The sequence below is a fragment of the Lactuca saligna genome, chromosome 9 (genome assembly GCF_052625555.1).
Source record: "Lactuca saligna cultivar CGN05327 chromosome 9, ASM5262555v1, whole genome shotgun sequence".
Lineage (NCBI taxonomy): Eukaryota > Viridiplantae > Streptophyta > Magnoliopsida > Asterales > Asteraceae > Lactuca > Lactuca saligna.
The window spans coordinates 16,814,004-16,886,092 of NC_136425.1; the positions used below are offsets into that span (position 1 = coordinate 16,814,004).

At 35.0% G+C, this 72,089-nt stretch overlaps 1 protein-coding gene and 2 long non-coding RNA genes across 3 annotated transcripts; 2 read left to right on the plus strand and 1 right to left on the minus strand.

Annotated features, from left to right (window-relative positions):
* Positions 1-2,278: 2,278 nt before the first annotated feature.
* Positions 2,279-3,323, minus strand: LOC145017469 (dirigent protein 25-like). The gene has a single exon (XM_078975499.1). The coding sequence runs from the start codon at positions 3,255-3,257 to the stop codon at positions 2,337-2,339; it is 921 nt and encodes a 306-aa protein (XP_078831625.1). The 5' UTR covers positions 3,258-3,323; the 3' UTR covers positions 2,279-2,336.
* Positions 3,324-27,329: 24,006 nt separating this feature from the next.
* Positions 27,330-35,591, plus strand: LOC145015147 (uncharacterized). The gene is made up of 2 exons (XR_013665768.1): positions 27,330-27,596; positions 35,199-35,591. It is a non-coding gene; the product is annotated as an uncharacterized LOC145015147 (long non-coding RNA).
* A 4,879-nt stretch (positions 35,592-40,470) lies between these two features.
* Positions 40,471-41,515, plus strand: LOC145015148 (uncharacterized). The gene is made up of 3 exons (XR_013665769.1): positions 40,471-41,080; positions 41,158-41,253; positions 41,332-41,515. It is a non-coding gene; the product is annotated as an uncharacterized LOC145015148 (long non-coding RNA).
* Positions 41,516-72,089: the final 30,574 nt, after the last annotated feature.

Here is a 72,089-nt window from a genome sequence, read left to right on the forward strand (position 1 = left end):
CGCCATTGAAACTGGAACGACAAACGAACAGGGAAGCAACACGTATAAAATAATCAAGTCCAGAGCGTCGTATCTAGCAGAACAACACTACGGCTAATGGACTGGGGGACTTGATGATGTGTCTAAGTCGGCACGGAAGAATCATGCCTGCGGCTGAGCCAAGAGGAGCAGGCTCAACGCCCGCCAACGCCCCTAAGAGCAGGGCACCTCGGCGAAACGCTCAGCCCGCCACAGACGCTCCCAGTGTCAAGACAGGATACGGTCAAGTGATAAGGCAGAGGGTCAGAGCATTACCGCCGAAACCAATGGCAGTACTCTGACATAAAAAGGTGCACAACCCTCCAATCAGCGCCTCTGACCTTGTCCCCTAAAAGCAATCCTGTCCCGAACGGACAAGCAGGATCACTAGGTATAAAAGGGCGCACTTAGGAGCCCTACAGGTAATCCATCTTCTCTGAGAGCTATTTCCTTGAGGGACACCTAAAAACCCATCTGACTTGACCGTCAGAGCGTTCTTCCGGGAGCCTCCTCTCGGGAAACAGCTGACGGCTGTTCTTTTGTGTTGCCTTGCAGATACCTCTTAACACCATACCGGAGAGCAAGTAGGAGGTCCAGGTAAAGGTCGCATCAATACCTATTGCAAGAACCGAAGGTGATGGTGGGGAAATCTATAAGCTTCTTGTTGGATGTGAATAACGCTATAACTCTGGATCTAAAGGTTCAAAAAGGACGATATATGCTTTCCCGGTTTTCTTCTCCAGCCGCATCGACCTCATCTGTTTTTTCCTAGATGAAAATTCGAGTAGATAGAAAGAAAAAAGGGTGGTGATCAATCAACACACAAACACAACAGATGGAGGAGATAGGAGGGTAACAACATATATGGAGTAGTGGAAAAGACTAAAATACCTTCATTGGCAACACAAATTATCGTAAAAAGATGTCGAAAGATGAGACGACAAAAGCTTTTTGGGAGAATTTCATCTATATCATTGTAAACTTTCATAATTACATGTATATCCAATTAAAATTTTAAATTACATATATATCCTTATAAAACCTATGAAATTACATATATATCAAATACTTAAGTAATCATATTTGATATATTAAAAAAATAAAAACACAATCTTTAAATTAATTTTTTATTATTAAAATATAACTGATTTGTAATTTTATAATATTATCCTTGTCCCACATTGCTATTCTCGACCTATTACTTTATGAAGTCTTACAAAAATATTAAAACCGACAATGAAATATTTTTTTGTTCTGTCATTACATGTGTAATTATAACTAAAAATAGAAGGAGAACAAAATGGTTTAAAAAAAGAATAACCGTAGGCCTCGTAAATCGATTGTATGAGATGAATTATATTGTTTAACAGTTCTACTATGCAATCCGTGAGTTTTTTTAATCGATTATGTATGGACAACCGTGTTGTGAATAAGAAGATCGATTATGAAAAAGATTACACCTATATATTTTAGTAATTTAGTTATAATTTAATTTATTTTTAAAATATATAAATATGATTAAATTAAGTATTTAAATATATTTATAATTTTATAGGTTTTATAAGAATATATATATATATATATATATATATATATATATATATATATATATATATATATATATATATATATATATATATATATTTAATAGAGAACCATAATTAATCAATGAACCAATGAACCAATCTTTTTTTTCAAAATTTTAAAACTTATTTTTTTATCAAAAAAACAAAACTAAAAATACAGAAATTCATAACTTTTTATCCTTTTTCCAATGATATCAAATTCGAATTTTTATACGTCAAATTCACAATGTGAATTTTTGAAAATTCACAACGTGAATCCGGATTCACACGGTGAATTCGAAAAATATTTTTCACATTCACAATATTAATATATAAATTTAGATATTTTTAGATTTTTTTTTCGATAAAAAATAAGTTGTAAAAATTAAAAAAAAAAAAATTGATTCACTGAATAACCTATAATTATGGTTCTCTATTGAACTTTTTCATATATATATATATATATATATATATATATATATATATATATATATATATATATATATATATATATATATATATATATATATATATATATATGATTTAAAATTTTACAAAGGATATATGAATTATGAAATTCACCCATAAGTTTTTAAATGTTAAAAGCAAAAAATAAAACCGACTTATAGCCACAGGGCGAAAAGTGTAATTTACCATTTTCTAAAAGTGGCATGATCATCAAAACATGGTAAATATGGAGTAAATATCGAATATAATACAAGGTAAACACATAAAATTACAAGCTTTAAAAAATCAATATGTAAGATACACAGCGACTTGAAGTAGAGTCTCTACACCATCATTGTTCTGCTGGTTCGTGCCTTCAAATGTCTTCACCACAGCATGCCCCTTGGCATTCAAATACTTCCCGGTTCCACCCATGACAGCAAGCTGAGACTCCGCCACAGCACTCCGGTGAACCCCCATGAAGCTAAGACTGTCAATATAACTTCCATGCATAAACATCACAGTAAACGCCATTGTCTGGCTGTTGCCATCAATGGAGCTCGAGACATAGAAACCTTGTGCCTTTCCAATTAATCCAGACCCCAGCTCATGTCCCTCAGTTAGCTCATCATCTATCACCATCAAAGTCCCAAACATAAGCTGTCGTAGGGCGTTGCCTTGAGGTAACTGGCCACCATTGATGGAGGGGAACGCGTTGTTGAAGTTGTTATTGTTATTATTTCCGTTGTTGCGGAAAACATTAGAAGTGGTTCCTCCTAGGCCAGTGAGGAAAGGGATGTTATTGTTGTTGATGATTCCACTGTTGCCATTGTCTTGAGGAACCCCATTGTTGACAGGAAGGTTAGCTCCATTGGGTTTTGCGAAGGGAACTTGACCATTAACAGTAGGGTTAGTTACGATACCAGTGACAGCTTTAGCTGAGGGGTTAGATCCTCCGAGAATGTCGTGCATGAAGAACATGAGAGTATGATCACCACCTTCTACACCTCCAGCTGCACCAGTAGAAGCCACAGTACTAGGTGGGATGGCTCCTAAAGGTGTTGCATTAGGGTTAGGGTTTTGAACAGAATCAGGTGCCTCCGGTGAGTTAGCAGAGAAGACTGGAGCTACTTCCTCAACTAGAATTCGAGAGGAGGTGATGGAAGAGAAGGTGATTGCTAGAAGAAGAAAAAGTGTCGGAAAATAAATGGAGTTTGATTTTGTCATAACGATTTTTCTTGGTGAATAAGGAAGCTTTACAAGAATGGTGATGCCTCAGAAAGTGTTTTGAGAACTAACCATGGAAGAAAGATATATACAACATATAGAAAACTAAAGGATTCACAAGAGAAGTAGATCAATGCTCTTGTTGCTAAATGGAGTAGGTGCTCCTTTTCAATATCTGTTTTTGTTATGACTTATGAGAGTCGGTATACTTAGACTACAAAATATTAACAATTTTTCATTTGACCTAATATATATATATATATATATATATATATATATATATATATATATATATATATATATATATATATATATATATATATATATATATATATATATATATATTCAGGTTCATTTGAGACCATTCTAATTTTGTGAGACTATGAGATTAAATCTAAAAATAATTTTAAAATACAAAATAAATGGAAAAATCCAAAAATTCTGTTTTTAAATATTATTTTCGAAACTTGAATTAACTAAAAAAAATAAAGAAATATATAAAAAAAAAAAAAATTATGTTTTTTTTTTTTGAAAAATACGTGAAATATTCTAAATAGAATATTACACTGACATATTCTAAAAAATTATTTTAAAATGCAAAATAAATGGAAAAAATCTAAAAATTCTTTTTTTAAATATTATTTTCGGAACTTGAATTAACTAAAAAAAATAAAAATAAAATAAAAAAATTCTATTTTTTTTGAAAAATACATGAAATATTCTAAATAGAATATTACACTGTACATATTTTAAAAATAATTTTAAAATGCAAAATAAATGGAAAAATTAAAAAAAATTCTTTTTTTAAATATTATTTTTGGAACATGAATTAACTAAAAAAAAAAAGAAAAATTAAAAAAAAATTAAAAAAATGCGTCTCACGGTCTCACAAAATATAGTTGGTCTCAAATGAACCTAACCCTATATATATATATATATATATATATATATATATATATATATATATATATATATATATATATATATATATATATAACAAAGACTCAAAAATATTAATTAATTTTTTTAAATAAGTTATTAAGCCATATTTTTTTTAGTTATATAAAATTAAAATCGTTGATTAAATAAATATGTTAAACTATATCACTTTATAATTTGTATTTTTATTTTAATGTTATTAATTAATGTAATTAGAGTGGGAAAGTTAAGATTTCAAATTTAAAATGGATAATCAATAGATTGACAAGTGATATGATATTAATTAAGGGACTTAATATGATTATATATTTCAAAAGAAGAATAAAATTATTTTTTTTATTAATATATATATATATATATATATATATATATATATATATATATATATATATATATATATATATATATATATATATATATATAGCCTAATCTAATAAATACGGTCATTAATGGGAGCTCAACGATAAAAAATACAATCGAAAACAGAGTCCGTATGTAGAAGTTATGAATTTTACACAGTCGCTAATAGTGTAATATTCTCATACTGTTAAATTTCAAAGCGGTCGAGAATTAGGCGATAGATTCTAAACGAAAGTTGTAGATTATGTCTCCACCTACACACAAGGTTATAAAACTCGTTACTCGGTACCTGTTCGGCCGACTACCAAGTAGTGAGTATTTGGGCGGTAATTCATGTAGAAATATTTTTAGGGAAACTATATATGTCAAAATCATATGTCAAAACCATAAGTTGATTGAAATATATAACAAAATTAGATACATGTGAATACATAAAAACAAAAAAACGCATAATGGTATCACTTCGTTAATAATTTCTGAAAATTTAAGATATATATGTAGTAATAATCACATGCGTGTGTTAAATAATAAATCATTATGTATATTATACATATTAATCACTAAGTTGATCAGGTTTTACAACGTTATTCAGTTCAGTAAGGGGCCGATCGAGGAGTACTCAGGATTCTGCAACTCACCTCGGTAAGGGGTCGAGTAACGAGTACTTGGAGGAGTAATCGGATAACTCGGTGAGTTTTACAACATTGCCTACACGTGGATATAAAGGACGTCGAAAACAGAGTTTGTATGCGAAAGTTACGGGGTTTATAAGTTGGCAGCGTGCTGCTTCGAAGGGGGTGACGTGGTTGAATCTGAGCTATTGCTTTCTCCCCAAGTCTTACCAACAGATGGCGACATGTAGCACCAAGTTGAACCATATTTCAGTCTATAAATAAAACCCCTTCCACCCTCATTTCTTCACATATCCACCTTTCTCTTTCTCTCTCTAACTTCTCTCTAAAATTCCCAAAACCCCTAAGAAACTCCCCTAGCGCTAGAAGAAAGCTCCAGAGCGCCCGACGGCTCCAAGAAAAAAAGAGCTTTTTGATTCAGAAGCTCTGCTCTAGCGGAGCCCAATTTTTAGCAAAACCCGCTGTAAATGAGATACACCCACACTACTTTAAATATAGATAATATTCAAATATAATATCGTTATTATAAACCTATAATCAAGATTTATCAGTGATTCCAAGTTGTTATACTGATTGATCTACTTAAGGGGATGATATCTAGGCTGTGATTTAGTGAGGTGCTTAAAGTGGGATTTCCAAACAATATACATCGTATACCAAATGGACGCTACCTTCGATATTATGCTACATGGTTGTTCCTTACTTGATAGATCATGAGAATAGACTTTGAGTTAACGACGAATCTAGACTAATAATTAGTCGCAATAAAGATTATGCTAAAACTTAGCGATAATAATGATAGGTTTCATCAAAGGAAAATAGAATTGTTAGAAGCGAAGCGTTGCCCACTGTTTGGAATAATCTTTTAACATGTGAGTGCATAGTCCCTTTCATGAACATGATTTTAATAAAAGTATTGATTAAAGTATTAAATATATGTTTATGTGCGAATTATTTGATGTTGTCTGAAATACGTGTTAAAGAACATACCGGATAATATATGATGATTTAGGATAAAGAGTAAACCTAAATTAATTATGAGGCATATTGGGTAGCTTCTTCTTATGAGTACGAGAAAGATATACACGGAGAATAGAACTTTAAAATATGTCATTGATCTGGGAGCATGGATTAGACATGGTCATTTGTCTTTAGTCCGAGAGTATGGATAAAACATAGTTATTTTCGGAAATATGGATTTAGACATAGACAATTGTCTAGAGTCCGAGAGTATGAATAAGACATAGTTATTTGTCATTAATCCGGGAGTATGGATTGACGCATAATCAATTGTCCTTAGTCCGAGAGTATAGAACGGACACAATCATTGATCTGAGAGCATGGATTAGACATACTTGATCCGGGAGTATGGAATAAGTAAAAAGGTAAATTTTAGATCCAAGAGTATGGACAGTGTCGTTGAGAGGATTGACAGGGTTGGATAAGAGTTTTTTATACATGGTGAAATTGTATACTTGTGAGTTCTAATATATATATATATATATATATATATATATATATATATATATATATAACATTGTGGGATTGAAATCCCTATGTACTCACCAGATTTCCCAACCTAACCCACTCAGTTTATTTGTATCACAGGTGTCGATATGAAGCTATATTACACTGAGAGATTAAGGAGACGTAGACCACTAGTATAAATGAATGTAAGGTCTATTTATGCTTATGTTTCTGTATTGACGAGGACATCCCAACGTTTTAGAATGAATAAAATACATTTCTTTGGAAATGCATTGATAGCTTATTTATCATGTTTTTCTGGAAACAAATTTTGCAACATATTTCTTTAAAAGATACTCTAATTTTCAAAATAAAGCATAAACAAATCGGTTTTTAGCCGTAAAAATAGGGATGTTACATGGTTTTACACATAAAGCTGGAAACAGATCAAAGTTTCCAACTTCAATCTAAGAAATTCGCTCCTCAATCACCGAGATTTTCGTGCTGATTAATAATATTCGGATAAATCCACGAAATCATGTAGGTAATCATTTCCTATTTTATTCTTCATTCATTCTCTCTTTTTTCTACAGAAAATCCCATCCAAATCAACAATCTCCTTCCTGATTGAATACACACCCTTTTTCTCCATAAACCCTAATTATGCCCAAAGTATCTCTTTTGGCACAACCACCGCCACTACTATGCACCAAGGAGATATGAGAAGTAGAATCGATTGGGATATTGTACCAGGTCCAAGGTTGATTTCGTATATTGGGTATTTAGAGGTCTATTCTTATGGTTAGTGGAATCATGGTTTTAATTGCATGCTTTGTTCAACAACTTGGTTTTTTTATCCTTTGAGGCATATATGGTAGTCTTTCCCCAAGAAAATCTTATTGAGTTACATTTATATTCAAAAAAATTTTTGATTTTGATTGTTATTTTCCATAAGAGAGGAGGAACTTTGAAGGATAAGAATGTATGAGTTTTATGAGTAAGGGTTTGCATATGATAGTTTTATCTATTATGGTATTGAAGATTTTTTTAAAGAAAGAAACACTAAGGGGTTGTTTCTTCTAGGATTTAGTGTTTCTTCTTGGTTTATTCTAATTGTAGTAATATTTTTTTCCATGATTTTTTTAATAAATATGAATTAAAATTTATTTTTATTGTTATGGTATGCAATCAATAGATTCTTGGGATCCATGTAAGAGACTAAGAGGCCAACAACCATGGAAGCTCTCCAACATCGTTTCTTTTAGGTAAAAACCTCGAAATTCCTTTTTTTTAATTTATCGAGAACAATTATTGATGATTATAGGCTAAAATGTAATTTATTAAAATCTGCAGAGTTGTTACTATGCTCCACCTTCTTTCCTCCCTAAATCTGTTCTATGGGTTAACATCGGATATATAAGGCCCACTACCTTACTGCTACGTACAGCTGCCCACAGCAGGAGTCTCCAGGGATGATTTTTTAAGCTTTGTAACATGTACTTTCTTTGTTCTTTATTGTTCATGCCACATTGATTTCAATAATAAAATTGATATGACGGTAACTAAATTTCAGCCACAAATCAAAATTAATAATCAAAAGAAATAAAGTACCATACATGCAGACAACGTTTGTTTTAATTTGTTCTATTCTCTTGATTTTTTTTCTCTTAAAATGCTAAATTCAATGTGCAGAAAAGAGAAGCTGAAAAATGGATTAAACCCACACTCAGGTAAATTACCCCCTATAAATCAACGCTTATTCTTTTCAATTATGTTTTATGTACCTGCATAAGAAATAAAATAACAATTATAAATAAAAGATTGTATGTAACATCCTAATTGTCAGGACCAAAAATTTTGTTCTTAATTATGTTACTTATCAAATCGTTTATTGAAAAACATCATCAATATCATATAAAATCATAATCACATGTCTCAAAATCATAACATGAATAGTAATAATATCATAGTACAATCCCATGGATCTCAAAAATGTGGAAATCATGTGTGTGCGATGTGCTGCTACCGTGCCAACTCCTTCGTCTTCGATGAAGAGGTACCTGAAACCAAAACTATAAACCGTAAGCACAAAACTTAGTGAACTCCCCCATCATACCAAATACCATATATAACACATACTTCCAGGCATATCTGGGTGCCACCCTCCCCTTCGATCTATTCCATCGGATATCTGCCTAGCATATCTTGGTGTTGGCCACCCATTCGATCTATTCCAACCGGATAACTACCTAGCATATCTGGGTGTTGGCCTCCCCTTTAGTCTATTCCAACCGGATACCAGGGACTATTTCACCCCTACCACTACCACATAGAATCATAGCATACAAACACATAGAACATAACATATAGTGGCATACTATACAATTATCACACAAACAATCATCTAACTACAAGCTCTTACTACTGGGCCGACATTGTAGCCTTAGACCCACTTCTACGGAAGGTAACTCACCTCAATGTCGTGAAGTGTTTGAACTATCCTTGCTGTCAGGATCAACTCCCCTCAATTCCTACACGTAACAACCTTCCTTAATTCACATTTACATACTCTTAACCCCTACAAGGGTTACTCAGGTCAAAGCCAAAGTCAAGGTCAACTATGGGTCAAAGTCAACGCCTGGTTGACTTGATTCGGGGAGTTGAGCCAACAACTCGCCGAGTCTCCAAATCCTCAAAACATTAAGACCTCGATCCTACTCGTCAAGTCTTGTATGCACTCGTCGAGTTCTACTTCATACAAAGTCGGGACCCTCAACAACTGACTTGACGAGTTCATCCTTGAACTCGTTGAGTCCTTCTTCATGAAAGAAGACACATTTAGCCCTGGACTCGCCGAGTTACTTATGAACTCGTCAAGTATGCCTTCATGCAGTTGGGACTTGCCTTGAACTCACCGAGTTCCATGATTTCCAGGTCTAGTTTCACATCTATCTTGTTGAGTCCTCTTCTAGACTCAACTAGTTCGATCTAAGCAGAAAAGGGTTTGGGAACCATACCCCGACTCGTCGAGTCCCATAAATGAATTACCAAGTCCCCCAAAGTCTATGTCCATACATTTGTTTTCATTCGGGTTTAACGCATCCAAAACATAGATCTAGCATCTTAGGGTCCATAGTACATGTAAAGTTACAAACTTGATGTTCATGCTTGGGGTATTTGGCTTAAATGGCCCTAAAATGGAGTTTACAAGATGCATGGGGCACTTATGGCAATAGTGTTGGCACCATTATGCCATATGAGCCCTCAATGGTTCCAGATCTGAAGTCATACCCTTTAAAACCACAAAATTCCGAATATGGCACTTTTAAGGCTTAGAAAAGGTATAAATGAACCCTAACTAGAGATGTAAGAGACAGACGATCAAGGTTTCAGCTTTATACCTCAAATGAGCTGGAAATGTGCCAAAACCTCTAGATCTTCTTGCTTCCTCTTGATCTCTCAAGCTTCGTTCTCCTTCTCCAAGTTCAAATTAACACAAATGGCACCAAAAAGCTGAAGAACACTCAATAAATGATTAGGGTTTTGAGTTAGGGCTTTTGTGGACTGGGTGGACGATGAAGGCTGGGTTGGGACAAGATAAAGTGTTTAAATAAGGTGCAAATCCTAAATATTAGGGTTTCATCAAGACAGTCTTACTCGTCGAGTCGGGCTCTCCGACTCGTCGAGTAGGTTACTTAAAACCCACGTCCAAGAGTCTAGTCTACTCGACGAGTTGGGCCTCCAACTCGCCGAGTCACAGTGTAAAAACGTACAATTAATAAAATTTAAATACGTACCGGGAGCTGGGTGTTACATCGTATCAGCTTTTCACTTTCAAATATTCAAATTCCATTTTTTTTTAATTACATTAAATCCCAATAAATGAGGAATTATCAGATTATCTAATTCAGAAATTGTAATTATTCTAAACTACAGTAAATTCTTGCCTTTATTCTTAGTAATTATCTTTAGGTAAAGAATAGCAATAAAAATTTAATAATAAGAATAACAAATACAACTTCAATAACGTTAAATAAGGAAATTATCAATTTTTTTCATTTTGAAATTCGATTTTTTTTACATTATATTAAATCCCAATAAATTAGGAATTAAATGTCGATTGTATACATGCTATAATATTTAATACTAGTATTCAGAGATTACATATAATCGTTCATTGTTTGCTATTCTCTAATTTACCTTTTCAAGTTGAAACCTCCTTGCAGTCCTCAAACAAGGTAGGAATAAGATAATCAGATTTTATTCTTGTTTTAGTATTTATAAATTGATCATTATGCAAATTTATAAATCGTAAACCAAACAAAAAAAATTGAAAAAAAACTCTATAGCAACCATCGAACAATCTGAACATGTATTTGACCAAACTTGAAGCTTTCAAGTTTCATCTTTTTGTTAATAACTAATTAACTATTTCATGTTTTCATTATCAGTTCTACAGTAACTTTTAAGATTGCACATACATTTATGGTTTTATATCATGACACCAAGAGAGTATATGAGAAATTTTCATAATGTTTATACAACACCATTATCAATAGATTTTGGTAATCCCAATATAATGTCTCATCATTCAAAATAAAAAAATATATATCAATGATTAAATAATTTAAAAAAAAACACACAAACATAAATAATGAAAGCATACCGAGGTTGTATAAAGTATAAACAGCTTCAGGATTATGAAAACAACGATGTTAAAGAAAGAACTTAAGAAGTAAAACATTTTACAACATAATGAACAACAATGAAAGATAATAAAACCAAACATACAGAGTTCCTTGTTAAAGTTCCGGTTACATGAACTTCCAATTATAGCAATATACTTTCAAAGTACACTACTATAATACGTGTGAAATTTTATTGTTTTTGAAATTTTTGTCATTGTGGCCAGTTTTGCTCCATAGGCCAAATACCCTTTTAAATTCAATTATATGGTAACATTCCAGGGTCATAATTGTCATTTTTTGAATAGGTCCATAATTGTGATTTTTTGTTTAAGGGCATAATCTTTATTGTTTTCCATCTTACTTTACTACTATTATATTTCTTAATGATTTGTCTATTTAAACATTTTTATTTTTATGGCAACCAATCAGCATATCTTGTGTGTGCTGTTGTGTGTATGTGTATGTATGTGACTGTGTGCAAGAAAGTACTTTGCTATATTGCTATATAATGTGAAAGGGCCAATTATTGTAACCTGTTGAAGTTTGTAGTTGATATCTTACATTTAAAATATTAATGTATAAAATCTATCTATTTTAAGTTCTATCGGTTCAAACTACCAAGAAATTTTAAAAGCTTTACTTTTATAAACCATAAGACCAACTACTAATTAATTAAGTTACCCCATGTGTAATCAGTCTTCTTTGTGGCAGTAACTCTATTCACAAAGAGCAATGTAACCATAAAAGATAATATGACCGTACTTAATGTTAATGTTACTGATGATAAGACTTGAGAGAGTAGAAGTAATTAAGTAGTATGGGGCAATTGCTACTAGTGAAAAGCGAGAATGATGACATTTTCTTTATCGTATAGTATAAACTTATAGAGGGTAGGGGTGAGCATGATGCGGTTTTAGCCTAAAACCGCAACTCTAACCACTAGGTGCGGTTTTTCTATATGTAAAACTGCTAGATGTGGTTTTATTGCGGTACGGTTTTTGCCGGTTTATTTGCGGTTGCGGTCTGTAATGGTACCGTTTCGGTTTTAAACCGCAAATTACTAAAATGGCCCAAAGCTAGGAAAATTCAAATGCTTAAAATAAGTAAATAACCATATTCATTTAACATCTTACAAGCCAACAATATTATTTACTAATAAACCATGACACTAGGCGGTAACCATTTAAATGGCACAAATTGCAACAAGTCAAAGTGGAAAATTACAAGTTTAAACAAGTCAACAACATTAGCCACTAGATTGGCCTAAAATCGATAAACTTACAATAGATTAAAGAACAAATATAAAGTTTTTCCAGTTTTCACTTTCTAACTATCGATCAGACAATAGACATCTGTAGCCAAATTCAAAAACTTCAACAGCCTAGCCAAAATCCATCATTTTCCACTAGTGCTTCCTAGAAGAAAAAAGGCAAAAAAAATATTAGTATATTTGAAATATGAACTCAAACATATAAAGAAAACCTTACCAATTTTTAAACTCGCCATCTTCTCATTAATCTCATTTTTGTCTTTATTCTTCATAGAACAACTGAGTTCAAGATCAACTCTTGTACGTCTTATCCAATCTTGTGTACAAATCAAAGCATCGGCGGTTTCAGTATTAAGTGAACTTTTATACATGTCAATAACTCTATCACCCATACTAAATGCCAATTCTGATGCAACTGTTGATATCGGCATTGCCAAAACATGTCTAGCTAGTTTGGATAGTATAGGAAATTTGACTAAATTTGTTTTCCACCATCCCAAAAGATCAAACTTTGGGTCAATTTTTTCCTTTCAATCCGCTAGATAGATATCAACTTCAGTTTTAATATCTTGACCCCCAAAAGATCAAACTTTAGCACCTTTCTTATATGGAAAATGTTGCCAAACAACCGTCTTCAATTTTGGCTCGTTTTCTTCTATAGGGACTCCAACTTCATCATTTTTTATCGTCTACATCTATTATACCTTCAATTGTAGCCATTCTAAAACAACAAACATACATTGTAATTAGAGCCATGTTGTTAAAAACAAACACAATTACACACATAGACAACTATATTGTGCAATAATCAGGTTTAAAAACAGAATTAGATACTCATATATATATATATATATATATATATATATATATATATATATATATATATATATATATATATATATAACCTCTCATAATCTCATTATATAGTAAACTATATACATCATTGTTAGTTTGTTAATGACTTAAATATATACAATTAAAATTTTGCAGTGTTTATGTGAAGTATAAACAATTACAAGATTGTTAAATTACAAAAAGAAACATAAGTTTCTTGTACCTGTAAGACTCAAATCACAAAAAGAAAATTGAATTTATACTCAAACTTCAAGCAAATGTGATTCTAATTATGTATGCTTACCTGAAATCAGAAGAAATCGCCTAGTGTTGTTCAGTTCTTCGGTGTTAGCTAGAGTTCTTCACTTCAGGCGGTGAGATTTTGAAGCTTGGAGGCGGAGAGAGTCTAAAGTGAAGGGGAGAAGATTGTCTGAGGAGGTAAAGCGGGGGTGATGAATGGAGAGGGAGGCAGGAGAGGAGCCAACGATGCATGATTGCATGATGCCGTTTGTTTGTTTGAGCATAAGGCTAGAGGCCGAGAGCGACTAAGGTGTATGATCGTATGAGGCGGAGGTGATGAATGTTTCTGTTGAAGTCGTATTTTTATTACCCCCGCTATCCCAATTTCTTTTCAGATTTCCCACATATTCTTTTTCCTCAATTGTAAATAAATAAACGACAAAATTGTAAGAATGGTCCCTGTGGTTAGGCTGAAATTGCTACTTTAGGCCAAACAGGTTTGGACTAGCACTCATGGTCCAAAGGTTTTCATGTTCTTACCACTTTGGTCCAATTTACTTTAAACTTTTTTGTAATGACGATTTTTCCCTTCGATTTTATTTTTTCAGTTTATTTATTTATTTAAATATTTTTATAATTAAAAGAAAAATAAAAAAAAAATACATATCTCTCTCTCCACTGTGTCTTCTTCTCTATTGTGTATTCTTCTCCACCTAAAAAATGCTTTTCATCCTGTTCATCTTCAAAACAACTTCTTTTTTTTTTAAAACTCAAACGCAAAATCTAGAGCTTGAAGCACCGATTTCGTAAAAGAATCCTAGTAATTACTTCTCAAACCCTCCTCAACGAACTTAAATCACCAAATCGAAACCAGAAATTGAATTGGAAACATGGAATGACCATCGATTTAATCACTGGAGATGGATTATCGATTTAATGGCGGTGACGGAGCAAATCAAGTGCTTGATGTTGAACGATGTGAAGAACAAGCAGAGGAAATCACGTACCCATCATCTCCATCATGGAGAACCCAAAATATGGGTTTAGACTTGGATCTACACAACTGGCATCTCCAATCGACAACTTTTACCCATATGAATAATGGTTTTAACCCCATTGCATACAACCACGATGTTGATGGGTTCGTATTTTTTATTTACGTTGATGCAGGGAAGAGGGATTTGTCAAAGGTGTGACCGAGTTTTCAAGTTGGAGATGGAAATGAAGACTGAAAGAGGGATTGTTGTCCAAACGCGAGATTGATTATACTCATCAACGTCATTTCCTTTGAGGGAACAATTAAAACAACATAGACATACCTCGTGTTTTTCAGATTTGGAATATTGAAGAAGAAAAGAGTCATTAGAGTTTTGAGGTTGGTGATATATTGAAATCATAAAGTTTCTGATAGAGAACGAGATCAAAGAGGGACATGAAGAAGGTGGAGGAGATGAGAGTTAGAGTTTTGGGTGTCGGAAGATGTGCAATGATGGCTGAAGAGGGGGTGGCAGGGATGAGATGCGTCTGTGAAGGTGAAGTTAGGGTTCCGACACTATAGTTATGACAGCCGACTCCGATGGTTTAGGTGGTGTTTGTCAAGTAAGGAAACAAAGGATGATAAATGGTTTTTAGAGAGAGAGAGAGAGAGAGAGTGTGTGTGTGAGAGAGAGAGAGAGGGAGGGAGGGAGAGAGAAATATGCATTTTTATTTTTCTTTTAATTATAAAAGTATTTAAATAAATAAATAACTGAAATATAATCCAACGGCAAAATCGCCATTACAAATTTTTTTAAAGTAAATTTGACCAAAGTGACAAATGAAAACCTTCGGACCATAAGTGCTAGTCTAAACGCGTTTGGCCGAAAGTAGCAATTTCCACCTAACCATAGAGACCATTCTAAGATGTTTTGAACTATCCTCAGGTCTCAAGGTAAACATGTCCAAAAGTAAGTTATTTGGCATTGGTGTCCCAAATTGTGAATTAGAATTATTGGCCCGTTATAGTAATTGCTCCATTGGATCCTTTCCCTTCATATACCTTGGTCTGCCGGTTGGTGCTTCTATGGCTAGAGTGTCAAACTGGAACCCTATAATTCAGATATTTCAAGCGAGATTATCAAAATGGAAGGCCACTAATCTATCTTTTGGTTGACGCTTAACTCTGTGTAAAGTTGTGTTGAGTAGTCTTGGCACCTTTTATTTCTCTATATATAAAGCCCCGGTTAAAGTTATAAAAACTCTCAAGAAGATTAGGATGCGGTTCTTTTGGTTGGGTGATGAAACCACTAAGAAAATGGCTTGGATATCTTGGGACAAAATCCTAGCTGATAAAGATAGAGGTGGGCTTGGTATTGGCAGCCTAAAGGCCCAAAATTTAGCTCTGTTGGGCAAATGGTGGTGGAGATTCAGGAACTTTCCTGAGAATACATGGGTGGAGGTGATAAAATCTATTTTATGGAGATGATGGGGGTTTCAACAAGCCATCAGTTGCGAAAAAGAAAAGTGGCTGCTGGGGCACCATTGCAAATATTCCAAAAATTCTAGAAAAGGATAGTGTATCTTTTTCGAATCATTTTCACCGGTCTCGGAATCCCAATGGGGTTCTCAAATGGTCTTGGTCGCTCGAACCTTCTGGGGTATATTCGGTTGGGTCTCTAAGATGTCACATTGACAAACTCTCTCTTCCAGCTAGCGATGGCATATGGTCCTGGAACCCCCCGACTCCAGGAAAATTAAACATTCTTGCTTGGCGTATCTGTCACAGTAAACTCCCCACTATGGTTAATTTATCAAAAATCGGTATATGTTCCTCAAACTTATTCAGGATCTGTCATGGAGCTCCGGAATCTAAACAACAAATTTTTTTAGAGTGTGCGGATTATAGGGAGGTTTGGCAACTTATCTGCAAATGGTGGCGGTTGTTGGATTATCCTCTGGTTTCAACGCGAGATTTGCTACAGTGTAAAGGGAATATTGCAGGGCATCAAAGGCTAGCATGGATTCATAAAGCTATAATGGTAACTTTTAAATGGGTGATAGAATTTAAGTGCTCACTCGCATGCTCCAATTTCAAAGTCGCAATCCGCGCTGGCTTATGCGGTGAAATCTCTCTCGATCTTTTGGATCAATGCTAGAAAGAGGAAAGGTCATATTCTGAGGTGGTCTGAATGGTGTAGTGATCCGATTCTAGAATGCTATAGTAGGCTATAAATTTTGTTGTTTGCATTTTTTTTTGTTCTGTTTTTGTTGTTGGTTTCTTGTTCTTAACATTTCCTCTTGTATTGTACTTCTAGCCTCCGACTAGTTTTTTTATTAAATATCAGCCTGATGTTCAATATATATATATATATAGACACACACTTTAATTTTATTAAATTATCAAATATATAATTATATATATAATTTAATAATATAATAAATTTTGCGGTGAGGTTTCGGTAAATTTTCACGGTTTTCAAGCTAAAACGATACCGCACCATGCATTGCGGTTGCGGTTTTGCAGTTTTGGGGTAGCGGTAAATGCGGTTTTTAGTGCAGTTTTTGTTTTCGGTTCGGTTCTTGTTTACCCTAATAAAGGGTGTATGTGGTGTTTTGGAATTTATTTTATGCTTTAAAGAATTATTGTATTATTTATCTTTCTATTGCCATTTGTCTTCATATTTTCAAAATAATTATTTATTGTGTATATATTATTTTATGCAGTAATTACCTTTTTTTGGACTGCAATGATATTATGGACTCAGTCTTAAAAAAGATAAAATTAAAATACTTAACTTCCTATTCAATATTTTAATAAACAAACAAATTTTTTGATCATTTAATTTTTTTTTAAAATTTAACAATTTGCAAATATTTGATTAGTCATTACGATTTCAAAATAGGATTAATTCTTTTGTTTTTCAACCATGGGTTCCACTTGTTTAAACCTAATATATATATATATATATATATATATATATATATATATATATATATATATATATATATATATATATATATATATATATATATATATATATATAGCCCAGTTCCGGTGTGGACACTTTTCACAGTGAGTCCTCGTGAGGACACGTACAAAAAATTGAAAACCAATTTAAAAAAAAATATAAAATCGAGTATAATGCTATATCGGAGAGAAAAATAAATTGGATTTTTTTTGGATCATTAAAACTGAGGCATGAGTCTTAAAAAAGTGAATCATGGATCATAAAAATAATCCATGGTTCAATTTTAACTAGGAAAGAGACCCATGCTCTGTATGGGTCATGAGAGGTTTTGTTTTTTGTTTAATTGTGCAAGCTATGTAAAAGTCGATTAGGTTGTCTTGATTGGTACTTTTAGCAAAAATAGTATTCTACCTATGTTTCTTTAAATATATAAGCAAAATTCAAACAAATTTTTACAAATTCATACCTATAAAGTAGGTTCTTATTATGGTTTAAAACTATAAGTACATTGGTCTTATAGCAATACTGCAAACTTGCGGATCTTTTGCTGCTTTCCGGAATGGCTGTTCCAATTATACGAACCTTATTCTTACTTGAAAATACAAACAAAATTTTCCAAATAAAAAATTCAATATTTTGAAGTCTCCATGGCTTTTCCTCAAACCCATCAATATAGAAAAGCAATCACTGAATTAGAGCAAAAACAATTTATAAAAAAAAAAAAAAAAACCAAGATAAACATAGATTTTTCACTTTCTGTTTAAAAAAAAAAGGACCAACCTTACCAAAGTTCTTGCACTTGAAAACTACTGAAAAAACACATATCAGTAAAACTGCAATGTAATCCATGTACATGACACATGTGATATGCCAATGTAAAAAACTTTCTTTCGTCACTTGTAGATATTCCCCCACCCCCATTATAGGATTATTGGTGTTGAAAGAGTTCAGCACAGAAGAAAATTAAAATGTTTGTTTACCTGCTAAATACAGGTCAAGTCAGATTTCATAGGATTTGAATCAAATTAATCATCAAATGTTTATATGGGAAACTTGACTTATTGTGATCTTAAACTACCAATGCAAGAATAAAAATCTTCCTACTTGTATACCTGATGCATTTGGGGTCATCAAGGAGCTTCTAACCCTCAAAAGGTAAGCAAAATTGTGCCCAAACATGTGACCTTCAATAGTTTACTAAGGAGGACGAAGCATGAAGAAAATCTGATTGGCTTTGACTGATTTACCCTCACAAATGGGCTGCCTTTGGTTTCTAATATTGTACCCTCGTGAACTAAAGAGACTGAAGTCACTGAACCGGCATCAGGGATGAATGAAGGTAAGGAAGTTACAACCTCTTTTACTTCATACCTCTAATCTAATTTACCCTTGTTTCAGTGGAGTATTCCAAATAAGCAATATTTGACAATCACTTTGAAAATGCACGTCATAAGCATCCAAAACATAAGTAGTACTAAAGAGTGATGGTTAGATAGAAAACCCTTACTTGTAAATTCATTCCCTTGTTTTGGCTGCAATCAGGAAGAATGAAAGAAGAAATCAGAGAGAATTATGAAAGAGAGGAGGAGAGGTGGAATTGAGATGAGTGAGAAGGTTGGAGAGGAAAGCAATCAACTGAGAGGCGGTGATGGGTCGATCATTTGTTGTCCGTGTCTAATTGGAAGGATGGGGGAAGCAGACAATAACACGTGATGAGGTAGAGACCCAGTTTTATTATGCAGAAGCGTACCCTTGGCCGTCGATGCCCCGTTGTCCAGCACTCCCTCCACTTCCATATGACACATCATCGTCAGTTTATCTAGTTGTAATCAGAAAAGATAAAAATAAATAAAAACATAACATATGTGGAATGTACTGGTATGACAATCTCTCAGGACACCAAGTTATGTCTAAGAAGCTTAAACCATGGAATTAAAATAGAATGAGCAATAAATTTTATGACATTGGTTATTTAGAAAACATTATCATAATAAACAACTTCAAAATTTACTTATACACATTTCAATCTTTGGCAAAGGAAGTGGCTGGAAATTTCAGAAAAGCAACTTGAAGTAAACATCAAAAAGCTTTAAACATCACACCGTCCTTAAGAAAATAACCTAATCCCCAATTATGATTTGGTATTTTATTAATTGAAATCGGTAAGAAAATGCAAAACTAATCCCAATTTTAACATACATTGAAGATTAAATAAACTATCATTTGGGAAACTACTACAAAAGTATACACATACCTCACAAGTTCAAGGGCTCTTTTTCGAATTGAAGCATCTGAATCCTGAATAAAAAAAGAGTACTTACTGTTTATATACATGCAATTGTGCAATATTTGTGTGGGTTAGGGGAAGCCCAACCACCAGAGAAACAACCCAATACCGACAATAGCTAAACGAAGGAGGTGGAGGCACAACTTTTGCAACACTTAGCACTTGCTGCTCTATCATCTGAAACCAACATCAACATAAGGGACTAAAGTAATTCATATCAAAATAATGATAAGAAATCGAAATGAAATGAAAAAAAATCACAAACCTCTTGAACCCTATTCTCCATTGGATTTGATTTTTCTTCACCATCGATGGGACCATAGCTCCGTTTTTCTCCCACCGACGACCTTCTTCCGATCTCGCTCCAGACCACAGCTGTCGGCGCCAGCTGCTACCTCTATTTCCTATCCGGTAAGTCCTACCTACGATGTTGGTTTTTCTGTTGGCATTGCATCTGATGAATATATGGTTTGTTTTTTCCGATATTGGGAGTAAGCAATCGAGCCTTATTTCCAGGGACGGGATAATAAACGCCCAAATGCTAAAAGCGTGAGCATGGCATACCTCGGAACATAAGTCGCAAAAAAGAGGATGAATGAGTGTGAATTTGGAATTTCATAGCAGAAATTAGTGATGGGATTCAAGTCTTCACAAGTCCTGCAACCGAGGCATAGACAAATTTTGTGAAGATTTGAACCCATCATGAAGAATAAGAAGAAGAAAGCAAAGCGAAGATGTACCAACTTTAGGTCTGAAGGGCCCCTAATCATCATTTTATATGAAAACCTTAATGTCACATGGGCCTTGAGTTTGGCCTTTCCACTAGGCTTTGGTAATTTGATTATTAATGGGCCATTCAAGAATAATCATATGGACTAGAATATGTTGATGGGCTTGGGGTTAGGCCCATATAAGGATTTGGGCCCAAGTTGGAAAATTAGACTATAGATGGGCCATAGTTTGGGTGTTAATAATTATATGATATTGGGCCATTAAAATGTCAAATGTTGGACTGGAATAAGTGGTTGGGCCTTAGAGTGAGACCATGTTAAGTTTGGGCCTAATTTGCAAAATTGGGCCATATGCTGTGCTTTCATTCACATTTTAACTTTTGGGTTCTTAGATTGAGCCTTGAGTTGAATCAAGCTAAGGTAAGGGTAAAGCGGCCTTGTACCTCAAGCTTGGACTTATGATTTCTATGTTGGAACCCAATTATTAATTGAGTGGTGTTTTCATATTGACAGTTCGAGAATCTATCCACCAGCAGCTGGAAGTTCATCCGCGGGACTTCAGCAGTGCGAGGTGAGTCTTCTCACCATACCCATGGGTCTAAGGCACCAAGGTTGGCCCATTATGTGATTATGGTATACGTGTTAATCATTCTGTGCTTTGATATGCTATGTGATTGTGTGTTATTGCATGGAAGACCCCGGGGGAGCCTGTGGCATTGGATATAGGACCATGTGGGGTAGCCCATGGCATTCTTAGGTAAAGACCATGTGGGGTATCCCATGGGACAATGGTGTAAGACCTTGGGGGAGCCTACGACATCCTTACAAGTTTATTTGTGTTATGTGTAGATATTTCTGTGATATATGATATGTTTATGTGATATCTGTTATGCTAGTTGTCTTTGTGATACTTGAATGAAAGACCCTGGGAGGAGCCCATGACAATTAGATATAAGAACATGTAGGGTAGCCCATGACATTCTCAGGTTAAGACCATGTAGGGTATCCCATGACACAATGGTGTAAGTCCTTGGGGGGAACCCACGACATCCTTACAGGTTTTGGTATGCATGGCTTGTGTGTTATATGTAGCTTCTATCGCTAGCAGGATATGTGATACGTGGATCTTTTATAGCTAACAGGATATGTGATATGTGGATTGTGTGTATGGTATACTCTGGGAAACCCACTAAGCTTCGTGATTACAGGTTTTGTTTATGGTTTCAGGTATCATCGTTTTGTAAAGGTAGAGCTCGGATTGATCGCAGTACGCACACCTATGATTTCCGCAACAAATGATTTTGGGATAAACTCTAATAAAGGATTTACTTGACTATGAATTGAAATGTTTGAATTAAATGGTATCAATGTTTTAGTTATATTAAAAATGAAAATTTTACCCTTGATTTTTGGGTCGTTACAATTTCTTCATGTCAAGTTCTTCATTCACATCAAGCTTTTTGTTTAACTATTTTTCTGCACCTTTAACTTTATCAACTTCACCACTTGCCATTGTTTTTTCACCACCTTCCCAATCCAAGTTAAGTTTTCTACTACAAGATGATGCCCTTTTACTATGTTTCTAACCTTTAGACCTACTAAATTAAGGTGTTGCTGATTTGTATAAGGTTAATGCTAACCCTAAATCACCCTCACCAACATCATTTTGGATTGGATTTACCACTTTATGAGCAACTATAGGTGATGAGGGTCTAGGAGGGTCCTGATTGTCCATGTCTTCTATTATAACCCTTCTTGGACCATTTGGGGACATACAATATGTAAGCAAGTTCGTTTGACCATGCTCTGTGTACACTTTAATCATTTTGTTATGGGTAATATACCGTGAGAGATTACGCACATCATCATCATTACCTAATGCTCGTAGTCCAAAGTCAAATCCTTTATTAGGCAAACAGAAATGGTAATACATGATTTTAGTACCATCATACCCTAATTCTCTCATCATTAAGTCTAGTTAATGCACAAAAAATTCATCAATTTCGACAACATCAAAGTACCTTACTTGCCCAATGATATACTTGATATTTGGAAACTTTGTGAATCTCCCTCCATGATGAAGTTCAATAGAGAATATGTTGGGGTAACCATCTTCAAAACAAAAAGAGACGATTGTTAGAGTTTTTTAAAGTTTGAAACTTGATCATCAAATACAAAGTTTTTTAAAGTTTTGTCAAAGTTTTAATCGTACCATAAACTTCTTGAACGTTAGCATTCTCTCCAACATTTCTAAGTCCCCACATTTTCAAAAGCATGAACGAAAATCCATTCTCACACAATCGTTAAGGCTTTCGCGTCTTGAATTATAAATGAGGTATGAGAGAAGACGAAAGAGTGAAGTACAGTCTGCAATCTTATTAATTGAGGTGGCGGCAATGGAGGCTAGGAAGCAAAATGACCAAAATGCCCTCACATGGAGGGCACGTAATGGTCTAACGGCTCCAAACAAACGGACTATGACGGAATGGACTGAAAACCCATGAAAACCTTGATTTTGGATATTTGGTGCAAGCTGAAAACTTTTTGGACCCCATCCAAAGGTTTATGCAAACCATAAGGACCAAATTCACAGTTTTGTCTTTATTTCTTATTATCTAATTATGACATTTTATGATTCGATGTATATTCGGAATAATATTTAATGATATATGCACCTTCTATTATTAATAATTTCAACTCGTATGCATTGAGACTTATTAAGTTTGACGGAAAATTAAGATATTTTTCTATAAGTGAATATCGTTTGTGGGCGATTTGGGTTTTTATTCAGAATCGGTGGGTTAAAATAGATGTTAGTAATTACAATGCCAGTGCAAATGAATGGTAAGATTACCGAAACAATCTTCTTTATTTCTGTAAAGGAAATACGATTGAGTATGTCGTTCTAGCACATCGTTTTCATGAAATATTTTCACTTCGTTTAAATTTTGAGATTGTGACAATGCCAAGTAGAAATATGTAATTGTATATATTTTGATTTGTATTCGAAAACTGTTGTTTTTTCTAATGAAGTTATTTACTATTTTATATTAGTTTATGATTGAATACTTTGTTTTTTTTTTTTGTGATGTTAATTTTTTTATGTTATTTTATATATATTTTTTTGTATTGTGGTGACTTTTTATAATTTTATATGTATTTTTTTATATGTTCTCTGAGTTTAACGCATGTCATAATGTAGTTAGTGATCTTATTCTGCCACTAAGTTAGACATAAATTCCGTATGTGATCCGGTGTTACGGTTAGAAATCGAATTCCTTTCTTAGGTTTTGCATACCTTCCTAGGTTTCCGACTTTCTTTTTGGGTTCTGAAGGCATAGTAGTTTCATCGTTAGGGATAGAGTTCCAATGAGGCATATATCAACCATAGGTCACAGAACTTTCTAGATGCCTCCTTGCGAAAGGCGTTGCAAAAATCATAAAAATTGTCATAACAATTCATTGGTAATTTATCACAGAGGTGTTCTATCAAATCATCAAAACTAGAATGCCAGAAATCTGTTAGCAGTAGCCAGTGGCAGAACCAGAAATTTTGATATGGAGGTACAAACATTATCAATATATTATATGTAGTTATCTAATATCGAACATTAAAAAAGATGCTATAATCACTTTAATTAGGGTACAATAACATTGAACATATTTATAAATAATATTTTATATATATAAAAAACAATTATTTGGGGTACTGTAGTACCCCTAACGCCCCATCTAACTCCGCCATTGACAGTAGCAACATATAAGTTTGTCGGTAAACTGCCTATCCGTTGAAAATCTATCAAAAAAATAAAATGATCACTGAGTTTTGTTCGATAGATTTGTTAGTTGAAATTGCCCTGCTGTATATATGTACTTATGAAGGATGGTGGATGTGTTACGTTGATACAGATGATGATAGTAACAAGATGTTAGCTATATAATTATTGAAAATTTTAATGAAAATGATACACAAGCATATGTAATCTAGCATCAACAAATCAAAAGGCTTTCTTCACATATCTCATCAATAAGTCAGTTCTGATCTAGCCTAGCAAAGTTAGAATTTTGAAGGATATGAGAGCGAAGAGTTTGATAAAAAACCGATCTTTCTTGGTCAACCTCTTCTCTAATGAGATTTCCTCTACTTCCACACGTAGAGACCGAAACTTCAAGATCAAAAATGTCTGATCTACAAAGAGGACAGTTCGAATGAGTTTGAAACCAAGTATCAATGCATGATACATGGAACACATGAGAGCAATTCGGTATGGTTTTCACCCAGTCATCATCTTCATATTCACCCAAACAAATTGAACATTCAGTACTTTCATCGCAACGATTCACTTTATCTGATTCTATTTTTTTCTTAAACTGTGTTACAGGAATCATTTGCACAGCGAATGAGTCTAGCCCACGGCTCTGGAATTGTAGGGAAGGATCATTACCATCTAGATTCGTGTCACGTAGACGCCTCCTTTGAGCATTTCCTGAATATACGTGAAATGAACAGCGTCGTAGTATGTTAAAGTAACTAAAAACTAGAAATAGGGTTCCCATGGTTCCAACCATTGCAATCACTAATGGACTCCATGGTGTATGCTGTAAGCAAGGAGGTTCTACAGGGCTTGAAGCCATGAATACAGGTCGAATTCAAAGATGGGGTTCAAGAAATTATCTTTCGGTGGTACTATAAAGACATTGTTTTTCGACATGACTGCTTGGTATTTTGTTGAAGATGGATTAAGATGATGATGAAAACAAAGTGATAACCGTCGCAAACAAGGTTGTGGTGATACTTCTTAGGGTCAAAGATTCTTTTAGTTCACTTCCTCGTTAATTTGTTATAATCTTGTTTTTGGTTTCGATGTTTTTATTGTTTTTGTTGGACCAGACAACGCCGAATAAGTATTTGTTATTTATTATCATGTGTCTGATGATTGTAATTTTCATACGAGAGAAACATAAAATTCTATATATGCCAGAAGTTAATCATATCATATAAAACTCGCATATCATCATGCATGTACACCTACCATCTGTCAAAAACTATTACGAAAAGAAGATCAAAAGGAGAAAAAAAAGACGATTAAAAGGTATCTTTTCATGAGTTTATCGAAACCCTGTTAGACAACGTCAGTTCATGTCGATAGTCTTGTACGAAGCAAGTGTTTGTGTTGATGTTAGAGAACTCATGGGAGGAAACTGGATCGAAAAGAGAATCCACAGGTGATGAGCTGTGTGTTGGGTAATCTTGATGGGTTAAGTTGTTCATGGGTACGGATTCGAATGGGTCGCTCCAGTTTCCTTATCCACAAGTTGAATAATCAGGACTTGGTCTAATGAAAGACCTAGTTTGGTGGAGCTTCAATAAACGTGGACTTAGTAGTCCTATCTTTGTGGTTTTAACTGATAGTTCTCCTTTTTCATAGCATGTTTATTATTATAAATAGAGTAGGGTTTATCTTCTAGGGTGTAGGACGTGTATGTATGTATTTTCTGTTTTCATGAATGAGTAACACACAGAAAATTGTCCTATCTTTAGATTGCATGTTCCTTCTTTTACTGTGAGTATTAGTGTGCATGTTTGATCTTGTGTAGAGAATGTTCCAACACTGTGATTGTATGCATCAAAAAGACTGATGGGTTCAACAATACTTGAGTTGGGTTTTGCGGCTTTCATTAAACTGTTCTGATAATGTTGATGAACATGATCGATCATGAAATAATCGGAGATCATGGTATTGTTTGTGGATGGCATGATCTTGATGAGTAGTTTCTGAATTTGATCTCTTGCTTCATCCCTTTCATGGAGAACAAGTTTTAGGAGCTGTATCAATTGTTTCAAGGAGTCGGTAGTTGTCGAATACTTTATGGAACAAAAAGATATCAACAAAAGAAGGAAATAAATTTAAAATAAATTAAGGGGCCGGGAAATGGGTAGACCAAGTTAAGAATGCCATAAACCAAAATAATTTTAGTCTACAATATTTTTTTTCAAATAATTTATGTTTTAAAATATTATATTATACACCCTATAAAATATGAATTGTTGTGTATGGAAAAAAAATTATAATGTATAAATTGCTTTCCACGCTAAGAATTGAAGCTTGTGAAATTTGTATGAAGGGCAATTCATTCTTGAGTATTAAATTTGTTAAGTCATCAGTTACCAATCAACCACATACTAGTAATAAAAAAAACATTATGGCAAATTATTAATACAATATCAAAAGTAATTTACTATTTGTGGGGTTGTTAATAGCACCCTATAAATTTAAGTCAAACTGAATGAAACAATCATTACCTATGAATAACCGTTAAAATTAAATAATATATTACTAGTTCATTACTTTTATTCTCTCCGTCCTCAAATAATAGTTCATAGATAAAAAAAAATACATATATTAAGGAAAAAGTAATTATGAGCAATTTTATTGAATAAAATAACAAATTTATCCTTTCATCAAAAACTTGAAGCTAATTTTTTCCCACCAATTTTCTTTCACCTTTTAGTTAAAACATTCAGCAAAATTTATTCCCTCCACTTTTTTAATTATAAATTGTTAAACAAAATTATTCCCACTAATTTTGGAGCCAAGTATTTTTATTGAAAATAAACATGAAGTCAATTTATGGGTTAGATTGATTTCAAGATACGTATCTTTTTAAATAGGGAATCCATCCAACCTTATCTATTTCTTTCTATGTCTCTCTTTCTCTCTCAACAAATACTCCACCACCGTATCTTTCTCTATCTCTCTAAAAGTGAACAATCAATTTTTTTTTTGGTTTAGATATACCTCTATTATTGCTCATGTCAATCGTTCCATCCTCAGGCCACCCCTCCCCTGTTCGTCATTAGCTGTCTCCTCCCCTATGAAGCCGCCGGCCGGATATCACCGCAACCCACAGCAACATCGGTGAGCCTCGACCTGACAACTAAGGTTTGTGTTTGTTCCTGTTGTCTACACTCGATTTTCTTTTTCCATGCTTTCACTCTTCTTCTTTTTTTCATCCACAAGTTCTCAATCCTAATCTATTTGACAGTAAAAATTTGGAAAATAAAAAACTATTGATCAATTGTATGTTTTCGTTTTCATCCGTTTAATTTGCCACTTTATACAGACAAATGCCTCTTTACAACGGATTATAAAGATGGTTAATTTGCTTATTTTTATTAATTTGTTTTTGTTGGTGGATGTTAGATAGAAGCAAGTGATTCCACTGTGTGATTTAAACAATAAACAATAAATTTTGCATTTTTGTAACTGTAACAAAAAACTAATTTATTTACAAATTTGATGTTGCTACTGTTTTGCTTTATGTTATGTTTACAACTAGAACTTCTCACCAAGATTGATAATATTGCTGTTTTTTATTGCAAAACTTAGAAATTTGATGTTGTTGCTGTTTTTTTACTTGCTACAATATGGATCGTTTGGATATTACACACACTAAAAAGAATACTATTGTTGAACAACGTCACGTTATATATGAAGCCTTATTGCAAGCAAGTTTTTTTGGAGAGTTACAAAGGGGTGCCATAAGTGATGTAGCTTCACAATTCTCGGTATCGAACCGGACTATTAGTCGCATTTGGCATCAGGATAAATTTCAAATTAATCATGGACTACCGGTTGTTTTATCTTCTAATATGGCGAAGGTTGTTGGACGAACTTGCTGTATGATGCACATCCTTTGAACAAACATTTCCTGGCTTTCATCAGGGAGATGATTCCAGAAATTACTCTGCGTTTGTCCCCGTACACCATAAATGATTCCTTTCCGGGTGGGTTTATCCTAACTATCTTCTTTCGGCATAATATCTCGGCATCGTTGGCGCTAAGCCAATCCATACCCAAAACGATGTCGAAACCGTTTAAATCTATGGGTAATAGTTCCTCATGGAATTCGTTTCCGTTTAGGTCAATGACGATGTTCCTAATACGATTACTAACAGGTACGAATTTGCCACTGGCAACTTCTACAATCAGGGCATTATCTAGTTTTTCTACAGGCAATGCTAATCTTCCACCAAATTTATACGACACAAAGGAGTAATTGGCTCCGGAATCAAATAGTATATTTGTAGGCAAACCATTTACAAGAAAGGTACCTGAAGCGACGTCTGCTGCCTCCTTCGCAGCCTCGAGCGTCATCTGAAAGGCTCTCGCCTTTGGCTTTGGTGGTATGTTGGGCCTTCCCGCATCTTTCTTCTTTGGGCAATCCTTAGCAATATGCCCTTCTTCACGGCACTCGTAGAACACCTTCTTGTTGGTGGTGCACTCATTGGCATAGTGCCCCGTTTTCCCACACTTGTAGCAGGTTACTTCATCGCCACATTTTCCCGAGTGCTTCTTCTTGCACTTCTCGCACCATTTAAATTCGTTTCCTCCCCCGAATTTTTTTGAACCGAACTTGCTCTTCTTTTTGTTGGGTTTAGCAGACCCTTCAAATTTCCTCTTCTCGCCAACCTCGATTTTGCTGGCAGCTCTTCCCTTAATCATGTCCTCCACAGACTTGGCAGCCCAGATAGCTGCCTCCAAAGTAGGTGCCTGACGTACTGGCACCGTGTACTCCCATGGAAGTCCCTTTGCGTACTTATCAATTTTCGTCAGCTCATCCGGAACAAGACGCAAGGCAAACTCCATCTTTTCTGTGAAGTTGTTCGTGTATTCATCGATTGACATGCTTCCCTTCTTCAGGGTTAGAAACTAGTTCTCTAACTCTAGCAGGTTTTGAGATGAGCAGTACTTTCGTTTGAATTGCACCAGAAATTCTACCCATGTCAGTTGCAGGGGCTTGTTGGGGCTTAAAGTCTTCCCCAAGGTATTCCACCAACGTACAGCGCCTCCTCGAAACTGACGCACTCCAAACGTGGTCTGTAGCTTTCCTCTGCAACCGCACGTCATGAAAGCTAACTCCATCTCCGAGATCCAATCCATGACCCCGATTGGATCTTCCTTTCCCGTGAAAGTTGATGGCTTGCAAGTCAGAAAATCCTTGTACTTGCATCCATTCCTCTCGACTTCGTCACCCTGGTTGTTTTGTTGAACTATTGGTGGGTTGGCTTGACCAACGGTCCCACTGTAGTTTCCCTCCTCAGTCTGCCATTCGTTTCACTCGGGCTGTTCGATCTGAATAGTTGCTTCCTCTCGATTTTGTTGGAGCAAGAGTCTGGTTTCCTCCATTTGACGATCCATCATTGCCTGGATCATCGCTTGCACTACGGCCATTGTTATTGGCTCAGCAGCGGCTACCACAACGGGTATCTGCTCAATTACTGGGGGTTGGTTTCTGTTCCCATTTGCATTCACGTTTCCGCTTCGGGTCCTTGCCATCTTGATCTATACACCGACTAAGGTGAATTTAGATCTTTATTTAGGAGAGACGTTTTAAATCGTCCTTATCACTCCGAAACGTTTACATGCTAGTTCTAATATCGTAGTTGTACGTTTAGAATCCTAAACACATAAGGTTTCTAGATCCGGTCGGCAACAGACCATAGATCCGAACAAAATAACAACATATCATGCATAAAGCATTTAGCACATAAAAGCACTTTAGGCACAATTCCTAAAATAAGCTAGTGCTCACACCTCACAATCATCGCTTAGCATTCTAAGTTTAAGTCTAGAAATCCTACAAATTCCTAGTTTGCTTAAACTAATGCTCTGATACCAACTGTGACATCCCCAAAATCACGGTCAGAAAAGACCGGTTTTGTTTATACTTTATTTCAAAATCAGAGTTATCTTTTAATAAAAGGGTTGCGGAATTTGTCCCAAAACAATAATATGATAAAGATTTATCAAAAGCATTTCCATAGAAATGTATATCATTAAAAGACTCGGGATGTCATGTTCGTACAAATCAAAAGTATAAACAGGACACTATAAGCCTTACTACATTATTTAATATCTACAGGCCTATATCCGTAATCTCTCGTCCAAAACATCACACCTATGCTCATGCGCCACTACCTGTAATACATAAAACTGAGTGGGTCAGGCTTGGGAGTCTGGTGAGCACATAGGGTTTTCAACCCACAATAAATAAGTTTATTAATTTCATCAATCAACAATAACCCGATTACCCGTTCCCGTTATCCTCACTTTACGTCCCTAAACACCTATCATAAGGGACCTAGCCTAAGGATCATCATCGGGACGGACACTACTGCTAAGGGGATTCCTCAGCAATAAATGTCCTAATAGGCAACCATGTGGGGGATGGAGTACATCTGGTGAGCACACAGTTCAAATAAACACACAGTTCAAATAAACACCTACAGGTTGCGAGCCTGCTAGTGTTCCACTGGACTGTCTAGAATAGTCCGTGGTCGTCATCTATACTCCGCTAGATGACTGGATCATCAATAACATCTATAACGAGGCCTCTCATTATTTTATTTTGTCACACAGCAACTATTACATCTACCCATGTTTTACCCAACACATTTTGTAGATATAAAATACATATACAGTTAAATCTTTGAAAACATGTATAAAACGTTCATCCAGCATAGATAGCAAGTATTCAGATAATATGCACACATAGCACGTAATTTATACTAAATACTTCATATCTATATGTAAGCTGAAAGTAACTGTGCACTCACCTGATTAGGTGGCGACTCAGTACTCGGACAGCGCTTCGATACTCTCAAATGATATTCCTTCGATAAAACCTAGTATCGATACCACTAGGGTTTAGTCTAATGATAACCGCGACAAATTAATTATCTGACTATTATTATTATTATTATATAAGCATTAATAACACTCAATATAACTTATAATAGTAGCCCAAATAATTATTTTAAGGACCTAATAACATTTCTATATTAAAACATAAGCTAAACTAAAGATAGGTTAGGCGTAGCTCACTTACAGTGGGTTTTCTCGAAAACAGGGCTTCGCTGGAGCAGCGTTCCCGAGCCGAAAGGCTCTTTTCTCGGGACTTCGGGAACCTTGGGGCTTCCTTCGGGTGCTAGGGGGTTTACTTAGGCTTTTAGGGGGGTTAGGGAGCTTAGAGAGAGAGTTTAGAGAGAGAAAGAAGAGGGGTGAGGGGTGAGGAAATGAGGGAACCCGACACCTCTATTTATAAGGGAGGATTCTGATGGAATCGCCGAGTAGGGGGGACCTACTTGCCGAGTTGGTCCATGTGGTGGCCTTCTGGTGGTGCCACGTGTCCAATTCTGGTGGTGCCACGTCACCCCTATCGCGTATCAGCCCTCAAACTTAGAAAAATCATAACTTTCGCATACGAGCTCCATTTTCGACGTTCTTTATATCCACGCATAGGTAAAATCAAGATCTACAACTTTCGTTTAGACTCTGTCGGCTAATTCTCGACCGATCTCCAATTTAACAGTAGGAGGCGTTTAGACTGTTAAATGACCGCGAAGAGTTCATAACTCCTTCATACGGACTCCGTTTTCGTCTGTCTTTTTACCATTGAGTTCCTATGAATGAGATCTTCAACTCTCATTTAGGTCGCGTAAGCCAAAAACCGCTCGAACTAAAATTCGAGTTTCGGGCCGTGCACTGCTAAGCCGAATCTTAGAAAAATCATAACTTCTTCATACGAAGTCAGATTTGGGCGTTCTTTTTATCGATGTTCTTAGTTTAACATATTCTACGACTTTTGTTTAGATTTCTAAGGCTAAAAAGTCTTCTATCGTAAATTCACTATTTACGTCTTCCGGTGTCGTGCCGGTTTTGCCGTAAAACTTCGGCGGGTCATAACTTCTTCGTTATAGCTCGGATTTCGACACTCTTTATATGTACGAAAACCTTGAGACATATTCTACAACTTTATGTGGAGATATCGGGATTATCTCACACTTTAATTTTGACGCTCATTTTTATTCTTTATTAATTATACATTTATAATTAAATAATAAACACATAAACACACATAATTCACATAATACTCAAATATTTCATATTTATTACTTCAAAAAGAGTTACAATAGTTGACCTAGACTATTACATTGAGAAAAATGCTTAGCCCTGAAACCCGGGCGTTACAACAAATTCTTTAAATGTTTCGAAATCTACTATGCATAGAAGAATCAAGGAAGGTGCACTTCGACCACACACAAATGCCATCAAACCAACTCTTACTCATGAGAATATGAGGGCAAGATTAGAATTTTGTTTATCTAAAATTAGCCGGTCATTATCAAGTAATATTCCCACATTTCATGATATGTTTAATGTTATCCACATTGATGAAAAATGGTTTTACATGTCAAAACCATCAAGACGTTACTACCTTGTTCTCGGCAAGGATGAACCATTAAGAACGTGTCAAAGCAAAAAATATATCACAATGGTTATGTTTCTAGCGGCTGTGGTGAGGCCAAGATTTGATGTATCCGGTAATGAAGTTTTTTTGGGAAAAATTGGTATCTACCCATTTACAAAATTAGAACCCGCTAAACGTTCAAGTAAAATCCGTGTAGCGGGAACGTTGGAGACAAAACCTATTTTATCCGTGACTAAAGAAGTAACAAGGTCATGGTTGATAGAAAAGGTTTTTCCGGATATTAGAGCTAAATGGCCTCGAAGTCATGTCGGTCCCATATTTATCCAACAAGACAATGCCAAGCCCCATATTGATGTCAATGATAACAAGTTTCTTGAAGCGGCATCTCAAGATGGGTTTGATATCCGACTTAATTTTCAGCCCTCTAATAGTTCGGGTTTAAATGTTTTAGACCTTGGATTCTTTCGAGCAATCCAATCACTTCAAGAGCAAGAGGCTTTAGGTACAATTGATGAATTGGTTCATGGGGTTTAAACGTCTTTTGAAAAAATGCAGTCTCAACAACTTAACAATGTATTTTTAACTCTACAAAATTATATGAGGGAAATCATAAAGGTTCAAGGCAGCAACAACTATCAAATACCGTATATTGGTAAAAATAGGTTGGAACGAGAAGGAAACTTACCACTTCAAATTGGATGTGATGAAAATTTGATAAATGAGGCTTTATTGCATTTGGCTCCCTAGTTATTTTTTAAACAACTATTGTGATCAAAATAGTGAGAAAAAAACATTTTTGTATTTGTATTTTTGATAGTGTAATGTATTTTGTGTTAATTCTTTTTTATTTTATGTCATGAAATTAGTTTGATATTGTGGACGTGGAAGTAATTTTCAAGACAAAAAAATGGATATGCTATAACACAGAGGAAAAAAAAAAGTAACATTGGATATGCCTAAGTGATATTTTTGTTTTATATCATTATTCTTTATTTTTATTGTGATTGTATGAAAACCTACAAAAAAACAAAAAACAAAAAAAATAAAAAAATAAAAAGAGAAAACCAATTGTACAAGGAAAAAAAACCAAAAAGCATTTTGATTAGTTAAAGGTTCATTAATTAGAATACATTGGTAAAAAAACAAAAAGAAAAAAAATGGCTTTTACTACATTAATTTTCATAGAAAAAGTAATTATGAAAAGTAACTTTTGAGGGTATTTTGATAAAAGTGATACTTAATTTTAGAAATAGATAATTATTTTAGGACAAATAAAAATAGAAAGATTGACTATTATATCGGGACGGAGGGTAGTATTAATTTTTATTTTCCTACCTTTCAAAACTGAAAACTTCAAATTAATACAAGTTGTTTAACGAATACAAATAATATTATATTTTATGGTTCTTTATTTATACATTATTTTTTGTTTTACTCATTTTGATATAAAAATAGTTAAATTATATATATATATATATATATATATATATATATATATATATATATATATATATATATATATATATATATATATATATATATATATATAATAAACCATAATCATTATATCTTGAATTTTAAGTGGTATAAGTTACAAAGCTTCTTAAACAAATCAATTATGTATAAATAAATCATTAATACTTGCCAAAAATGTGAATACCTGAATAATGAATGGTATTAATAAATTCAAATTGTAGAAAAATGAAGTAATGTGTATAGATTAATTATATTTCTTAAATTAGACATCGTTATTCATTAATCACATCAATAATATAAGTAGACAATATAAATATAATTCTTAAAAAATAAATGTCTTATTTAAAAGTGGTCATCTTTTTATTACTTAATAACTACTAATAAAATTTAATAAGTATTTCCCACAAAAAACCATTCACGAAGAGCTACTTATCGTCGCTGCTTTGTGCGGGCACACATCTAATATTTCACAACTTGAAATCATGCTCAACTCCAAAAATGATTCCAAAATGGGCTAAAAAGGCACTAAACTTTCATAGGAGGAGATCTAAGAAATAATAGATCAAGGTAAAGATTTTTTCTACCTTTAAATGGTTGCTACCACGACCCATAATTGGGACTTAGGTAATTAATGGGAATTTGGGCTTTTGGATTGTTGGATTAGGCATTGGCTTTGGGCCAACTTATGAAAAAAGTAAAAAGGTCTTTTACCCTAGTTTGGACACTTTATGTGGGTCGGATCCGATTATTGATGGATGTTTATCTTGTGATTGATATCGTGAGGATTCTTGCAGGCTAGCGGTCAGTGATTCTTTCTGTGAGATTCGACAGTGCGATGTGAATTTTCATCACTGTACTTTTGGGGTCGAAGGCACCAAGGTTGGCACATTAGATTGTTATCTTGGTTTATCGCATGTTGATATGTTGTAGCGATCTGTTAGATCTATATCCTGGTATGTAGGATGGTGTTATGATTTAGTGATTTGTTAGATATGTATCTTGGTATATAGGATGGTGCTATGTTTAGTGATCTGTTAGATCTGCATGATTATCTGTTGACTGGCTATATGTTTAGCTGTGTATATATCGTCGTGGTGTGGGTGGGTTGAGTCTGTACTGCTTTGTGCTGTCAGTCAACCAACCCGGTAATGTTTATATCGATATGTTGTTATGGTTTACTGGGCTTATATGTGTTGTGATATGGTATATGTTGATATGTGATGGTGTGTTGGGTTGAGGTAGTCCTGTTGTGTGCTGAAGGACAAGAGATCCAGGGCGACCCCGATAGACTATAGGCTAGAGGGGAAGTTATGTGGTCGCCTGGTGGCACAGCTAGTGACAGTGGCAGTTGTTGTGGTGGGGATGGTGGCGGAGAAGAAAGGAACGGACGTCACTATATAATTAATCATTTGTGATTATAACTGATCCTCTGTGCCGTTACACCGAAGGGTTAGAACTGTATATTTGAAATATGTGGCTGAGGTTGAATCTCAAAATCTATATTTTATTTTGAATCTCAACGGAACCTCTTTCTTTCTCTCTCTCTCTCTCTCTCTCTCTCTATATATATATATATATATATATATATATATATATATATATATATATATATATATAAAAGAGAGGTTCATTTGAAATCATACCGATTTTGTGTGATATGAGGATGTGATCCTAACCACTCATTTTGATATAAGAAAATTAAAAAACAAACATTCCTAGGGTAATCATTCATTTTTAAAAGCAAACAAGATACATCGTCATGTTTTCACATTTTTAGGCAATCAAGGTTATCGGTTAAATCAAGCATCAAACCAGAAATCAACTTTTTAACATGATAATTTGGTAAAATCTCATGAGTACTTTAACCAAAAAAAATTAAATATTTTAATTTTTTTATTTGCGATGTTTTGTAATTGAGTTTTTTTTAATATGTTTAATATCATATTAATGTAATTTTTTGAATAGCAACAATAAAAAAACACAATAAATTAAGTTGCAAGGGATGATATTGTAATTATTGTAAATAAAAAGTATAAAATGAAAAATAAAAAACAAGTCTATGTAAAGTAGACGCATGGATTTGTGGTTTGACTGTGATCAGAATAGGCTGTAACTTGATTTCAGGTGTGCGAATAAAATTCCCGATTTGGGATTACGTAGTAAAAGTGAAAGTAAAATAGAAAAGGTGTCAAAGATTTTTTTTTTTTTTTTTTTTTTTTTTTTTTTTTTTTTTTAACCGGTAAATATATATTATATAAAAACCCTAATCTTGCTAAAATATATATTATATAAAAACCCCAATCCTAGCAAGATGCTAGAGGAAGGAGAAAGAAAACAAAAGATAGAGTTCAATTACTACCAGTTTAACGGGGATCTAATCCAATATCACCCCAATTAATATTGCACCTGTCATATCTATGTTTTACTCACAGAAATGTTATAGACTTAATCGAATCGACAACCTTAATCGGATCAGCAATACCGTCATTGAAGATTCTATCATTCCTGGCACGCCAAATAGCCCATAGAGCACCATAAAGGATCGAGAACAGAACCTTCTTCTTGCGATTGGAACCCAACTTCAGTCTCACACCCTCATCAATAATTTCTCTAACTGAGTCGGCGTTTATCTTCCCAATGCCGCACCACATCTCCAGAAGTGAATTTTGTTTAGTGTTGTTTGACATTTCCTTCACTGGCATCATTATTGGTGCGTCTTATTAATTTCATATTTACCTTCTAAATATAACTTAATTTACTGTTAAATGATTTTAGGTGCTTAATAAAATTTCAATATCATTTTTTTTAACAACAAAAGTTTATTATATAAAAAAGGAGATTACAAGGTGAAGTAGAATGGGTTATTAGCCCATAAAATATATACCTTTCATTTATATAAACATGGGTAAATATCTTATTTTATTTCAAAAGTTTTATAGCCTAAAATGTTAGATTCAAAGATCAAGAAAGAATCAAGAACCAAAAGAAGAATATAAGAGAGAGAGAGAGACATTCATGATTTTCTCTGTATTCATTACTAATAAAAAAAAAAAGAACTAGACAATACTTATGTACAGACACGACCAGAGCAACTGATTAATTAAACAGAAATTACTAAACTACCCTTCTAACAAACTGCTAACAGAACCTCAACTAATTCTAACTGAAATGATATGATTAACACCACCCCCCCCCCCCCGGTCAAGCTGGTGAGCATTTATCTAAACCAAGCTTGGACAATGTTATTGAATGTTGAGAACCATGAAGTTGTTTAGTAAGAATATCTGTTTTCTGATCACCAGTCACAATGTAAGACAATCGAATTCAGCCTTCTAGAACATTTTCTCTCACAAAGTGACAATCGATTTCGATATGTTTCGTGCATTCGTGAAAAACAGGATTGGAAGCTATGTAAATAGTAACCATATTGTCACAATGGAGGGGTATCAGAGTGATTTCTTGGACATCTAATTCACCAAACAATCGACTTAACCATGAAAGTTCATATGTCACCCTTCTCATTGAACGATATCCAGCCTCAACTGAAGACAAGGAAATTGTTACTTGTTTTTTAGATTTCCAAGAAACAGGGGTTCCTCCAAACATAATGTAATAGCCATTGACTGATCTTCAAGTGATAGGGCAGGCTGCCTAATCTGAATCACAAAAAGCTTCTAGCTTGAAATCATCCTTATCATTGAAGTATAATGCCTGAGAAAGTGTCCATTTAATGTATTTAAGGACATGTATAGCATCTGTGTAATGAGATTTAGAAGGCGTCTGATTGAACTGACTTAAGTATTGCACAGGAAAAGCAAGATTAGGCCTGGTGTGTAGCAAGAAATTTAGTTTCATAGTTAGTTGTCTATATAATTTCAAAACTTGTATTGAAATTGGTGCTTCCAGATTATGTATTTCTGGAATACAGTCTAACTTGTGCTGTTTACTTGGTATGACTGACTATATATCGAAATTATGAAAAGTTCATAGCTTAAGATTTCATAAATTGTAAAACACTTTTACTCTTGATCCTCAGCTACTGTTTTTCATCCATACGCGTTGGGCCGTGGACATATCTTTTGCATGATGTGTGCTTGTTCAGCGGGATCTGTTTTGATGTTTGAAGGGGTGAAATCTGCAAGCCTAAATATGAAGTATTTGGTAATGCAGGACGCATAACTGAACTAGATTTACTTCTAAAATGAAGATAAACAAGCAGCGTGTTTTACTGAAATAAATTCTTGACATGTTTTCATTTTAAACAAATCTTACTGAGCATTAATGTGGAATTTGCAGGTTTAGAAATGAATGGGAGGAAAGACTTACTGAGCATTGATGTGGCCGAGGGTAATTATGTCAATGCAATAGATGGTTTGAATAACTCCTTTTCATATTAGTCCATGTACTCCTTTTCATATATAGTATATTCTTAAAATATGCAGGCAGAGGAAGGAACATCAAACTTTCAGGTACAACAATTTGCCTACTCTGCCCCTCATTAAGCCACAGATGAAAAAGACCAAATTACCCTTAACAGTAACAAACCTGCATAAAATGGATGACTACAACCATGAGTATAACAACAAAGGAAGGGAATTGTCCATCATCTCCGATGACCTAACTGTATGTTTGATTTTCCCTGTTTTCTCTTAATGTTATGTCTGATTATCGATTATCGTTAAAATGTATCTCGATTATCAGGTTTTGTTGTTAACCTAGAGCTACAATGTTTAAATCTCGCAGAATTTATCAAGTACTGTTGAAGAGAAGGCAAAATGGATTTTTAACAAGAAGATCAAGGAATGGTTACACCAAATTCTTCAGAAACTGCTTATGGACCCTCTCGAGTTGAACTTTATCGGTATAAAAAATATGATTTCTTGTTAGCACAAATCAGAGGGCATAAATTTAGTTCAGTTAGCTATGAGTCTAGTTAGCCCAGAAAAATTAGCCCAGCAACGTTATGAAGTCTGGTTTATAAACAACTCAAAGACTCAAGCGACTGCCAATCGCGTCTAGAAAAATGAAACATCAATCGACGCCTAGACCACGCATGTCGATTAGAGAACTCAACACCTAGAAATATACACATCGATTTGGAATGCCATTATTGCCTTTGTCGATTTCTTATATAAGAAGTAAGAACCGATTTCTCTCTAAACCTAATATTCTGTTTTCAAAATTATCGGTTATGAGTAGATTACATAACTCTTACATCAGAAGTAACAATAGGTTACTTTTCTGGTTATTTTTGATTCTTTGTCTATTGATTAATTTTATATATTAGCGATTGGTGTTTTATGTTTCTGATTTCATATGAAAATTAATGTTTGTTAAGTTAACTTTTAACATTGGTTAACACTAACTTGCCTTCCTTTTCCTATGTATACGATATCATTCTTTTCTTTTTATATAAGTTCTCGATCACCAGTTTCATATTTCAATTATTTGTTGCCAACTTTATCCGTTGTAGGTGCTGGGGTAAAAATCTCTATTGCCTCTTTTTACAAATCTATTTTGTTTTGTGATTTACTAGTTTAATAAAATTAGAAAATAACTCAATGAAGTAATAAGGAATTGCGTTGATTTTCATTACTATATTTTATGATTTGTTTTCATGTAAACTCTAATTGTATGTTAATGATTTATTATTAAATTATGAAATCTCATATTCATATAAATTGTAATTGTGACTAGTTTTGATATATTTATAGTCTAAAAGTTCATATTATTATAGTTTGTTTTAACAATTTTGAGACATTTTCATGCTCACCTTTGTTTTATGATTTAGGAGGGATGACTAACTACATACTACTTTTGTGAACTAACCAATAAGAACACAATGTATTTTATGACTTTATATCTAATATAACATTACTTTTAGAATTTTCATTAATTTATTACATTCCTTATACAATAACAGTATAAATTGTACTTATTTAGGGGGTGTTTGGTTTGGCTTTTCAAAGCCAAAAGTCCTTTTTGGAAAAGAAAAAAAAGCAAAAGATGTTTGGAAAAATAGTTTTAAAAGCTACTTTTGAAGTTTTTACATAAAGAAAATGAACTTTTTGGAAAAGTCAGGAAATCCTGATTTTTTGTAACTTTTCCAAAAAGGACTTTTGAGGTTTGAAAAGCTAAGCCAAACACCCCCTTAGTCTTCAAAACTTTTTGGCTGTCTCAAATTGTCCATGTTTAAAACTTCAATTTTTACTATACTTTCTATAGTTGTCATAAGGATTTAAGTTTCTAATTACTTAGCGTTCATATGTATTACAGATCTAACTGTTACTTGTTTAGGTGTATTTTAGGATTTGAAGATTTAACTCAACAACAACAGGTTGATTCAAAGCTCCATGCAAACTAACAACACATTGATTTTTGTGGGATTTTACACAACATAAATTCTTCATAGGGTTATATGTACATTTTGGAGAGAAGATGCCAATTACAAAAGAGTGCCAAAATGTTTAGTTCAAAATTTTAATAATAGTACACGTAAGACTTGATGATTTTTCAAGCTATAAAAACAAGAGTGTAACAATCTATGATGTAAAATTATCATTTAATCTATGATTAGTAGATTACTGGTTCATTGTAATTTGATGTCATAAAAAAGGGCATGATTATATTGTATCGCCCAAGGCATGAAAAACCTATGGATCGGCCCTGCTGATAGGTATAATACACTGATAGTGATTTTACGATTATAACCTTGACTTGTTAAATAACATGGTTGTTTAAATGTTTTTGCAGTGTGATCCCTGTTTTCAAGTTGGCTGCTGAAGAGTTGTCAAACAATTCCGGCCTAACACCATAGAGCTTCTTGCAAAGGCACTTGGCAAGAGCATTGTGAGTCTTTATATTTTTTGTATTTTAAAATTTGATTTTATATTTTTTCCTTATAGTATTATGGTTTATTTTTTACAGCGGTATAATGAAATCAAGCACATGTCACTCTTATCATCTATGAAAAATCATGTCACGTTGCATCTTGAGCTGGAAGACCTGTTTACACACCTTCGTAAGATTTATATATATTTGATAAATAATAACTCAAGGTTTTCAAAATTGTATATGATTAGAAATAATGAAATGTTGGGAGTTAATTATATTTTAACCAGTCACAGTCCTAAGCCAAACTTTTATCGTCCAGCCTCTAATAATCAATTATGGGCTGTATCAGTCTATGATAAAAAAAAAATTAGTAACCATCATGCTTCTGTTATCTCAAAGTCAAAAACACTATTTTTGTCATTACCCTTCATCAAAAATTGAAATTTTAATTGTTGACTAGTATTCGGTGGCTGATGTGTACAAGCAACTCTCTTACTTCTATTATCTTCTGGATGCTGATCGCTACATTGACAAGGTTATTTTTGTCATTAGTTAAAAAGTTGAGATATTTATATGATTTGTTTTATAATTAGTTAACATGCCTGGTAAGACTACTAGACATGATTTTTGGTACAAGTCAAAGAGGAGTTAGTGAATTCACCTAGAAAAGCTTGAATACTAAAGATGAAAAGGAGTCGGTTTGAAGTCAAAGTCTAAGTTTAGCTCTTTCCTTTTCATTATTCTCTTGTTTTCCCTGGATGGCATATTATCTTTACTTGTTTTCCCTGGACAACATTCTACTTGAGCAGGTGAGTAATCAAGATTAAGGGAGACTTCTCTTTCAAAAAAAAAGATTAAGGGAGACTTGTAATCATGTTTGGCATTCCCTTCCAGTAAGAAACAGAGTTGTATGAATATTTTTATTTTCATAAGAATGTATAACCCATGTTAGCAATGTATTATTTTTGTTTAACATTTGAATGATTCTTTGTATGACATTATAATTTGTGCAATTTATTTTATTTTTTGAGTATGAAATTTTATTTTATATTATGCAATGGATTGTATTTTTTGTATATGGTATTTTATTTCTATTATGAGAAATTAAATGCAAATTTAATTTAAAAATTAATAAATATATAAATTTATTTTTTTTAAACATATAAATTTATGATACGCAAAAATGTGTGTCATCTTCATTTATGACATGGCTTTTCTTGACAAGGGCTTTCTTGATACGCATTGTGTGTCATTAACACGCGCATCGTAAGGTTACGACACGCGAATGCGTGTCGTCTTCCTTTATGACAGGGCCTTCCTTGATACGCATTGCGTGTCGTAAACGCGCGTCATAATTGCGCGTCGTAAATGAGCGTCGTAAATGCGCGTCGTCTATCTTTATGACAAGGCCTTCCTTGACGCGCATTTACGCGTCGTATGAGCCTTTTACGACGCGCAATGAGCATCGTAAAAGGCTGTTTTTCTTGTACTGAATCATAACATGAAGGTAAGGATTGCAAAATGATATCTATTGCTAACTCCTGAGAAAGTCAACATTCAGTTTCTTCAAGCGATCCACAAACCTTTGCATTTTCTGTAAGTGGGCCTTCAGGGACTCATTTTCCTTCATTTGGGTGGTTATCAGGGAGGAGATTATTTCATACCTCTCTTGACGAGAACTTTGATGGTATCGCTCCATCAAGTCCAAGAGCATCTCAAAATGGTAATAGTCCTCATAGGACTTTTGGAGATCAGATGTCATTATGGCAGTCATGATACATGCTACTTTGGTAGCATCCCTTTCATGTGCTTGAAATGCAGCAATCTCCTATGGGGTAGCAGTTGACTCATCAATCTCCTTCAGCTCCCTATCAAGGACATATTCTTTGTCCTCATAGCGAGTGACCATCCTGATGTTTCTGATCCAATACATATAATTGGATCCATCAAAGATGACCCTCCCACAAAGGTTAATAAGAGAGAAGGAGCCAGTAGGGTTTGAGCCAGAAGCATTGTTTTTGGAAGACATCTGAAATGAAGGAATAAGTTTAGATTAGATTTTAGGATAGTCCTTAATAAAGCACTCAAATGCTATATTAAGGCTAGGACCCAACACAATATTTTATAACTTAGAAGAGGGAAGTCGTAATCCAAGCTATAAAATATTTGAAGGTAGGTGAATGGCGATTCACCAATTTCCACCATAAAACGGAATAAATTTTATTAGGTTTTAATTGGTTTAGAAATTCCTAGGTTCTTTGAGATTCATTGAACTTTTCAATGGCATGTTTCAATCTCGAGTGTGCCCTTCAAGTTTTGTGACTGGGATGCCGAGGATCACAAAACAAGGTGTGAAGTAACCATGCAAATTATTTAGTACACTTAATGTATTACCCCTCAATCGAAGTGTCGGTTAACCACACACGCTCCAACGATACTATGATAAACATTAAGACACCCTTTGCCTACCTTGATAAGTCCAAGTTAGTGTTCCAGTTAACCACACACGCTCCACTAACGACTTAATCAAAGTGTAAAGTGTAATTTCATGGATTAGCACCTTATTCACATTTTCCTAAAGTAACTAAGATTGGGAATTAATAAAAGTTTAGTTACTTTAGTATATTCATAATACTTATTATGAGAATTATAGTCATTGTTCTACCTTTTCGGCTAATGACCCTCCACTAATGAAGGAAGCGGTGGGTGAGAATAGACACCCATTAAGTTGCCATTTTATAGGCAATAACCTTATTCCCCCCTTATAGACCAGCTTCGTGAATGAGGCCTACTAATGGTAAAACGACTTTTATCTTATACATATATAATTATTATTCACTTATAATATTATAAAGTATAAGGCTTGAATTTTAATATTTAAAATTTTAAGGGTTGGAATTAAAGTTTTAATTATGAGTTTACTTGTTTCAAAACTTGAGGGCAAGTTTTGTAAACTCTCAAAACTTTTCATTTCTTATAACTTATGAGTTTATTAGAGTATTAAAATGAAGACTCTTCATTTTTCATAACTCTTGTGTTCTTTTAATGGTTTTAATTCAAGTGTGACTCTTGGTTTTCCATAACTTGAGGACAAGTTATGGATTCCATTAAAACACATAATGATCAAGAATTAACTAACATGGAGGTTACAAATAATTCCTATGATCATCTAAATTCATAAGTTCAAGAACATGATTATCAAGAATTTCAAGAATCATAACAAACTTATATAAAACTTGTAATTTTTGATAATTGCCATTGTAAATGGATTAGGATAAACATTACACCAACTAAAACAAGTTTTAAAAGACCAAAACAATTTAGGGTAATGTTTCTAGTCCATTTCCAGCAGCATAACTCAAAAATATGGACACTGCATCCTCTACTCGTCGAGTGCATGAACAGACTCGACGAGTAGCATGCATTTCTTCATGGACTCGTCGAGTCCCCCCATGGACTCGACGATTTCATATGTGCAGTGAACAAAAATAATTCGTTTTTCAGCTATTTTGCATCAAGTATCAAACAAACAAGCCTAGGCTCTGATACAACTGTTAGGTTATGAGCATTCTAACATTCCTATCATGTACATGCAACCCTAGAAACCTTGGATCTATGTTTGACTAAGATACATGCAAAATGATTTTCCAAGGTTCATAATCCTATCTAGCATACATGGGGATCTTATATTCTAATAGTTAGTAAGAATTACATACCTCTTTGTAGCTTGGATTCTTTTGAAACCTTGTGAGCCTAGCACCTCAAGTGTGATGCCTCAAATGCTTCACACAACACCAAGTACACTTGGAATAAACTCTAAGAGAATAAGAACACTTTGATTTTCGGCTAGCCCTCTTCGATTCACTCTAGTGTCCGAAAATGGTGAATAATAGCTTCTTTATATAGTATGTTACAATTACGGTTACACCATGTAAACCCTAATTTTCATGGCCTTTCATTTCCATGACCCATGGGTTATGTAACTCCCATGGAGCATCCATGGAGCATCTTATGGGTTTAACCCAACTTGATAATCCATGGAGCCTTAGCCCACTATATAAGTTATGGATGATTAACACAATCAACCCATATATTTAATTAGTCTTCTTTTGATCACATAATTAATTCTAAATTAATTATTGATCAATACTAACTAAATATTATTACTCTTATTATTAATATATTAGATCTTATAATATATTAATAAACCATAAGTGTCTTATTTCTCTCATTTAGTCTATCCAAGTGCATGATGCCATGCAACCCAAATGGACCATGTCGGGTCGGGTCAAGTACATACCAAATATAGTTATGGACTTAGACACTATATCCAACAACTAGCTAACTCGATGCCCAACGGAGAAGCTAGCAAGATGTCTTGGGAAGACTTTGTGGAACCGTTGAAATTACAATACTGCTCAAAGCAGGACCTTCTGGAAATCAATAACGAGTTTTATAATTTGAAGAAGGGTAAGATGAGCGTTACTGAATACGCTACAAGTTTCACGGAGAAGATGAAACTTATTCCATACCTAGTTCCAACTGAACTAGCAAAGGTCAACAAATTTGCTCGCGGTTTACCAGCGGACTTTGGTCCAATGGTTAAGCAAGCAACAACCTTGAAAGCTACCATCTAGGCTGCTAAGAATGTTGAGACCCAGAACAAGGAGAAAGGTCTTAGGAGGTCAGAGGTTGGTGAAAAGAGGAAGTTCGATGGACCTTCAGGGTCCAACAAGAAAAACAAGTTCTCGAAGTCTAGTTCGAGAGGAGGAGGAGGCAAAGCGAAATGGTGCGACAAATGTAAGAAAAAGCATCATGAAAAATGTGAGGTAGTGGCCACATGTTTTAAATGTGGAAAGCCAGGGCATTATGCCAATGAATGCACCCTCAGCAAGAAAGTTTGCTATGGTTGCAGTGAGGAGGGTCACATCTCGAGGGATTGTCCGAAGAAGAAGGAGGCAGCTAGACCCAATATTCCGCCAAAGCCGAAGGCGAGAGCATTCTAGATGACACTGGAAGCTGCTAAAGATGAAGTTGATGTCGCTTCAGGTACCTTTCTCATAAACGAATTGTCTGCCCAAATTTTATTTGATTTTGGAGCCAACTACTCCTTTATTTCGCACGAATTTGGTAGAAAACTAGCTTTGCCTGTTGATAGACTAGATAATGCTTTATTAGTCGAAGTTGCTAGTGGCAAGTTTGTAGATGTTAGCCATCATATGAAAAACATCTTAATTGACTTGAATGGGAATAAGTTTCACGAGGAATTATTGCCTATCGAACTAAACGGTTTCGATATCGTGTTGGGAATGGATTGGCTCAGCGCCAATGATGCCGAAATACTATGCAAGAAAAAGATTGTAAAAGTAAACCCGCTAGGGAAAGAGTCATTTATGGTGTATGGGGACAAACGCAGAGTAGATTCTGGAATCATTTCCTTAATGAAATCCATAAAGTGTTTGGCCAAGGCATGTACATCATATCTAGCATTCGTTATCAATGTTAAGAAGGAAAAGAAGGAGGTGCATAATATTCCGGTGGTGTGTGATTATCCGGAAGTATTTCCCGAAGATCTTCCTGGATTACCGCCCGATCGAAAAGTGGAGTTCAGAATAGACTTATTACCCAGAACGACGCCAATAGCAAAAGCACCTTACCGATTAGCACCGACGGAGATGAAGGAACTGATTTAGGAGGGGGGAGACATAAGGTGGCGACGGGTGCTCTCATTTAGGGTTAGGGTTAGAATGACGATTATGAAACAATTATACCCCGTCTCTTTCAAACTTTCCCCATAATGACACCTTTAGTCCTTCCTTATCCTTCGTCTTTCAATTTTGATCCAGAAATTACCATTTCTACCATGCCTTCTAAAATCCTTACACAATGAGTCCAATATTTACTCTTTGACCCCTGCTTCTATAATTTCTTTTCAAAATAAATCCCGAAATTACATTTTAACCCTCGGAGATTCAATTCTTGTCATTTGGCTTTCCGAAACCAACAACCCACTAATTATTAATTAATTTTAGACACTAGTAATATAAAACAATAATAAAAATCATTTCTCGAGGTTCCGGGTGTATTATTTAATTATTATATTTTAAATTTGGATGTTACAACATTTGCTTTACCGGGGTGTTAAAGTATCTCACAGTCGTAGTCTTTAAGTAACTCTAGCGAACATCGTTGCCTCATATTTAATTCTTTCTTATTAAAGAGATATTGAAGACTCTTATGATCAGTGAAAAGTTTGCACTTCGAGCCATAGAGGTAACGCCTCCGTATTTTTGAGCAAATACTACCGATGCCAACTCCAAATCATGAGTGGGGTAGTTCTTTTCATGCTCTTTCAGCTGTCGAGACGCATATGCTATCACCTTTTCTCTTTGGGTCAAACCACAACCCAACCCAACACAAAATGCATCGCTATAACCAGCGAAGTCTTCAACTCCATCGGGTAGAGAAAGAATCGGTGCTTCATATAGCTTCTTCTTTAGCAACTTGAATGCTTCTTTGTGCTTATCACTCCAAGTGTAAGTAGCTCCTTTGTGAGTCAAACTTCTTAATGGAGTAGAGATCGAAGAAAAGCCTTGGATAAACCTTCGGTAATATCCAACTAATCCTAAAAATCTTCGGATCTCCGTGAGACTTTTCGGTTGTTCCCATTTCATCACAACTTCAATCATTGTTGGATCAACCATTATCCCTTCTTGGTTGACCACGTGTCCAAAGAATTGGACTTCTCGAATCCAAAAATCACATTTGGAGAACTTTGCATACAAATTATCCTTCTTCAAGACTTCCAACACTTCTTGCTAGTGTCTGCCATGCTCCTCTTGGCTTTTCGAGTAAATTAGAATGTCGTCTATGAACACTATCATAGATCTATCAAGGAACGGATTACAAACCTTGTTCATTAAATCCATGAATGCTTCTGGAGCATTGGTTAGTCCAAAAGACATAACTAAAAACTCATGGTGTCTATATCATGTTCTGAATGCAGTTTTCTCTATATCCTACTCTCTCACTTTTGGCTGATGATATCGTGACCTTCGGTCGATCTTTGAAAACTAACTTGAACCTTGTAGTTGATCGAACATGTCATCAATCCTCGTTAACAGATATCTATTCTTTATTGTTGCCTTGTTTAGTTATTTGTAATCGATGCACATCCTTATACTCCCATCCTTTTTCTTTACGAATAACACCGGAACTCCCCAGGGTGATGAACTAGGTCTAATGGAACCTTTGTCCAATAACTGCTAAAGTTGCATCATCAACTCCTTCATCTCCGTCGGTGCTAGTCGATAAGGTGCTTTTGCTACTAGCGTCGTCCCAGGTAACAAGTCTATTCTGAACTCTACTTGTCTATCAGGCAGTAATCCGGGAAGATCTTCGGGAAATACTTCCAGATAATCATACACGACAGGAATGCTCTGCATCTACTTTTTCTCCTTCTTATCATCGATCACGAATGCTAGATACGATGTACATCCCTTGTCCATACACTTTCTGGCTTTCATTAGCGAAATGATTCCAGAATTTACTTTGCGTTTGTCCCCATACACAATAAATGACTCTTTCCCTGGCAGATTTACTTATACAATCTTCTTCTTGCATAGTAATTTGGCATCATTGGCGCTAAGCCAATCCATTCCCAGCATGATGACAAAACCATTTAGCTCAATAGGCAATAGTTCCTCATGGAACTTATTCTCATTCAAGTCAATTAAGATGTTTTTCATGCGATGGCTAATAGGTATAAATTTGCCACTAGCAACTTCGACTAATAAAGCCTTATCTAGTCTACCAACAGGCAAAGCTAGTTTTCTACCAAATTCGTGTGAAACAAAGGAGTAGTTGGATCCATAATCAAATAAAATTTCGGCAGGAAATTCGTTTACGAGAAAGGTACTTGAAGCGACATCAGGTTCATCTTTCGCAGCCTGAAGTGTCATCTGAAAGGCTCTCGCCTTCGGATTTGGCGGAATATTGGGTTTTGTTGCCTCTTTCTTTTTCAGACAATCCTTAGAGATGTTCCCCTCCTAACCACACCCATAGCAGACTTTCTTGGTAACGGTGTATTCGTTGGCATAGTGCCCTGGCTTTCCACATTTGAAGCATGTGGCTTCCCTGCCACATTTCCCATGATGCTTCTTCTTGCATTTGTCGCACCATTTCGCTTCGCCTCCTTCACCTCCTCTCAAACTAGACTTCGGGAATTTACCCTTTTTCTTGGACCCTGCGGGTCCGTCGAACTTCCTCTTCTCACCAACCTCTGGCCTCTCTAAACCTTTCTCCCTAATCTGGGTCTCAACATTTCTAGCTGCCCATATGGCAACTTTCAATGTGGTTGCTTGCTTAACCATTGGACCATAGTCCGTTAGTAGTCCGAGGGCAAACTTATTGACCTTAAAGAGTTCAGTTGGAACTAAATATGGGATAGCTTCATCTTTTTTGTGAAACTAGCAGCATATTCTGTAATGCTCATTTTTCCCTTCTTGAAATTCTAAAACTCATTATTGATTTCCAGAAGGTCCTGCTCGGAGCAGTATTGCAATTTGAGTTGCACCTCAAAGTCTTCCCAAGAAATTTTTCTCGCTTCTCCCTTGGTCATAGAGTCAGCTAACAGCTTTCACCAACTCAACGTGCCATATTTTAACAGATGGATCACAAGAGCGGTCTTTTGTTTGTTGTTGCATTCGCAACTCTCGAATATTGTCTCCATTTCGGAGATCCAATTTATAATTTCCACCGGCATCGGGCTTCTGGATAGACATGGAGGCTTGAATCTCATGAAATCCTTGTACTTGCACCCACTCCCATCATTTCCTCCATCCTAGTTGACTTGACTAAAAATCGGTGGGTTGGCTTGACCAACGGTCCCACTAAAGTTTCCTCCTTCTGAATGCCCTTCATTCAATTCGGGCTGTTCAATCGGCATTGAAGGTTCTTCGTGATTCTGCTGAAGCAGATGCCTAGTTTCTTCCATTTGACGATCCAACATCATTTGGATCATCACTTATACCCCAACCATTGTTATTGGCTCAGGTGGTGCTGCTTCAACAGGTACTCGCTCAATCATAGGTGGTTTATTCCTGTTTTCATCTGCGTTTCCAACGCCACTTCTGGTTCTTACCATTTTGATCTACATACCGAATAAGGCGAGTTTAGATCCTCAATCATGATAGATAATTAAATCATACTTAACACTCCGAAACGTTTACATTCAAGTTCTAATACCGTAATCATACGCTTAGAATCCTAAACACATAAATTCGCCAGATCCGGTTGGCAACAAATCATAGATCCGAACAAATAATATCATATATGGAAAACATATAACATTTAGCACATAAAAGCATTTTCGGCAACTTTACTAAAATAAACTACTACTCGTGTCTAAAATATAACAAAAACTCATCTCACAATCTTCACTTAGCATTCTAAGTTTAAGTCTAAAAATCCTACAAATTCCTCGTTCACTTAAGCAAATGCTTTGATACCAACTGTGACATCTCCATAATCACGGCTAGAAAAGATCGGTTTCATTTATGCTTTTAAAATAATTTCAGAGTAAATCCACTGTTTTAAAAGAGTTGTGGAATTTGTTCCCAAAACAAAATATGATAAATAAAGTTTATCAAAGCATTCCTTAAAGAAATGTATTTTCATATATAACAAAACTCGGGATGTCATGTTCGGATACAGACACAAAAGCATAAACTGCACATTACATACCTTACAATAGTTATAAACAACAACAGGCCTATAAACAAAATATCTTGACTGATTCATCCAACTTATGCTCTCGCGCCACTACCTTTAATACAAATAAAACTGAGTGGGTTAGGCTTGGGAGCCTGGTGAGCATATAGGGTTTTCAACCCACAATAAATAATTATATTTAATTTTCACCAACCAACAATAACCCGATTACCCATTTCCGTTATCCTCACTTTACGTCCCTAAAACAATAACTACCACAAGGGACCTAGTCTAGGATTTTTCATCGGGGTGGAAATTACTGCAAAGGGGTTTCCTCAACAATAGATGTCCTAAAGGCAACCATGAGGGGGATAGTGTATACCGGTGAACACGTCGTTCACAACACCTATAGGTTATGAGCCTATCAACGTTCTACTGGACTGTCTAGAAAGAGTTTGTGGTCGTCATCCATAATCCGCTAGATGACTAGATCAAAAACAACATCGAGGACTCTCATCATTTTATTTCATCACACAACAACTTCCTACCTATGTTCTACCCAACATATTAGTAGATAAAAAAAATATATATTTATATACAGCTTAAAACCTGTCCAAATCATTCATTCAACAATTATTTAAAATAAGCAAATAATATACAAACACATAACAAGTACTTTGTAGAGAATACTTTGTATCTATGTGTTAGAAGAAAAGGAATATACACTCACTTGATAAGATGATTATCGGATAGCACTACGGCTCTAAAAGCAGTATTGTTCAGTGAAACCGGGAGATCTTCACAAAAACCGGGCCTCTCACGGGCAAAGTTTTGGCTCGGAAACTCTGTTTCTCGGGATCTTCGGGGCTTCGGGACTCACTTCATGTCTCGGTATGATACCGGGGCTTCGGGGGTATAACTTCCACTTAAAACGAGGGAATAAGGAGTGAGAGGAAAGAAATTGAGCAACCAATTCGGCTGGACTCGACTTCTATTTATAGGAGGGGTTTGGCCCTCGAACGCAATGCGTTCCCCAGAGGAATTCAGGGCGTTCCCTTCGAACGCGATGTGTAGGAACGGGGCTCCATCCCAATCCCTTATCCGCTTGACTCAGCATCGACGTGGCCAATCTGGGGGCTAGTAATGAACGTGGGGCGTTCCCCTTTGGGATGCGTGCCTCGAACTTCAGAAAATCATAACTCTCGCATATAATCTCCGTTTTCGATGTTCTTTATATCCACGCATATGTGAGATTATGCTCTACAACTCTTGTTTAGACTCTATCGGCTAATTTTCAGTTTAACTTTTATTAAATTATTTTTTGTCGGTCGGGACAAGAAAACTCTGTTTGAAATTCATAACTCCTTCAACTAACGTCCGTTTTCGTCTGTCTTTTAACCGTTGCATTACTATCAACGAGATCTTCGATTCTTGTTTATATTGTTTCGGCTAGAAATCACTCGATCTCATATTCAAACTTTGGGCTACATACCGATAAGACGAAACTTTAAAAAATCATAACTTCCTCATACGAAGTTAGATTTAGACATTCTTTTTATGCATGCTCTCGATTTAAATTATTCTACGACTTTCGTTTAGATTACTAAGGCTAAATATCGCTCTTTCGTAAATTCACTATTTACGTTACACAATGTCGTACTGATTCTATCGCGAAACTTCGACAGGTCATAACTTATTCGTTATAACTTTGATTTTGGGATTCTTTATAATTTCGGAATCCTCGTCACGATCACTATAACTTCCTTCATAGATATCCGGCTTATCTAATATTTTATTGCTACGCTTATTCTTATTCTTAATTTAATGAAGCCACACAATTAAGCATAAAACATGTAATACTCAAATAATACATTTCTATTATTTCAAAATGAGTTACGAAGGTTAACCTAAACTATTACATCAACACTAATGCCTAGTCTAAAAACACGGGCATTACATGCGATGAAAAGAGTTGAGTATCCAGCTGATAACAATAGAGTTAACTCTGGACCAGTTTGCAAAGAGAGGCGAATCAAAAGAAGGTTTGGATCCATCAACTAAAGTTAATTTGTTCTTTGCAGATAAAGCTATCACCATAGAACGTTTCCAAGCAGAAAAACCGATGCCAGTAAACACATTAGAAACGAGAGTGATGCTTGGATTATCGGAAGAACCAAGATAGAAGGGATAAGATACATCGATGATAGTAGATTGAGCTGTGGCAGGATTAGATTGAGACAATATGAAATCGAACTAAAAAAAATCCCCAAATTGAATTGAAACCATGTTAGATTCAAATATTGATACCATGTTAGATTCAAAGATCAAGAAAGAATCAAGAACCAAATGAAGAATGTAAGAGAGAGATAGAGATGTTCATGATTTTCTCTGTATTCATTACTAATAAAAAAAAGAACTAAACATATACTTATGTACAAACACAAACAAGAGCAACGAATTAATTAAGTAGAAATTACTAAACTGCCCTTCTAATAAACTACTAACAGAACCTAAACTAATTCTAACTGAAATGGTATGATTAACATAAAATGGATTAAATTTTATAGAAAGTAAAAATAAAAGTAGTTAGTAAAAGTTGAACTCACGCAACTTTAGTTCAAATACACATTTTCTAACATACTTAGTCAAATATACATTTTCTAAAATATTAGGGTCTTTGTGTATAAATTGAATTACTACTTTATAATTTAATATGTATGAATTAGATCAGTAGTCACAACTCTTTTGTATGTAAAATATATACAATTAAATCAATGATCATAAATGTTTTGTGTGCTACTCTTATGATATTTGAAGCTCCACCCATGACCACATCATTAGTATTTACTAAGGTTGTAAAAATCGTTCGACGTTAGCTAATCGGTGGACTAGGATCAAGAGATTAATCGGTTAGGCGGAGATTTATCGGATGATTAATCGGGGACCATTAATTGTTAATTTGTTGAACTTTAAAAAATTAAATATGACTAATATCATATCAAAGTTCGTAAATACCACTAATGTGATAACAAAATAGGTTAATATGATTAATACAACACTAATCATGCTTTAAATAGTTTCCATTGAAATAAAACTTCTTCAAAAATTTAAAATTTCATCATTTTATAATGTTTCACTCATTATGTATGTAGGGATTAATCGATAGGCGCCCTCTAATCGGTCGAGTAGCGCCTAGGGATTAATCGGAGATTAATCGGGACCTAGTCGGGATTTTTACAACAGTGGTATTTACATCAAATTTATTTTTAATTCAAAATATAAAAATTTTAAACCCTAATTGTCAAACAAAAAATTCATTTAAACTAGAAAGTTTACCCCGCTACGCGGGACTAAAAGTTTTCAATGTTGTTTTCGAATTGATAAATATGACAGACGTAGAAAATGCAATAATGAAAAACACGGGCTTTGTCCCAGACCGTTTTTTTCATGTTTTTATAAAAAATGTAAAAGTTTTGACTGCAATGATCAGAAGTGTCAAAATGGATAAAGAATTAAAGAGATAGAAATTAGCAAATTTTTAGAAAATGTATCAAAATTGTCAAACTGATAAAGTTTTGTGACCAAACTTTAAATATTAAAAGGTTCCTAAAAGTATTGATTGCAAGGACAAAAAATATCAAAATAAATTAAAAAAATAAAGAACAAAGTGCAGGGACCAATTTTGCTAAAAAAATAGTAAGTTTACTATTCCTTTGTTGAAAACTTTAATATATATATATATATATATATATATATAAAATAATAATCTTGATAAAGAAACTGAGAAAACTCAGGTAAACTTGATTTCTAAGTGAGAAGAGAAAAAAAAAAGAGAAACAATGGAGGAAGAGTACTGAAATCGCCGATGTTGTTGAGGTCATCACGGGAAACACCGATCTCGTCTCCGGTAAAATACTCACCACTGATTCGTATGACGTGCTGGTGATAATTTATAATATCAGCCTTCAATCGGTGGTTCCAGTGGTGTGATGGTGATAATCTACACCTAGAAGAAAAATAAAGTGTGAGAAGCAGCAAAAAATGGCGATGGAGAAATCTAGAAAAAAAAATAAAAAGAAGTGGTGAGATTATATAGCCGAGTAATGAACAACATCCAAGTTCTGAGTTATTAACATCCAACTCTAGGCGACGATGACTGAAACAGAAAGGGAAAAGAAGAAGAATGGAACATGTGTAAAATAAAAGAAGCAGAACACAACACCAAAACGTGGAAAGTGAAAGATAGGAAAATGTAAAATAAAAACAATTTCAGACGCAAGCCCTAAAAAAAATACTCTAAAGAGAAATAGGGAAAGTAGAAGGACCTAAATAGACAAAAATAGAGGCATTTGCTAACTTAGAACATTTTTAATACGTTTTTTAACATTGATACAAAACTACAGGGAATAAATGAGACAAAAATCATCCACTTTGTTTTTTTTTTAACATTTCTACAAAACTATAGCAACCAAATGAAACAAAGATCTTCCAGTTTACTGTTAAAATTGTGCAGAAGTGTAATATATATATATATATATATATATATATATATATATATATATATATATATAATAATTAAACAATGTTAAAATTGTGCAGAACTTTAATATAAATATAATAATTAAACAATTTTTCGTCCGCTACATTGCTAGTTAGATAAAAAAAAGATTAAAAGTACAATGGGTTATCAGCCCATGCATCTCATATCAACTCCCTTCCTTATGTGTCTTTATTCTTAATCCATTAATAAAAAAATTAAAAAAAAATTTAAAAAAAAAAAAAAAAAAAAAAAAAAAAAAAAAAAAGCTAACAGGTTGGCTTAAAAAGTTAAACAAGTTGTTGTTTAGCTTTCGAAATCATAAACAATGTCTATCATATATAATTAAGATAGCTTCTTTTTTCAACTTATTACAATGTAGTGTTTGATGATATAATTAAATCCTTAAATAATTATAAGCTAAATTATAAAAGATAGATTTTAAAAACATATATTCGGATACTTTATCAATAAAACGGAGATTACAAGGCGAAATACAATGGGTTATCAACCCATAAGTCCCCGATCAACTCCCTTCATTTAGTTTTATTCTTTATAAACAAAAAAGCTAAACAAGTTGTTCTTTAGCTTTCAAAATCATTAATGATGTCTATATCACATATAACCAAGGTTGTGAAAATCGTTTGACGATAGCTTGGAGGTCGACTGGTGTTAAACGATTAATTAGATTAGGCAGCGATTAATCGTTGATTGATCGGGGACCTTCAATTACTAATAAAATTATTTAAATAATTAATATATCCTAAAACATAAGTATTTGAAAATTTTAAATATTGAAAATATTGAAAATTTTGGTATAATATTTTAAATTTGAAATTTTGAAAACTTGAAAATTTATAAATTTAAATTTTTTGGTGTAATATTTGAAAATTTAAATAATTTTTATGATCATCGAGGACCGCCAAGTCCGAGTTTGAATGATTTTCACCAAACACCCTAATCGTACTCGGTTCAAGACCGTCAAACCATTAATTGCCGATTAATCAGCCGCCGAAACCAATTTTCTACAACACTGCATATAACTAAGATAGCTTATTTTTTTAACTTATTATACTCTACTGTTTTATGATATCGTTAAATTCTTAAAAAAAAGTTTTTAGTTAATTTATATAATATAGATTTTTAAAAAATATTTAAGATATTTTATTGACAAACTAGCTCAAAATTATATTTTTAATTCGTTTGTTTAACTCATCGTAAATATTATAAGGAGTTTTATAATGTAAAAGAAGATTATGTGGTTTGTAAGCTCTTAAGTTTTTTTCTTTTTTCTCATCATCTTAATTAATTTAAATGTTCGTTATTTAAATTTCAATAATAAAAGAAACATAGAGATGTGCCTATTTCAAAAGAAGAAAATGTTGAAATCTACTAACCAAAATTTTAAGCTTCTTATAACAAGAATATCTTTTAGTACATTTCGGGTCTTTAAACCAAGCCCAATGAAGGCTTGGCCCCTTCCTCACTTGTAGCTAACATATAAAAAGCCTTATGTCAAGCACAAAGACTTTTAATTGGCTGCCCTCCGGTCAAAAGGCCAACCTCTTCTGAGCTTTTGTTTTAGATAGTTTGATTAGAGGTGATCATGGTACGGTTCAATGCGGTTTTGATCAAAACCGAATCGAAAATCACAACTTTGGTTTTTTGAAGTTTAATAACCACATCGTTCGGTTTTTATGCGGTTCGGTTTTTGCGGTTTTTTTTTTTCTTCAGTTTTTTCTTTGCGGTTTTTTGTTACTTTTTTATTTGGTTTTTATTTTGCCTTTTTACTAAAACTCAGGTAACTCAACGACTTACTTTAACTCGGATGAGAAACGTTAATCATTTTTGAGAAACTTTATGTAGAGATAAGGAGCACCAAATTTTTCATCCTCAACAATGTACGACTCCTCAAAGATGTGGGTTAAATATCATACACTTGACTCTCTTATATGAAATGTGAGAATGATGAAGGTTTTATCTCAAATGCGATGAGGGATACTCTCATAAGGCTAACAAAATTGAAGCTCAATTGATAAATTGGAGATGAACCGAAATCTATGCGAAGCCCATATGATTTTCGTCCAAGGGCTTTCTAGGGAACTCCATGGGTTGCTTAAGGCCTAAGCAGATAATTACGGTTTCACCTGAAACCCTAGCAGCCCACACAAGTATATAAATAACCCTAAGGCTCCCAAAAACATAGTTATGTGATCTCTAAGGGTTCTTGGATGTTTTTGGTGCTTCTTCTCCCTATCCTAAGTCATCTTACTACTTATGGTGTTTGTGACTTCATTAGAGGTGCAACATTTGAGGCACTAGGCTTTTAACAGTCAAAATCAAGAGGAACTGAGATTGTTATTGCTACATAACAATCAAGGTAAGATCCAAACCCTTTTATTATGATAATATCGCTTATTATATGCTAGATCTAAGGTTTGTGAGCTTTGGATGATTCTTGCATGTTCATTAGACAAACTAGATCCAAAGATTTAGGGTTTGCATGTACACCATAGGATTGATGTAGTGCTCAAAACCCATTAGTGGTATTAGAGCCTAGGTTGTTTCTTTGATGTATTTAATGCTTAATTGTTCATTACTTGCTTGAAAATCGAATTTTAGGGTTTCTGACTGTCAGACTCGCCAAGTCCATGAATGGACTTGACGAGTAGGTCCTACTCGACGAGTTCCATTGTGGACTCGACGAGTCCAGGGCTCTGGTGCCTAGATTTTCGATTTTTCTGCCAGATTTTGTTGAGGATAATTGCCAAAACTCGTTTTGGTTGCCTAAATCCGATTTTTTAAGTTTAGAATGGTTATCCTCATCAAAATTGATGGATTTTGTTAAATATGGATAATATATGATTATTATAAGTCAAATATTTAACTTGGTAACATTGAAAAGTTTCAATTCACACCCTTTAGGTTTTATAGTTTAAATTTGAACTAAAATAGTTTTAGTTTTGAAATTTAAATAGTTAAACCCTAATATTTTGAAAGGTTTCAAAATTTGTCCTCAAGTTTTGGAATTTAAAATTTAAATTCAAAGGTATTAATTTTGAAATATTAAATTCTAAGACCCTAGTTTTTTTGAAAAGTTCAAATTACACCCTTATGGTTTTATTAAGTTAATTAAATGTATAATAAAAAGAGAGTTCATAAATCCATAATAACATGGTTTAAGTTAATCAAATTAAAAGTATAATTTGTTAATAGATTAAACCACCTAGTATTTTAAAAGTGTAAAATACACCCTTATACTATATAGAATTAAAAGTTTAAGATTATATATTTATAAGTAAATACCAGTCTTACCGTTAGTAGGCCCTATAAAATGGAGATTGAATGGGTATCCACTCTTACCCACCGCACTCTTGACTAGTGGAGGGTCGTTAGCCGAATGGGTAGGATGGGATGCAACCTTCCATTATAAGTATAATGAAGTACGAAGTAACTAAACACTTTTATAAATTCCCAAATCTTAGTTACTTTAGGAAAAATGTGGAGTTTGTGCTATTCCATGAAATTACACTTTGTAACCTTGCTAAGACATTAGTGGAGCGTGTGTGGTTAACCGGCACACTAATTGGGATCTAATCAAAGATGGCAAAGGGTGAATAGATGTATGTCATAGATCGATGGAGCGTGTGTGGTTAACTGGCACGTCGATTAGGTGACTGTAACATTGGGGACACCATGTATATTTGCATGGTTATCCACAACTTGTTTGTGATCCTCATCATCCCAGTCACAAACTTGAAGGGCACACTCGAGATTTAAACATGTCATTGAAAAGTTCAATGAAACTCAAAAGATCTAGGAGTTTCAATTCATTTAACACTTAATTTTCAATTTTCATTTTTCATGGTGGAAATTGGTAAATCGTCATTTACCTACCTTCAAATGTTCTGCAATTTGGATTACAACATCCCTCTTCCAAGTTGTAGAATATTATGTTGGGTCGTAGCCTTGATATTTCATTTGGGTGTTATATCAAGGATTCCGATCAACTAACTTGAATTTTCTCCCATTTTGTAGATGTCAAAGTCTAACAACTATGGTCTTCCGGAATCCGTTGGAACAAGTTTTTCTCATGAAGATGATATTCCACGATTCGATCGACGAACTCGAGATCATTCTTCACTCCCCCCGCCTCCTACAATAAATCTCTATGATTCACGTGTTTGAAGGCTTGAAAAGTTCAAGGTCACTCAATCCCTATTGGTAAAAAGACACAAAGATGGAAAATATGTATGTGCTCATGTCTTGGATATGAAGTTGCATATCGATATATTGGGAATGTTGGGTGTCGATGTCTCAAGGAAGTTGGCTATTGACTTGGTTCTTCAGTCACTTTTTGGATCATATAGTGAGTTCATTAGAGAGTACTATGTGATGGACCACAACGTAACCCTCGTTGATTTGACATATTTGTTTATTGTTGCTGAATCAACGATGATTTGGTGTACTAGTCAAGCAAATTTGCCTGGTAAATCAATATCCCATTCTTTTATGGGAAATGACAACATTGGAAGTCCAAAAATGTTTTCACTATGCAAGAGAAAGGATGAGTCTGAGATAGTCCCATGTAACATTCCAGAAGAATCCATTTGTTTCTACAGCCAAAAAAGGGTATATTGGTTATGAAGCTATCCTGACTACTTGAGAGATCTAAGAGATGCGAGAGTCAAGATGTATGACTCTGCTTCAGGTAAAATCCACTATCAAATTCTATTAAGTTCGTATTTTTAGATTCTTAATACATGATGTGATAAGATTGCATTTTGTAGAACCAAATAAAAGAAATGAAGCTTAAAGGAAGAAGTGAGCTGAGTCTGATCTCGAAGAAATGGATTTCGATCGCATGATTCGATGATGGGATTTTTGAGTTGCTGCTAAAAGTTAAGATAGATTGCTTAGGAATATGTAATAGCATAGTTTTCATTTGGTTTTGGCATTGTAAGGATAAGGTTTTTCGCGTTTTTATAAATAAAATAAATTTTGAGCTTTGTCTTATTTATATCTCCTTGCAACGTTATTTGTGAAAATTAATGCTTGTGTGTTTCTATTATAAGCACTATTAAAATGATGTGATTCTTAGTTGTGTTATTTATGGTAGTGTCATAATTTTCTAAGTAAGGACAGATTCCCATCACCCAAGTTTCAATTGGACAGAAGCTTGGAATCATATGATTTGAATCATGTGATGTATGAGAATCTAGGTACTTAGGAAATTAAGACTAACTCCTTGATCACACAAGTATGTGAGTCAAGTGAAGGACTAAAGGACAAGAACATAATGTTGTGTACTGGTCAAGTCCACCACAAATAGCAATAAGAGTATTCGTCATGATTTACTAAAAGTCTAGTAAATATGGTTATGCTTACAAGATTAAGTATAATTCTAAATTATTGAAAAGTTTCAATAATAGCAGAACGAATAAGAAGAATCGTTTAGGCAGAAAGATAAAAGTTTCTCCAATCTAGAAAGAAGGGAGAGTACTTTTGTATCATGATTTATGATCGTCTTATTGATTTTGAAACCATATCACAATTGATCCTCTAGGAGTTAGTTGTTGTGTAAATTGCATTCTCAAATTCGATTATGATTACAAAATCCATCTTCATAGTTCGAATTGTGAGATTTGGCAATTAGTTTGAACATTTAAGACTTATTCCTATAAGTTCTAAAATGGTTTAAACACACATATGAGCTTTCTAAGGAAAGGTGCATGAGTTTGAGAATCTTGATAAAGGTTATTCAAAGCATCTCGTATTAGAAATATGAACTTTGGAAGTCAATAAGTATTGATTTCTAGAAGTCCAACTATTTTATGAATACGTGTCAAAGCTAGTGGGAGTATAAGTGTTATCCTGGTATGGATATAATTATCATGTTATTGGAAGCATGATTATTATTTTAATTGTTGCAAGTTAGCAATATTAATTATAGAAAACAAAGTTTCAATTCGCAAAGTTGCAAAGATTGAATGGTTGTTTTGCTATAATTAAGGGAGAGAATATTATACTTCGTTTCGAAATCTAAAAGCTTGGATATAGAAATTTTAATCAAATTTAGTCAAAGGACATATATGGATGTTATGTTGAAAAGATTCAACTTAAAATGATTCTATATATGGCAATATTATAGCAAGGAACTTGTAAATTATCATATTTTTCATTATGAATCATGCCCCATACGCTTCGGGTATAGGATAGATTGCATATGCTGTAATATTTGGCTGTTTTAAAATTTTCCAAATGCCTAGGGCATTAAGAGGGAAAAAGGACTAGAACCGGATTTGACTAAAATAATTAAACAATTTTTAAGTACAATTTAAGGTTCGCCAAGGATTGGTCACTTTTGGGCAGTTGGAAGTAACGAATGGACCATAATGGCATTATTATGATTAGATATGATTATATTTATAATGAATTATTGTATGGCAAATATGGAAATGTTTCCATATTGGGAGTTGGATATTGAGAATCAATGTCTAGATTAGAAACTTTTATGCAAGAAGGATGTTCAAAGGAATGTACTTTGAATGTGAGACTTCATATCTATGGAATTTCCTTGTAGAAATCTCCAATAGAGCCCTTTGTAATATCATTAGCAAAGTCTTGGTGGCTTTGGTGCTGTGACATTACGAATGCATCGTTGCATAAAATGTTAGAATCTAACATATTCTAGTAGTGGCGAGAACTTTATGTCCTTACACTAACGATAAGGATTAGGAATTGTGAAATGAGTATCATTGGAAATATTTCAATTAATCTATTTCACAAAGTATGGACCATAGGTAAACAGAGTGTGCATGCTTGGTGCATGGGACAACTGTTGTTATAATTCACGTAATAAGTTGATTATCCGAAACATTATACAATGAATAATGTGTAATCAATATGGTAATTAAATAAAGGTGTTTTATTTATACTCTAAAGTTTGGGGCCATATTGGATTCGATTATTCTTGTGTTTCACTTTGCATGTTTTGACTTCCCGAATAATAAGATTATTCAAGCCATCAGTTGCTCATGCTTTGGAAGTAGGTATGAAAGAAGACTGTCATAAATTGGCTTGTAGATTGTCTAAAGTGTATTAAACATAGCAAAAGTTTGATGTAATGTTCATGAGTACTTATGAATTAAGATTTGAGTAATGGATTAAACCCGCACTCACTTGAATCACTTCATGGATTTTATCACGGGTGATTAGTGAGACGAGAATATCTTATATTCTTGAAACCAAGATGTGTGAATTGTACTCTGCAAGTCGGTTGTTCATTGATAATATGTAAACACACCAATAACTTGGTGTTATAAAATATATTGTTGTATGTGATTTGATGAGTAGGTACAAGCGAGCATTTTAGTCGAAGTTTATCCGTTCCTTTTACCCAAAGTGGGATAAAAGTGATATATGTGGGCCCCTCGATGATTTAGTGATGACACCCTAAGCGCTTAGCCAAGCCAGGACTAAGTTGATGTGTTCAATTGTAGTCTGTTGTCAGTCGTCATAAATTGGAAATCAAGAAACAACACATGAACAGAGAGATGATTAAAATCCATGTCTCAGTTCATACGATATCTAGAATGGAGGAATATATGATCCCTTATCTAAAGGACACGTTTCTGATATGATTAGAGTTCGACAGTGGCTTTTGAAAGTTACGATTGTTGATCAGGTTCTGAAGTCATATGCAAAATAGTTATTAGACTTATCTAAGTGGGAGACTGTTGGATTAGGTGTCTAAGCCCATAGCTATTTTTGTATGTACTTGACCCGATTGTGAGCATGGTCCTTTTGGGTTGCCTTCACCATAGCAACTGATATGATGAACTAAGGAGAAATAGGATTAATTATGATTTATTAATATATTATATGAATAATATATTAAAATACAAATCATATTGTTTAATTAATATTAGTCAAGAATTAATAAGAATTAATTGTGTGGCTAAAAGAGATTAATTAAATAATAGGGACTGTTATTGCAATTATATGATAGTTGGAATTGGGTTATGGATTCCCAATGGAAAGGGGATTAGACGAAATCTATGGGAAGCCCATATGATTTTCTTCCAAGGGCTTTCTAGGGAACTCCATGGGTTGCTTAAGGCCTAAGTAGAGAATTAGGGTTTCACCTGAAACCCTAGCAGCCCACACAAGTATATAAAGACCCCTAAGGCTCCCAAAAACGTGGCTAAGTGATCTCTAAGGGTTCTTGGACGTTTTTGGTGCTTCTCCTCCCTCTCCTAAGCCATCTTGTTGCTCATGGTGTTTGTGAATCCATTAGAGGTGCAACATTTGAGGCATTAGGCTTTCAAAAGTCAAGAGCAAGAGGAATTGAGACTGTTATTGCTACATAACAATCAAGATAAGATTCAAACCCTTTTATTATGATAATATCGATTATTATATGCTAGATCTAGGGTTTATGAGCTTTGAATGATTATTGCATGTTTATTAGACAAACTAGATACAAAGTTTTAGGGTTTGCATGTACACTATAGGATTGATGTAGTGTTCAAAACCCATCATGTATATCTTTACTCTTATTCATATAGAGGCATTAAAAACATTTTTCAAAAATGTTCATGTGCCTATGTATATGTTTTATTATAAAATATGTATATATACAAAAAAATATGAATATGCATAAAAAAATTGTTTTTGTTTTTCGAAAAATTCTTTTTTAAAATATTTATTTCGAAATGAAATAAACATTTTCCATGATTTAAAAAATTAAAAAAGATTTAAAAAAAATTAAAAAATCATTTTTTTTCAAATAACTGAAAATATACCTTATATTTCAAAACTAAGATTTAGAAAAAGATATTTTTAAAAAAAAATACATTATTAATGTATTCTTTTTTGTACATATATACATTTAAATAAAAGATAATATTTACATGCATGTAATTTTTTTTTTTAATTTTTTTGTATTCCTATTACATATATGTATTTACATGCACATTGTTTTTCACCTATACATATTACACAGACACATAACAACATTTGCCAGATTTAAAGGTAGCTACAAAAACCATAATTAATGATAAATGCTATAATTTGAAATATTAAAAGTATTTAATTAAAAAAAAGTTCATAGTTACAACTTCTATTTTCTTATTATTAAATATAAATATAATAGAATAAATTAAAATATAACTTACAAAAGTTACAGAAAAGTACAACAAAAATAATTGCATCAACATGGACCAATTTGCATCTATAGTTTCAATCTTAAACAAATGCGAGAAAGCGAATGGAAGTTGCTAATTTACCGATTTATGAAAGTGAATGAAGAAAAATATTGAAATCTAGGAATGTGTTCAATATATAAGAACAGAAGCAATTGGGCCATCTTTTCAAAAACTTTGATAAGATTATATTTGCTGATTTATTGTATGATATTGTTTAATTCCAAAAAATTAGATTAAGGTTCCGTTTGATAGTTTCTATCTGGGAAAGTGTTGTCTGGGAAAGTTTTCTGACTGAGAAAAAAACCATGTTGTTTGATTGTACATCTGATTGACTGTGACGAATGATGAAAAACGACTCGGCTTATGTCCGATAGTGGTGGGATGGATGAGATTTTTTAAATAAATTAGGATGGTGATGGAATTGTCCAAAAAAAAAAAGAATTAATCCAATAAAAATATATTAAAAAAATAACTCAAAGAAATTAATAATCCAATAAATTAATGTTTGTTAATATATATATTATAAATAATATTTATGAATATATAATAATCCAATAAAAAGAATTAATCCATAAAAAGGAAATTAATTTTTTTTTTGGTAAAAGCAATTAGGACTTAACTTTAGAAAAATTTTGGTAAAAGCAATTAAGATTCCATGCTAGTATTGGGTTTGATGATTCTATGAGGACCCAAACGTTTAGTCGATCCAATATAGATTCTAGTGCATTTATGGCCCTCTTTATTCTTGTGAAATCATGGGACAAAAACATAACATCGATTAGTTTGAGGGATTGCACATGAGACTAATAGTTTTAGCCGATAAATGATGAAGTTAAATCCCGTTGCGTAAGCATATATTTTTTTTACGTTTTTAGTTTGAGTGAAAAAGTGAGTGTTGAAAAAAAATTCAAAAAAGAAAAAAAAGAGTGATGCAATGTTTGAATGAAAGAATCTACAAAGCTATGAAAACAAAGAAGAGATATCAAGAAGAACAACTACAAATTATTGAAGATTCAAAGTTATAAAGTATTATTATTTTCATTGTAGTTTTCTTTTCTAGGTTATTTTATCGTATGTGTGCTTGGGGATTTAACCAAAAATGACTTGAGGTTAAGAAAGTTTTATGTAGATGGATACGGAGGGATGCATAAAATGAGTATTGTTCAAAAGAAGTGGGCGAGTGTTTATGAGGATTGTGAGTATTTAGGATTAGAGGGGATACTTAGGAAAAATTTTAGACACAAATGCATGCATTGCGATCTTGGTATAATGGTTGGGTTTGATTAGCATTGTCATATGTGATACTAGTGTGCTAAATTTCAGTTTTGCTTTGGGACAAGCAAAAGTCAAGTGTGGGGTATTTTGATATGTGCTAATTTAATCATATATTTTGTATAATATCCTAATACTTTTTGGCTATTTTTGCCTCGATTTTTGAACAAAAAGTACTTAATTATGTTAAAATTATATTTTCAACCTTAAAGAAATGCTCGAGTGAAAAGGAAGCAGAACTAGCAATTGGGAGCTTAGGAATTGAAGTTTGAAGAATTAAAGCTTAAAAGAAGAAAAACTCGGCGAGTTGGCCATCAACTCGACGAGTAGAATGGAATATTTGTGATTCTTTCATGCTTTGCCGTACACGCGGATTGTAAGAAAACTCATCGAGTTAGTCTAAAAAACTCGATGAGTTGGGTTGATTTTTGGATATATATATATATATATATATATATATATATATATATATATATATATATATATATATATATATATATATATATATATATATATCGTTTAAACCCGAATCCCTAACACTTCGTGGAGATTTTTGGCGACTCATTGACGGTCAGAAGGGTTCTTGAAGCTCAGGTTTTCGAGAATTCAGCTTGGAATTCAAGTTGGAAGAGATCAAATGCAATAACCACTATTCTTTTTCTTAATCTTTTGCATAAACCATGTTTGAATCACTAGATTTCGATTTTAGGTTGTTAATTGTAGTACATATAAGCTAAAAGCTTTTAACTTCTATTTAGAGTAGATGAATTTATGAATATGGTGTGATTTTATGGCTTGGATTAATTTGATTTGGTGAATTGTCTTGTTAAGCTTGTTAAAGACCCTTATGTGTTAGTGATAATTATTTTATGTTAATTATCATGTTATTGAGTTGCATGAACATCTTTTTAATTGCTTGAATCATATAGTTTTGTGAAAGCAATATTATATGACTAGTATTAGTGAATATGAACCTAGGGTTAGTGAAACGACCCAAAAATTTTCGTTTTTCAATATAATCAAAACCATAATATGAGTATCATATCATAAAAACATACGTGATGTATTCCAAATCATAATAAATACTGTGCGGAAAACTGTATCATACTACATCAAATCCAAAACAACTAAAACCATCCCCCAGGATAAAAGCTAAGCTGTGGTGTGTGCGATGCTGTCACCCCGAGCTCTTCCCTTTGCTTGCGGAAGCACGTGAAACCAAAACTGAAACTGTAAGCACGAAGCTTAGTGAGCTCCCCCAAAATACCACATACCATACAATAACATATAAACACATATTGGGCCCCGCCCACTGCATCGGGCCGAAGCCCGGAAACTGCATCGGACCGAAGTCCGAAACTGACTGGGACCTTGTCCCCTGCATCGGACCAAAGTCCGGAACTAACTGCATCGGACCGAAGTCCGGAACTAACTGGGACCTTGTCCCCTGCATCGGACCGAAGTCCGGAACTAACTGCATCGGACCGAAGTCCGGAACTATCTGGGACCTTGTCCCCTGCATCAGACTGAAGCCCGGAACTGACTGAACATAGCATAGCATATCAATTAGCATGAACACATATACTGCATACTACATCGGGCTGTAGCCCGGAACACATAACACATAACACATAAATCCTGTCTGAGCCACGAAGGCCTCAAACATACCAACTACTACATCGGACCGAAGTCCGGTAACTACTGCTAACTGGACGGGCCGGCATTGTGGCCTTAGACCCGTCCCTACTCGAAGGAAACTCACCTCGTAAGCTGGCTGATGAGTGTGTGGCTCGGGAAGCTAACGGCTGCTGCTCCTGAATCTCCTCGGCTACAAGTCCATAAACACACTCAATCAAATACTAAACAATGCACTTGGGGTAAAATGACTCTTTTACCCTTGGTCAAAGTCAACTCTCTTTGGGCTGACTCGCCGAGTTGGACCACCCAACTCGCCGAGTCCTACTCTCACTTCTCAGTTCTACACGCTGCTACTCGTCGAGTGTGGCATCGACTCGACGAGTACCCTCTTGATCCAAGAACTCAGACAATCTTCATCCGACTCGCCGAGCCGTATGAATAAACTCGACGAGTTGTTCTTGATCCTAAGAAGATTGCCTTGGACTCGCCAAGTTGTATGAACAACTCGCCGAGTCCCTCCATCACTGAGTCTACTCTCAACTCACTGAGTCCACTCCCTAACTCACCTCGTCCACTCAACACTGATAAAACTGAAGGACTCGGGAACTCGCGACCCAACTCGCCGAGTCGTTCTTCCCGACTCGCCGAGTTGCCGCCATGCAACTGATTTTTACTCGATTTTGTTTGAATCCAACACATACAATTAATAGATCTGAGTCCAATAAGCTGATTTACCACGTAAAGTTTCCAACTTTACGTGCACAACCTCATGAATAAGGGAAATAAGGCTAAAAGGTGCATAAAATGGGTAGATCTATGGTTAATATGCAAAGTAACTCCAAAAAGACAGTAGATCTGGGCTCTACAACACCCCATCATTCAGATCCAAAGATATCTCGACTTATTAAGACATTCATGCAAATATAAGGCTTGGAACAAGCATCAACTAGCTCTTAGGAGAGCTCTAATGGAAGTTTAAAGCATATAACAAGAAGGGAACTCCGAAAATACCTCAATTAACTCATATTTGCCCTTGGATCTTTGCACTACAACTCTTCTCCTTGCTTCTTTCTTCTTCTCCTTCTTCACACCTTCACAAAATGGCACCAAAACACTTATAAGCTCTCAAGGGAGGATTAGGGTTTTCTCACTGTGTTCTCAGGGTGAGGGAGGCGAGAAAGGGGGCTATAAGGTGGTTTAAATAGTGGGCAACCCAGGGATTTAGGGTTTCACCCAGACGGATGGACTCGCCGAGTCCCCGGCTCACGCGTGCTCGCAGACGCGACCCTACTCGGCGAGTCAGGCTATGAACTCGCCGAGTCCCTCTTGCAAAACTCACAACAATTACCAATGAATTAACATACCGGGAACGGGTCGTTACAATTCTCCCCCACTTGTCTCAGACTTCGTCCTCGAAGTCTGCTACGGCTGGATCTGCAAATAACTCTGGGTAGTGCGCTCTCATTTCCTCCTCAGTCTCCCACGTCCATTCAGACCCCTTCCGGTGCTGCCACTGCACCTTCACTAGCTGGATTACCTTGTTCCTCAAGGTCTTGACCTTCCGTTCCAGAATCGCGACCGGCCTCTCGATATAATTCAGGCCGCTATCAACCTGAATATCCTCTAGGGGAACGACTGCCGTCTCATCCACCAAACACTTCCTCAACTGCGACACGTGGAAGGTATTGTGTATCTGACTAAGCTCCTCAGGAAGATCTAACCGATAAGCAACCCGACCCACCCGGGCCAAAACCCTGAAAGGGCCAATAAATCTGGGGCCCAACTTGCCCCTCTTCCGGAACCTGATTACAACTTTCCAAGGTGAGACTTTCAAAAGAACCATATCTCCCACCTGGAACTCCAAGTCCGAACGCCTCCTGTCGGCGTAGCTCTTCTGGCGACTCTGCACAGTCTGCAGCCTACTACGGACCTGCTGGATCAACTCCGTCGTCTTGAGCACCACTTCGGTGCTCCCTATAACTCGCTGACCGACCTCGCCCCAACAAATCGGGGTCCTGCACTTCCTGCCATATAACATCTCAAAAGGAGGTCGATCAATGCTCGCGTGATAACTGTTGTTATACGAGAATTCCGCTAACGGAAGATACGTATCCCAACTGCCCCCAAAATCTAGAACACATGCCCTAAGCATGTCCTCAAGAGTCTGAATCGTCCTCTCGCTCTGCCCGTCAGTCTGAGGATGAAAAGCGGTCCTGAAATGGAGACGAGTACCCATCTCGTCGTGGAACCGCTTCCAGAATCTGGACGTGAATCGAACATCTCGGTCCGATACCACCGATACCGGCACTCCATGACGTGCCATAATCTCCCGCACATAGATATCAGCTAACTTTTCCGCCGATATACTCTCCTGAATCGGAATAAAATGGGCACTCTTCGTTAACCGATCCACTACTACCCATATCGAGTCCACTCCACGTGCGGTCCTGGGGAGTTTGGTGACAAAATCCATGGTGATATCCTCCCATTTCCACACGGGAATGTCTAACGGCTGCATATTGCCGTGAGGTCTCTGGTGCTCCGCTTTGACCTTCCGACAGGTCAAACATCTCTCAACATACCAAGCGACGTCTTGCTTCATGCAGGGCCACCAATAATCAGGTCGAAGATCTCGATACATCTTCGTCGCTCCTAGGTGGATAGAAAATCGAGACTTATGAGCCTCGTCCATCAATACTTGCCATACCCCACCCCAGTACGGTACCCATACCCTACCATGAAGCGTCAACAAACCCCGACTGTCGTAATCAAATGAAGCTATTCGGCCCACTATCCTCTCACACTTCTGCCTCTCCTCCTTGAGGCCCTCCATCTGAGCCTCCTTGATCCGCTCCAACAGTGGAATGATCACTGTCATCCTCATACACGGATCTCTGATAGGGGCCGCCGACACCTTGCGGCTCAGGGCGTCGGCCACCACGTTGGCCTTCCCTGGATGATAAAGGATCTCACAGTCATAGTCCTTCAGCACGTCCAACCATCTCCTCTGCCTCATGTTCAAACTCGGCTGATCCATAAGATATCGCAAACTCTTGTGATCCGTGTATATAGTACAGCGGACCCCATAAAGGTAATGTCTCCAAATCTTGAGGGCAAATACAACTGCCCCCAGCTCCAAGTCGTGGGTAGGATAATTAGCCTCGTGAGGCTTCAACAGTCTCGAGGCATAAGCTACCACATGGCCTCGCTGCATCAATACTGCTCCCATACCTGTGATCGAAGCATCACAATAGACTACGAAATCCTCTACTCCCTCTGGCAAGGTAAGGATCGGAGCCTCGCACAATCTCTGTCTGAGAGTCTCGAACGCCGCCTGCTGCTCAGGCCCCCAACGAAAAACCACCGACTTCTTGGTTAGTCGGGTGAGCGGCACTGCTATCTTGGAGAAGTCCTGAATAAATCTCCGATAATACCCTGCCAACCCTAGGAAGCTCCGAATCTCAGATGGAGACCTCGGGACCTCCCACTGCATCACGGCCTCAATCTTGGCCGGATCTACCAGAATACCCTTCTGGTTGACGAGATGACCAAGAAACTGTACCTCGCGCAACCAGAACTCACACTTGGAGAACTTTGCGAAAAGTCTCTCCCTCCTCAAAGTCTCCAACACCTCCCGCAGGAGCTCCTCGTGTTGCCCCTGTGTCTTGGAATATACCAAGATGTCATCTATGAACACTATCACCGACCGATCCAGCATCGGTCTGCACACGCGGTTCATGAGATCCATGAACGCGGCTGGGGCATTGGTGAGCCCAAATGGCATCACCACGAACTCATAATGACCATACCGGGTCCTGAACGCAGTCTTCTGTACATCCTCATCTCTAACCCTCATCTGATGATAACCGGAGCGTAGATCGATCTTGGAGAACCAAGACGTTCCCTGAAGCTGATCAAACAAGTCATCTATCCTCGGAAGTGGGTAACGGTTCTTCACCGTTACTTTGTTCAACTCCCGATAATCAATGCACATACGATGCGACCCATCCTTCTTCCTCACAAATAAGATCGGCGCTCCCCAAGGCGAACTGCTCGGTCGAATGCAACCCTTGTCTAACAGCTCCTGAAGCTGTGTAGACAACTCCTTCATCTCAGGGGGAGCAAGTCGATACGGTGCTTTGGCTATCGGAGCCGCACCAGGAACTAGGTCGATCCTGAACTCAACCTGCCTCTTAGGAGGTATCCCCGGCAAATCCTCAGGAAACACATCCGGGTAGTCTCGAACAATAGGAACATCATCAATCGCCGTCTTGCCCTTATCCCGGGCATCCAAGACGTAAGCTACAAAACCGGCGCAACCCTGCTGAACATAGCGCCTCGCCCTTGCGGCGGAACAAAAGGTCGGTCCTCGCTGGGGCCTCTCGCCCTGAATCACTATCTCTCCCCCACTGGGAGTGCGAACCCTCACTAGCTGAAGCTCACAATCAATCACCGCCCCATTGGGGCTTAGCCAATCCATGCCC

Bases quoted from the DNA above. Each gene is read 5' to 3' on its own strand.
- LOC145017469 (XM_078975499.1), bottom strand. From the start codon at position 3,257: ATGACAAAATCAAACTCCATTTATTTTCCGACACTTTTTCTTCTTCTA.